Genomic DNA, 72,089 nt, shown 5'->3' with positions numbered 1-72,089 from the left:
TTATCTGCCAAATACTTGGGGCAATTCCGCTTCCAGTGACCAGTCCATTTGCAGTAGAAGCACTCAGTCTCAGGCTTAGGTCCAGACTTGGGTTTCTTCTCTTGAGCAGCAACTTGCTTGTCGTTCTTCTTGAATTTCCCGTTCTTCCCTTTACCCTTCTTGAAACTGGTGGTCTTGTTTACCATCAACACTTGATGCTCTTTCTTGATTTCTACCTCCGTAGCCTTTAGCATTGCAAAGAGCTCAGGAATTGTCTTGTTCATCACTTGCATATTATAGTTCATCACGAAGCTCTTGTAGCTTGGTGGCAGTGATTGAAGAATCCTGTCAATGACACTATCATCAGGAAGATTAACTCCCAGCTAAATCAAGTGGTTGTTATACCTAGACATTTTGAGTATATGTTCACTGACAGAACTATTCTCCTCCATTTTGCAGCCATAGAACTTATTGGAGACTTCATATCTCTCAGTTTGGGCATTTGCTTGAAATATTAACTTCAACTCCTGGAACATCTCATATGCTCCATGACGTTCAAAACGTCGTTGAAGTCCCGGTTCTAAGTCGTAAAGCATGGCATACTGAACTATCAAGTAGTCATTAGCTTTGCTCTGCCAAAAGTTCATAATGTCTGACGTTGCTCCTGCAGCGGGCTTCACACTCAGCGGTGCTTCCAGGACGTAATTTCTTCTGTGCAGCAATGAGGATAATCCTCAAGTTATGGACCCAGTCTGTGTAGTTGCTACCATCATCTTTCAACTTAGCTTTCTCAAGGATGCATTAAAATTCAAAGGAACAGTAGCACGGGCCATTGATCTACAACAACATAGACATGCAAAATACTATCGGGTACTAAGTTCATGATAAATTAAAGTTCAATTAATCATATTACTTAAGAACTCCCACTTAGATAGACATCCCTCTAATCATCTAAGTGATCACGTGATCCAAATCAACTAAACCATGTCCGATCATCACGTGAGATGGAGTAGTTTTCAATGGTGAACATCACTATGTTGATCATATCTACCATATGATTCACGCTCGATCTTTCAATCTCAGTGTTCCGAGGCCATATCTGCGTACGCGTAATGTCGGTCCGGGCCGCTTCATCCAACAATACCTCCGAAGCAAAGTATGACATGCTGGTATGTTGGGGAACGTAGCAATAATTCAAAATTTTCCTACGTGTCACCAAGATCAATCTATGGAGTCATCTAGCAACGAGGGAGGAGTCGATCTACATACCCTTGTAGATCGCGCGCGGAAGCGTTCAAGAGAACGGGGTTGATGGAGTCGTACTCGTCGTGATCCAAATCACCGATTATCCTAACGCCGAACGGACGGCACCTCCGCGTTCAACACACGTACGGAGCAGCGACGTCTCCTTCTTATTGATCCAGCAAGGGGGAAGGAGAGGTTGATGGAGATCCAGCAGCACAACAGCGTGGTGGTGGAAGTAGCGGGATTCCAACAGGGCTTCGCCAAGCGCTGTGGGAGGAGGGAGATGTGTCATGGGAGGGAGAGGGAGGCGCCAGGGCTTAGGTGTTGCTGCCCTCCTTTCCCTCCACTATATATAGGGCCAAGGGAGAGGGGGGCGCAGCCTTGGCCCTTCCTCCAAGGAAGGGTGCGGACAGGGAGGAGTCCATCCTCCCCAAGGCACCTAGGAGGTGCCTTCCCCCTTTAGGACTGTTCCTTTCCCTTATCTCTTGGCGCATGGGCCTCTTGGGGCTGGTGCCCTTGGCCCATATAGGCCAAGGCGCACACCCCTACAGCCCATGTGGCCCCCCGGGGCAGGTGGACCCCTTTGATGGACCCCCGGACCCCTTTCGGCACTCCCGGTACAATACCGATAATGCGCGAAACTTTTCCGGCGACCAAAACAAGACTTCCCATATATAAATCTTTACCTCCGGACCATTTCGGAACTCCTCGTGACGTCCGGGATCTCATCCGGGACTCCGAACAACTTTCGGGTTACCGCATACTAATATCTCTATAACCCTAGCGTCACCGAACCTTAAGTGTGTAGACCCTACGGGTTCGGGAGACATGCAGACATGACCGAGATGACTCTCCGGTCAATAACCAACAGCGGGATCTGGATACCCATGTTGGCTCCCACATGTTCCACGATGATCTCATCGGATGAACCACGATGTCAAGGACTTAATCAATCCCGTATACAATTCCCTTTGTCTATCGGTACGATACTTGCCCGAGATTCGATCGTCGGTATCCCGATACCTTGTTCAATCTCGTTACCGGCAAGTCTCTTTACTCGTTCCGTAACACATCATCCCATGATCAACTCCTTGATCACATTGTGCACATTATGATGATGTCCTACCGAGTGGGCCCAGAGATACCTCTCCGTTTACACGGAGTGACAAATCCCAGTCTCGATTCGTGCCAACCCAACAGACACTTTCGGAGATACATGTAGTGTACCTTTATAGCCACCCAGTTACGTTGTGACGTTTGGCACACCCAAAGCACTCCTACGGTATCCGGGAGTTGCACAATCTCATGGTCTAAGGAAACGATACTTGACATTAGAAAAGCTTTAGCATACGAACTACATGATCTTGTGCTAGGCTTAGGATTGGGTCTTGTCCATCACATCATTGTCCTAATGATGTGATCCCGTTATCAACGACATCCAATGTCCATGGCCAGGAAACCATAACCATCTATTGATCAACGAGCTAGTCAACTAGAGGCTTACTAGGGACATGGTGTTGTCTATGTATCCACACATGTATATGAGTTTCCTATCAATACAATTATAGCATGGATAATAAACGATTATCATGAACAAGGAAATATAATAATAATAACTAATTTATTATTGCCTCTAGGGCATATTTCCAACAGTCTCCCACTTGCACTAGAGTCAATAATCTAGTTCACATCGTCATGTGATTAACACTCACATGTCACATCGCCAAGTGACCAACATCCAAAGAGTTTACTAGTACTAAACTAGTTCACATCATCATGTGATTAAGACTCAATGAGTTCTGGGTTTGATCATGTTTTGCTTGTGAGAGAGGTTTTAGTCAACGGGTCTGCAACATTCAGATCCGTATGTACTTCGCAAATCTCTAGGTCATATTATAAATGCTGCTTCCACGCTCCACTTGGAGCTATTCCAAATGGTTGCTCCACTATACGTATCCGGTTTGCTACTCAGAGTCATTCGGATAGGTGTTAAAGCTTGCATCGATGTAACCCTTTACGCCGAACTCTTTATCACCTCCATAATCGAGAAACATGTCCTTATTACTCCAAGGACAATTTTGACCGCTATCTAGTGATCCACTCCTGGATCACCTTTGTACCCTCTTGCCAGACATGTGGCAAGGCACACATCAGGTGCGGTACTTAGCATGGCATACTGTATAGAGCCTATGACAAAAGCATAGGGGACGACCTTCGTCCTTCCTCTTTCTTCTGCCATGGTCGAGCTTTAAGTCTTAACTTCATACCTTACAACTCAGGCAAGAACTCCTTCTTTGGCTGATCCATCTTGAACACCTTCAAGATCATGTCAAGGTATGTGCTCATTTGAAAGTACCATTAAGCGTTTTGATCTATCCTTATAGATCTTGATGCTCAATGTTCAAGTAGCTTAATCCAGGCTTCCCATTGAAAAACACTTTCCAAATAACCCTATATGCTTTCCAAAATTCTATGTCATTTCTGATTAACAACATGTCAACAACATATATTCATCAGAAATTCTATAGTGCTCCCACTCACTTCTTTGGAAATACAAGTTTCTCATAAACTTTGTATACACCCAAAATCTTTGATCATCTCATCAAAGCATACATTCCAACTCCGAGATGCTTACTCCAATCCTTAGAAGGATTGCTGGAGCTTTGCATACTTATTAGCATCTTTCAGGATTGACAAAACCTTCCGGTTGTATCACATACAACCTTTCCTCAAGAAAATCGTCGAGGAAACAATGTTTTTTTTTGCATCCTATCTGCAAGATTTCACAAATAATGCAGTAATTGCTAATATAATTCCAACAGACTCTTAGCATCGCTACGAGTGAGAAAGTCTCATCGTAGTCAACTCCTTGAACTTGTCGGAAAACATCTTAACGACAAGTCGAGCTTTCTTAATGGTGAATACTTACCATCATTGTCCGTCTTCCTTTTAAAATCCATCTGTACTCAACAGCCTTACGACCATCGAGCCGTTCTGCCAAAGTCTACACTTTGTTTTCATACATGGATCCTCTCTCGGATTATATGGCCTCGAGCCATTTTGGAATCCAGGCCCACCATCGCTTCTCCATAGCTCGTAGGTTCATTGTTGTCTAGCAACATGACTTCCAAGACAGGATTACGTACCACTCTGAAGTAGTACGCATCCTTGTCATCCCACGAGGTTTGGTAGTGACTTGATCTGAAGTTTCATGATCACTATCATAAGCTTCCACTTCAATTGGTGTAGGTGCCACAGGAACAACTCCTGTGCCCTGACCACACACTAGTTGAAGAGACGGTTCAATAACCTCATCAAGTCTCCACCATCCTCCCACTCAATTCTTTCGAGAGAAACTTTTCCTCGAGAAAGGACCCGATTCTAGAAACAATCCCTTATTGCTTTCGGATCTGAGACAGGAGGTATACCCAACTGTTTTGGGTGTCCTATGAAGATGGCATTTATCCGCTTTGGGTTCGAGCTTATCAGCCTGAAACTTTTTCACATAAGCGTCGCAGCCCCAAACTTTTAAGAAATGACAGCTTAGGTTTCTCTAAACCATAGTTCATACAGTGTCATCTCATCGGAATTACGTGGTGCCTATTAAAGTGAATGTGGTTGTCTCTAATGCCTAACCCATAAACTATCGTGGTAATTCGATAAGAGACATCATGGTATGCATCATATCCAATAGGGTGCAGTTATGATGTTCAGACACACCATCACACTATGGTGTTCCAGGCTGTATTAGTTGTGAAACAATTTCCACAATGTCTTAATTCTGCCAAACTCGTAATTCAGATATTCATCTCTATGATCATATCATAGATATTTTATCCTCTTGTCACGATGATCTTTCAACTTCACCCTGAAATTACTTGAACCTTTCAATAATTCAGACTCGTGATTCATCAAGTAAATATACTCAACATCTACTCAAATCATCTGTGAAGTAAGAACATAACGATATCCACTACATGCCTCAGCACTCATTGGACTGCACACATCAAAATGTATTACTTCCAACAAGTTGCTTTCTAGTTCCATTTTACTGAAAATGAGGCTTTCAGTCATCTTGCCCATGTGGTATGATTTGCATGTCTCAAGTGATTCAAAATCAAGTGAGTCCAAACGATCCATCTGTATAGAGTTTCTTCATGCATATCTACCAACAAACATGGTTCGCATGTCTCAATCCTTTCAAAAATGAGTGAGTCCAAAGATCCATCAACATGGAGCTTCTTCATGCGTTTTATACCGATATGACTTAAGTGGCAGTGCCACAAGTAGGTGGTACTATCATTACTATCTTATATCTTTGGCATGAACATGTGTATCACTATGATCGAGAATCCATTCATTTTAGGTGCAAGACCATTGAAGGTATTATTCAAATAAACAGAGTAACCATTATTCTCCTTAAATGAATAACCGTATTGCGATAGACATAATCCAATCATGTCTATGCTCAACGCAAACACCAATCTCGATGGTAGAGGGAGCGTGCGATGCTTGATCATATCAACATTGGAAACACTTCCAACACATATCGTCATCTCACCTTTTAGCTAGTCTCCATTTATTCCATAGCTTTTATTTCGAGTTTACTACATTTAGCAACCGAACCGGTATCTAATACCATGGTGCTACTAGGAGTACTAGTAAAGTACACATTAACACAATGTATATCCAATATACTTCTATTCGACTTTCCAGCCTTCTCATCTACCAAGTATCTAGGGTAATTCTGCTCCAGTGGCTGTTCCCTCTTATTACAGAAGCACTTAGTCTCGGGTTTGGGTTCAACCTTGGGTTTCTTCACTAGAGCAGCAGCTAAATTGCCGTTTCATGAAGTATCCCTTCTTGCCCTTGCCCTTCTTGAAACTAGTGGTTTCACCAACCATCAACAATTGATGCTCCTTCTTGATTTCTACTTTTGTGGTGTCAAACATCGCGAATATCTCAAGGATCATCATATATGTCCCTGATATATTATAGTTCATCACGAAGCTCTAGCAGCTTGGTGGTAATGACTTCGGAGAAACATCACTATCTCATCTGGAAGATCAACTCCCACTTGATTCAAATGATTGTTGTACTCAGACAATCTGAGCACAAGCTCAACAATTGAGCTTTTCTCCCTTAGTTTGCAGGCTAAGAAAATCGTCGGAGGTCTCATACCTCTTGACGTGGGCACGAGCCTGAAATCCCAATTTCAGCCTCGAAACATCTCATATGTTTCGTGACGTTTTAACACGTCTTCGGTGCCTCAACTCTAAACCGTTTAACTGAACTATCACGTAGTTATCAAAATGTGTATGTCAGATGTTCGCAACATCCACAGACAACGTTCGAGGTTCAGCACACTGAGCGGTGCATTAAGGACATAAGCCTTCTATGAAGCAATGAGGACAATCCTCAGTTTACGGACCTAGTCCGCATAATTGCTACTATCACTTTCAACTAAATTTTCTCTAGGAACATATCTAAACAGTAGAACTGAAGCGCGAGCTACGACATAATTTGCGAAGACCTTTTGACTATGTTCAGGATAATTAAGTTCATCTTATGAACTCCCACTCAGATAGACATCCCTCTAGTCATCTAAGTGATTACATGATCCGAGTCAACTAGGCCGTGTCCGATCATCACGTGAGACGGACTAGTCAACATCGGTGAACATCTTCATGTTGATCGTATCTACCATACGACTCATGCTCGACCTTTCGGTCTCTTGTGTTCCGAGGCCATGTCTGTACATGCTAGGCTCGTCAAGTCAACCTAAGTGTTTTGCATGTGTTCCGAGGCCATGTATGTACATGCTAGGCTCGTCAACACCCGTTGTACTCGAACGTAAGAATCTATCACACCCGATCATCACGTGGTGCTTCGAAACGACGAACTTTCGCAACGGTGCACAGTTAGGGGGAACACTTTCTTGAAATTTTAATGAGGGATCATCTTATTTACTACCGTCGTTCTAAGCAAATAAGATGTATAAACATGATAAACATCACATGCAATCAAATAGTGACATGATATGGCCAATATCATATTGCTCCTTTTGATCTCCATCTTCGGGGCTCCATGATCATCATCGTCACCGGCATGACACCATGATCTCCATCATCATGATCTCCATCATCGTGTCTTCATGAAGTTGTCTCGCCAACTATTACTTCTACTTCTACAGCTAACGGTTAGCAATAAAGTAAAGTAATTACATGACGTTTATGTTGACACACAGGTCATAAATAAATAAAGACAACTCCTATGGCTCCTGCCGGTTGTCATACTCATCGACATGCAAGCCGTGATTCCTATTACAAGAACATGATCAATCTCATACATCACATATATCATTCATCACATTCTTCTTGGCCATATCACATCACATAGCATACCCTGCAAAAACAAGTTAGACGTCCTCTAATTGTTGTTTGCATGTTTTACGTGGCTGCTAAGGGTTTCTAGCAAGAACGTTTCTTACCTACGCAAAGACCACAACGTGATATGCCAATTGCTATTTACCCTTCATAAGGACCCTTTTCATCGAATCCGATCCGACTAAAGTGGGAGAGACAGACACCTGCTAGCCACCTTATGCAACTAGTGCATGTCAGTCGGTGGAACCAGTCTCACGTAAGAGTACGTGTAAGGTTGGTCCGGGCCGCTTCATCCCACAATACTGCCGAATCAAGATTGGACTAGTAACGGTAAGCATATTGAACAAAATCAACGCCCACAACTACTTTGTGTTCTACTCGTGCATAGAAACTACGCATAGACCTAGCTCTGATACCACTGTTGGGGAACGTAGCAATAATTCAAAATTTTCCTACGTGTCACCAAGATCAACCTATGGAGTCATCTAGCAACGAGGGAGGAGTCGATCTACATACCCTTGTAGATCGCGCGCGGAAGCGTTCAAGAGAACGGGGTTGATGGAGTCGTACTCGTCGTGATCCAAATCACCGATGATCCTAGCGCCGAACGGACGGCACCTCCGCGTTCAACACACGTACGGAGCAGCGACGTCTCCTTCTTTTTGATCCAGCAAGGGGGAAGGAGAGGTTGATGGAGATCCAGCAGCACGACGGCGTGGTGGTGGAAGTAGCGGGATTCCAACAGGGCTTCGCCAAGCGCTGTGGGAGGAGGGAGATGTGTCATGGGAGGGAGAGGGAGGCGCCAGGGCTTAGGTGTTGCTGCCCTCCCTTCCCCCCACTATATATAGGGACAAGGGAGAGGGGGGCGCAGCCTTGGCCCTTCCTCCAAGGAAGGGTGCGGCCAGGGAGGAGTCCATCCTCCCCAAGGCACCTAGGAGGTGCCTTCCCCCTTTAGGACTCTTCCTTTCCCTTATTTCTTGGCGCATGGGCCTCTTGGGGCTGGTGCCGTTAGCCCATATAGGCTAAGGCGCACACTCCTACATCCCATGTGGCCCCCGGGGCAGGTGGACCCCTTTGGTGGACCCCCGGACCCCTTTCGGCACTCCCGGTACAATATCGATAATGCGCGAAACTTTTCCGGCGACCAAAACAAGACTTCCCATATATAAATCTTCACCTCCGGACCATTCCGGAACTCCTCGTGACTTCCGGGATCTCATCCGGGACTCCGAACAACTTTCGGGTTACCGCATACTAATATCTCTATAACCCTAGCGTCACCGAACCTTAAGTGTGTAGACCCTACGGGTTCGGGAGACATGCAGACATGACCGAGATGACTCTCCGGTCAATAACCAACAGCGGGATCTGGATACCCATGTTGGCTCCCACATGTTCCACGATGATCTCATCGGATGAACCACGATGTCAAGGACTTAATCAATCCCGTATACAATTCCCTTTGTCTATCGGTACGATACTTGCCCAAGATTCGATCGTCGGTATCCCGATACCTTGTTCAATCTCGTTACCGGCAAGTCTCTTTACTCATTCCGTAACACATCATCCCGTGATCAACTCCTTGATCACATTGTGCACATTATGATGATGTCCTACCGAGTGGGCCTAGAGATACCTCTCCGTTTACACGGAGTGACAAATCCCAGTCTCGATTCGTGCCAACCCAATAGACACTTTCGGAGATACCTGTAGTGTACCTTTATAGCCACCCAGTTACGTTGTGACGTTTGACACACCCAAAGCACTCCTACGGTATCCGGGAGTTGCACAATCTCATGGTCTAAGGAAACGATACTTGACATTAGAAAAGCTTTAGCATACAAACTACATGATCTTGTGCTAGGCTTAGGATTGGGTCTTGTCCATCACATCATTTTCCTAATGATGTGATCCCGTTATCAACGACATCCAATGTCCATGGTCAGGAAACCGTAACCATCTATTGATCAACGAGCTAGTCAACTAGAGGCTTACTAGGGACATGGTGTTGTCTATGTATCCACACATGTATATGAGTTTCCTATCAATACAATTATAGCATGGATAATAAACGATTATCATGAACAAGGAAATATAATAATAATAACTAATTTATTATTGCCTCTAGGGCATATTTCCAACATGGTAAGCAGTATGACTATTATCGCCCACAACTCCTTTGTGTTCTACTCATGCATATAACATCTACGCATAAACCTGGCTCTGATGCCACTATTGGGTAACACAGTAATTTCAAAATTTTGCCTACGATCACGCAAGATCTATGTGATGCACAGCAACGAGCGGGAGAGTGTTGTCTACGTACCCTCATAGACTCTAAGCGGAAGCGTCAAGACACGTGGTTGATGTAGTCGAACGTCTTCGTGATCCAACCGATCCTAGCACCGAAAGTACGGCACCTCCACAATCTGCACACGTTCAGCTCGGTGACGTCCCACGAACTCTTGATCCAGCTGAGTGTCGAGGGAGAGCTTCGTCAACACGACAGCGTGATGATGGTGATGATGAGGTTACCGGCGCAGGGCTTCACCTAAACACTGCAACAATATGACCGAGGTGGATTATGGTGGAGGGGGGCACCGCACACGGCTAAGACAATGTATTTGTGTGTTCGAGGGTGCCCCCTTGCCCCCGTATATAAAAGAGCTAGGGGGGAGGCCGGCCGGCCCTTGGGCGCACCAAGGAGGGGAGGAGTCCTCCTCCTAGTAGGAGTAGGACTCCTCCTTTCCTAGTCCTACTAGGAGGGGGAAGGAAGGAGGAGAGGGAGAAGGAAAGGGGGCGCCGCCCCCTTCCCTAGTCCAATTCGGACCCAAGGGGGAGGGGGGCGCAGCCTGCCGTGGCTGGCCCTTCTCTCTCTCTACTAAGGCCCATAAGGCCCATTAGTTCCCCGGGGGGTTCCATAACCCTCCGGCACTCCGGTTTTCTCCGAAATCACCCGGAACACTTCAGGTGTCCGAATATAGCTGTCCAATATATCAATCTTTATGTCTCAACCATTTTGAGACTCCTCGTCATGTCTGTGATCACATCTGGGACTCCGAACTACCTTCGGTACATCAAAACACATAAACTCATAATATCGATCGTCACTGAATGTTAAGCGTGCGGACCCTACGGGTTCGAGAACTATGTATACATGACCGAGACACGTCTTCGGTCAATAACCAATAGCGGAACCTGGATGCTCATATTGGCTCCTACATATTCTACGAAGATCTTTATCGGTCAAACTGCATAACAACGTACGTTGTTCCCTTTGTCATCGGTATGTTACTTGCCTGAGATTCGATCGCCGGTATCTCAATACCTAGTTCAATATCGTCATCGGCAAGTCTCTTTACTCATTCCGCAATGCATCATCTCATAACTAACTCATTGGTCACATTGCTTGCAACGTTTATAGTGATGTGCATTATCGAGAGGGCCCAGAGATACCTCTCCGACAATCGGAGTGACAAATCCTAATCTCGATCTATGCCAACTCAACAAACACCATAGGAGACACCTATAGAGCATCTTTATGATCACCTAGTTACGTTGTGATGTTTGATAGCACACAAGGTGTTCCTCCGGTATTCGGGAGTTGCATAATCTCATAGTCATAGGAACATGTATAAGTCATGAATAAAAACAATAGCAACAAACTGAACGATCAAGTGCTAATGTTAATGGAATGGGTCATGTCAATCACATTATTCTCTAATGATGTGATCCCGTTTATCAAATGACAACTCATGTCTATGGCTAGGAAACTTAGCCATCTTTGATTAACGAGCTAGTCAAGTAGAGGCATACTAGTGACACTATGTTTGTCTATGTATTCACACATGTACTAAGTTTCCAGTTAATACAATTCTAGCATGAATAATAAACATTTATCATGATATAAGGAAATATAAATAACAACTTTATTATTGCCTCTAAGGCATATTTCCTTCACCACCATATGTGGCTCGGGCACGCCGATGACCAGATCCCCATCGCATATCGCCAGACTCTCGCATAAAGTCAAACTCCACTAAGGGCATCTCCAACGCTGACCCCCAAACCCCCTTATCTGTTCGGACCGCGTAGCCCGGACGTGTTTTGCAATCCAACACGGTCAGATACCCGTTCCGAAGTCCCGCAAATCGGAACCAAACTAAGGGGTTTATGCAAGAGTCCAGACATCCATGCAACAACCAAAAGTCATATCCTCTCCCCTCCGTCCGGATGGCAGAACGCCGCTCATGTTGCTATTTAGGTCTGGTGGATAGCATGTTTGAAGTTGGTAGAAGCCGCTAATCACTTTGTTTCACTTTTTTATTTAAAATCTACCCCCTCCATTTTTATATACAAGGTCACAAACTCAAATTACAGGTACCAAGGTAAAATTTAATACATGTTTTGTTACTCAGTTTTTCTTTTTGTTTACTGGGATCATTAATACACTGCATGCATGCAAGAAAATTGAATGGAGAAAGTAGCTGAGTGTCATTATGACTGCATGCATGCAAATATTAAACAAGTTGCTAGTATAAGAAAATATTATTAATTTTTGCCTCGATTACTGTTGATGGCCTTATATAAATACAAAATGTATATTCTATAATGGTCTTGTATAAGTAAATGGAGGGAGTATAAGATTTGATGGATGCAAGCAGTAAAAGGCTCTTATATTTCTTTACAAAGGGAGCAGAAACTAGCTAGATTGATTCTGCCAAATAGCATGCCTAAAGCTACTACTAATCACGTCGTGAATTGGCGGAAGCAAGCTGTGGTTCCGCCAAATAGCATGCTATGTAGCTAGCTATTGGGCTAAATTGCTACTTTCTCCATCCCATAATACTTGTTGTGGATTTAGTGACTAACTAAATCCACGACAAATATTATGGAACGGAGGGAGTACATAGATTTGGCGGAAGCTAACACCATGCCTTTCGTCAAATAAGAAACTACTGATCACGTTTGGACAAAGAGATAATTTATTGGACGTGTCTACCGACGTGCCGTTGTCTCGGTAGCATTCCAGGGCAACCCTCCTTTTAAAGTATATTTTTGTCCTAATCAAAAAGACTAGGAAATATTTTATCCTCTTAATAGAAAAAAGACAAAGACCATACAGCGTGTTTAACCAAAACTGAAAAAGCCCACATGTGAATAAGTGTGAACGTATTAAATTCAGATTTTGCAATTTTAGAGAAGTCATAACTTTTGAACCGAACATTGAAATTAAGATCCGCTTTCATCGTTGAAATCATCACGATGTGCTTTTCGAAACTAGATACCACATCAGTATGTTTCGACAAACTTTTTTTTGTGCAATTTTGTCTCCATTTTGCGCAACCGTACAGTTGTTATGTGCAACTACCTAATAGTCGATGTGCAACTTTCTTTCTATCCATGGATGTCCGGTTTTCATTGATGGCACCTCACCCCAAACTACCCACTATCAATTGAGATGTGCAATTTCGTCTGCTACCCCGGTCAACTTCTTAGTAGTCAATGTGCAACTTTTTCCCTATAGTTGGAATGCAGTTTTTTTACTGTTTGCTACCTCGATCAACTGCCAAGCAGTGAATGTACAACTACGAAAACTGTCCCAGCCAACTACCTAATGGTTGATGTGTAACTTTTCCCTATACCCATGGGTGTGTAGTTTTCATCACTAGCACCCCTTCCCACCCACCCCAACTAGTGAGATGTGCATCTTTAGGGTCTCACTTATAGACAATTTTTCTCTACCCTCATGGTCTTATGGATGTGCAGTTTTTCACCATCCAACAAATCCATGTCGGTGAGATGTGCAACTTTCTCTGCTGCCCCAGCCAACTGCCTAGCAGATTATGTGAAACTTCGCCTATTGCCACCGCCAACTAAAACTAAATATTGACAAGTATGGAGGGGAAGGAGTTGCCCATTGACTACTACGAAGTTAGAAACAACAGATTAAGTTGCACATATAGCTGATAAGGTAAGTGGGGCATGGTATGACAGCAGTGAAAACCTATATCATCCTGAATAGGGAATGGGAGGGTTGCACATCGACTAGTAAGTAATTGGCCGAGTAGTAGACTAGTTGCACATCACTAAAAAATGATTGTCATGGTGGCTAGGTTGCAAATCTCATAAAAATTTCGATCATGTAGCTTTACAAAATGGTTTTGAAAAAAGTTGCAGCATACTGAAATTGCACGATGTAGTAATAGAGTTGCACAATATAGTATCAAAGTTGGCATAAAAAAATTCATCAAAACATATCCATGTGGGATCTAGTTTCGAAGATCTCGTCGCAAGGATTTCAACGGTGAAAACGGATCTGAATTCCGACGCACGCTTTGAAAGATATGACTTTTTGAAAATTTGTAAACCCGAATAAATGCATATGCACATCCAATAGACATGAAATTAATACCCTGAATTTCCCATGTGCCCATCCTATTAGTACTTGCCATGTCATGAGTAAAGACAAAATTTGGACCATAAAACTACATGCTTATTTGTGTGAGAGTCGGCCGCTCATTTTCACCAAATAGTGCGTAAGCACTTTTTAGATTTGAGGTAATTTATTTAAAGTTAAAATAAACGGACACATGAGATATCAATTGGATGGTCGGCTCGTACATTTGAACTGTCCTTACTGATCCATGAACAGATATAGTGTCCGATTTAGGGTCAGGGTTGGAGATGTCGAAACACTATACTAATACTAAGGGCATCTCCAACGCAAGCGCTACAGCCCGGCGCCAGGATTGATTTTCAGGTAATTTCCCCCTATTTCCGTCCGATTCTCGTTCGATCCCGAGAAACTCTGTTGTGTCGACTCCAAAGTATTCACTGGGCGCTTCACCTGCTTTTTTTTCGCACGAGCGATTGGGCTGGAGTCAGGCACTAACAACGGGCGCTAAAATTCCCCTAGAAAATCTCCTAGGAGGCTTTTGCCTCAAATAACTAGAGATATTTCTGCGTTGGAGGAAACAGACGCTAGCTGTTCCATTTTTTGACCGCATAGCGCCTATAATCACAGTTAGTGTTGAAGGTATAGGCTTTTAGAGAAACGTTAAACGATAATTCATTATTTTTTTATACCTAAACATCTTTGTAAGCGCTTCCCATTGGATATGCCCTAAGCCTAATCTGCAGCGGAGCACCGATTGCTTGTCCGTTTGGTAGCTGTAACAAAGGCCATGTGGTTTCTTTAGGCCTTGTTTGGTGGAGGAGGTTTGGAGGGGAATATCCTCGCAGAGTTTAAAATCTTCAGAAATCCTTGTCAGCCCATTTAACACGTAGAGATTGAGCATATCAATCCTCTCCGATCCCCATGAATCCCCCTCAATCCATGTGGTACAGAAAACCCCCCAAGACACCCAGGGAACTGGACGCTTCCTATGATGCTGCTGTTGCAGGAGGTTTAACCAAATAAAGAGGTTTATGAGGGGAGGGGGGGGGGGATTAGTGGGGAATTGAGGGGATTGGATGGAAGAGAGGAATTAACCAAATCCTCTCAGATCCCCCTCCACTCCGGGGCCGCAAACCCTCCCCTGTCAAACGAGGCCTTAATGAAATCGAAGAGGAAGGCCCCTGGAAATCCTCTCTTTTGCTAAAAAATAAAGAAGAAGGCGAGGAAGCTCCTGCTAAGTGCAGCCTCTGCTTGTCTCCTCCCGTGTGCTATGTTCTTGCAGACACATTTGAATGCCCGCGTAGGTGCTGTTTAGGTTCAGTTGCATGCAACAGGTCATGTTCGAGCTGGATATATATATTTGCCAGTAGCTCGTTTACATTTACACTCTCCTTTCTCAAAGGGATCAAGTCCTTAACGGTGGTGTCCAGTCTCCACTCCAACTAGGCAGCGCTGAGCTACAGCGAAGCAAAAATTGCAGCCAAATGAAGCAGCAACTTACATACAGAAACACAAAAACTTACATACAGAAACACAAAACAAAACATGATAAAACTATATAGAACTACACCGATTAGCCTCTTTGATTTCCAAGTACCGGCCAGTCAAGGTACCTCGCCACTATCTCAAGAATTACAGCAGGCCTCTCAGGCCCTGGACCCAGCTTAATACAACGCTGTTACAGAAATTGTCACATATAGACTAGTTTAAGAATTTATTATAGAAAAAAAATGTACATCATGTTTCGACCCGAAAAAGGCATGGAATCTCTGAGGGGGGAGGCCAGCCAAACAGGCCAGCAGAGTATGCACACTCATGGCTGTGATTTTTTTTTCTTTTTACCTTTATACCAGTCCACCGCAATCTCGATGGCAAATCCGAATCCGAAACCGACCAGGATCAGAGGTCGTTCAGGACGAAGCTGCGATGCTATTGCCCGATGGGCATCGTGGCTTGCGACACCGCCTTGTTGTTCGCCCCCAGCTAACCATGCCCCTTTCATCAGCTTCTAAGCCAACAGAGTCGGGTTTTGAGGGTGGTGGGCTCGCCTCGGCTTCTATCTCTACGGTAGCTGGCTGGTCTTTGCGGGGCTTTCTACCTCTTGTTCGCCCACCGCGCGCTCGCCTGGTTAAACTCGACTCCCATGATCCACCAGATGCCTGTACTAACCCCTCAATTAGCTGAATGTCCTCTATGATCTTAGGCCGGGAAAGCGATGAAAGCCCGGGCAAGATGTCCTTCTGGAAGTCTCGCTTCTGCCGTCGCTTCCTTTGCGGTCCTCTTTTTGGCTTGGACAGCAGGTTCACCGCTGAAACAGCTTGGTCATCGTCTGTCAGTGGTGGTTCTGGTGTCCTGGTCCAGCGCTCATCGGTCTTGCACTCTTCCAGCTTCAGTGTCAAGGCTTCAAATGAGTCTGAACCATCATCACTGGAATTATCGATGCAACCCTGGACTTTTGCTTGCTCGGCATGGTCATCCATGCTTGATATCGCGAGCTCTGCAAACCACTGCAACATATCATCGGGTGTGCCTGTGGTGGTCGGCACATCCGTTGACAACGCAAGAATAATCTGCGCTGCATCTGTAGCGGATGGAAAACACATATCAGCTTCCTTGGATGCACCAAGCTTGCCAGAAGGTGTGCATTCCTGTTGAGAAGTCCAGGCAGCACCATCTTCACAAGCCGGCACTTCTTCTAAGTCAAACAAAAATGTGCGCTTAGCATGGTTGTTCTGTAAGGCCGCCACATCACATTCATGTGACACTACTGATGACTCTGAGTTATCTTCATGTGGTACATCATCATTCAGATCAAACAAATTTCTGACTACAGCGGCGCCACTTTTCTTGACAACACCTTCAGCAGCTTGTCCATCTCTATCCAAGGGTTTCTGGCTTGAAAGTGGTAAATGTCTCGTAGTACTCTCCTCAGTCTTATTACATACCAGCCAAGTTCTATCAGTGATGCCTTCAGAAGCATCATCTATCTTAATTCTGCAACCTAGGGACGTCGAGGCAGAATCTGACAAATTGCAAACAATCGGTGTTATTCCTGTCAAGTTATTGTTGATTTTCGTGTCTGCTGCAGTCCCGTTGGAATGGCCAAGCATCTTTCTTTGCTTTTCCAGCCCTGTTGGGTCAGCACAAGTAGCTTTATTTTTTAGCCAAGAGATCCCAAATACTGATCCCTCGCCTTTACTATGCTGCAAACTACCAACAGATCTCCGATCCCGTTCTACAAGCTCTTCCAGACCATCTGACAGTGCTTCATTCAAATTAAAGTTCTTTATGCCCTTGCCGTTTGTGGACTGAGGATACCCATGAGACTGCCGTGCTGCTGAATGTTCAAACATCAGGCAGTTCCTTTGCTCCAACTCGCTCGAAATTGCAACCTGTTGTCTGGATCGTGATGCGGAAAATGGATCAGGTGGAAAGCCAAAGTAACTACCATCCAAATTATCAAATCTTTTCAGCTTATGAATCGAAGGTCCAATGCTTTGGGTCACAGCACTAGGACTCTTGTATGAATTAACAGTTGAAGATCCATTGAAACTTGGAACTCGCTGGAAAGCATTGTTGATAACACTGCTCCTTGGGTCCACTGTGCAAGAACCTATAGGAGAGGCGACGGAAGGATGGTCTATGTGAGGAATGGAGATTGGAGCAACAAGTGTACCAATACTTGAATGATGTGGATGGTCAGGTCTAGCAAAATTATTGATGGGAGATGCTCCCATAGGACCTTTTGAAAACCATCCAACTGAACTGTTTTGACCATGGTAAATAATCTCATTGGTTGCAGATCTCCCATCAGCAACTTTGAAGGATTTTTGCAGATCAGCATTGCTGTATCTGGGTGTAAAAAAAGATTGGTTGCTGACTTGTTTTCCTGAAAGAATTGAAGCAATATAGCGGATCAAGGACACTGCAAGTACAGAGCAGTAACCAAATATGCTAGATTTGTACAGAACTACAGATTGGTTATAAACAGCATAGGATAAAGTACTCAAGATAATAATAATGTAGTCCACTGCCACATCATGCATAAATAGAAAAAGAAAAAGAATGGTCGGAAACAGATATGCAACATGCACAGCTAAGGGAAGCGAGTTCTACATGCACTGTGACAGAAAAAACCTTCACATGCAGTTGAAATGCTATTTCTAATACGTATTAATAGGTACCAGGAGGGCATGACGTCCAAGTCACATAACGGATGAAGGTAGGTTGTAACCACATTTCCCCCCAAATTCCATAGTGAACCCTTACCTCTTAATGCAAAATGACTTTTTCGTCGACAGATATAGTAAATACATGTACTAGTGATATTTATTGTGTAAACATAGAAAGATAAGCATGACAAGAAAAGAAGCAAATAAAGGTGTACTAAGTGAAGCTTATCCTTACCTTTATCAATCAATGGTTTCTCCTCCTGTCTTAGTTTGGCACTTGCATCAAGGAAATTTGAGCTTGTTCCTTCGTCAGTATGCTTCTCTTTGGAGTATTCTTTATTGAAACCAAAGTTAGCTGTGCTTGATCTCACTGCAGATTGGCGCCAAGAGTTCTCCAAGGTATACGGGAGACCTCTGGATACTGACCCGTTTGTTCCACCCATATGCATCCCAGTAATTGGCTCATTCAGGTCAGCGACATGGCAGCCTCCTGGTTTATTGGTAGTCAGCAAACCAGAGGTTGAGCTATTATCATTGAACCTCCCCAAGCCTTCTGCACCATTCGGAGGTTTTGTGCCCGAATCTAAACCAAGGAAATCTATAGGCTTATTATCTGATGTGTTGTCATCATCTATATAATGATCAGCTGGAAGCTCAAGGTCAATAATGCCTTGCTTGGTATTTAAAGCAACACCATTCAAGGGGAATCCATTTGGAGAGGGCAGGACACTGCCATCACTAAGGAACTTCAAGGAGTGGTTTGTATCAGTGTGCACTGCAACAGTAGCCTCTCCGTATGTTTTGGCCACCAGAGGCATCTGCCATATCATCTTTGAGCCATTTGGTTGAACTTGTGATGACGAATTTGTCTGTGATGCATCTGCCAGTTCTGGGTATGCATATGCATCTTTGTTTTCATAATGCTTCATCAAATCTCTCTGTATTTTGTAAACCCGGTGCAGTTCATAAACCTGGATAATGATTTCAGTTAATCAGTTAACAAGATAAGAGAAAGAAAAACACAAAATGAGAAGTGAAAATATCGGCTGTGTGCCTGCAGTTTATACTTTTTGTAACTTGTCATGCATTAAGATGTTTACGTAGTTAATGCCAAGGTACCAACCTGCTGTCTAAACATAGCTTCATGTGAAAGCATTGTGCGCTTTAGCGTTTCGTTGTCGTATTCTGAATAACCATCTGCCTGCTTTGTCATGAAGCCATTGTACAACTGTCCATTTGATGTTCTATCCTCATAGTATGGAGAGCACCAACCATTTGAGTCCATGTGCAGATCCCCTGTAGCATAGTATCCAGGATTGTAACTCTCACCTTCCACTTTAGCTCCCATTAGTATTACAGTCTGTTGAACAGACCAGTCAAATGATGCTGAATTATATACAAAAGTGGGGTGCGAAAGGTAAAGCTTTTGGAATAGCAGCCTCAAATATTTCAAATAACAAACATGCATTATTCATTGCTTGAAGCCTTGAACAAGAAACAAAAAGATCAAGTTGAGCTTGCAAGAGAAACATCAAAGTCAACTAGATGTTGCAACTTTATTTCCTGCATGTTGACAATCATAATGTGAAAACACATTTATTTACATTAAATTCAAGCTTGAACGCAAGTAGCGTACAGCATACTGCTTGTCTAATGGTTGTTTCAAGTGCAACACCCAAACAAATAACACAGTGCAGACAAATTGGTGCTTTTAAGATCCTCGGCAAGATATTTTACTTAAGAGCATGGGAGCAAGTTGAGAAGAGCTAAGAATCTAGCAGCTGAGTAAGTAATATCAAACAGAGATTTACAAAAACAAAAACAACTAAAGATTTAGGGGTCCCATTGATAAATTACCAAAACAATGAGCATGTAGCAATCATGCTAAAATTCCCCTTGACCCGGACGGCAACCAGCACTGATCATCACATCACAGGACACCAAAGGGAAATCACAGTGTGAATGCAATGCACGTGTGAAATTCCAATCTTTAATGCTTTGAGCTAACTGGACAGCTTGACTTGCTCAGGTGAATCAATACTACCTCCCAATCTGAATGGCACTTAAAGAGAAATAACCTGCCAATAAATACTGCAGTGAGTAATAAGAAAGGATCTGGGAAACAAGATGCTACATGTATCATGGATAAAATGCATGACAAAAACTCACTACCCCTACAATAATCAAACAAACCTAGACAGCAACAGAGTAAACAACACCAAAGGCCCAACTTTTAAATATATACTGTATTCCATAATGGCATAGAATATGCACCTCACCTGTTTGTTTCTAAATTCATCGGGCAGGAAATAACTAAAGGAGAGAAGACGAGTCAACCGGCGATAGTTCAACCTACTTAATAAAATCCTAAGGACTAGTTCTTTTAAGAGATATATCATCATCTTTACCAAACGTGGAAAATAGAAACCTATGGCCAGCAGATGCAATCATTGACTTCTCGCGTACAATCCAACTGAAACGTCACACAGACCTAATCACCAAAACAGAAAATAAGAACCCCGAAACCTAATAAAAGGCCCCAAAAAAAATTTACAACAAGCAAGTTATAACACAAAGAGTCCCAATTCCAATTTCAGTTGAACTGGAATTTGCGTCCACTTGGAAGTTTTATGTTTGGTTTCACCAAGGAAAATTCCAGTTTGTTGAGAAAGGGGAGAATTACGAAGTGTCTTGGAAATAGAAGATTAACCCATTTCCAACTCCAGTTTGGATGATAAGAAGTGTAAATAAAGGCCAGAGATGGGCAGGCATACTTGAGCAAGCACGCACGGGGAGACTGAGGCAATCGCAGGACGAACTGACAATGGTAGCTACAGGCACGGAGGTGGGAAGAGAAGGGGAAGTGGATCTGGACGCCAAAGTCGAGCCAGACGCCTGGAGTACAGAGAGGAAAGCGAAGAAGGGATGGTGACGGACGGCAGGTGTCCGGATCTAGACAAGAGGAGGGGGGCGGCAATGAGCAGGAGGCGGCGCCGGTGGCCGAGGCCGATGTGTCGCGTGGAGGGCGGCCGGATCTGGACGTGCGGCGGAGGCCAGGAGCGGACGAAGGGACAGTGACGGCGACAGCGACAGGGGCGTCGGACAGAGTGAAATTGGTCCGAAATCGGAGCTCCAATCCCCCCAGGTGCCCCCGGATTGGAGCTCCAACACATGGGGAAAGCAAATCAAGACCACTCCTTTGGATTGTGTTAGTTCGATTCCACGATCCAGGCAGCGCGCGAGCAGAATTAATTGAACCAAACCAGCTAGGATAAAGAAAGGAAATTCTGACCTCAGGGATTCTTGGCGCTGCGCTGGAGCGGGTTGAGCCTGACGACCCGCAGCATTCGGCGGGCGAGCGTCCTGTCCGGCACCGCCGCCACGGCCATGCCCCAAGAAACCCCGCGCCGCCCAAGAACCCGCCCAACCCAACCAAGGCAGGATATTTATTTATCTATGTATCTATCCTAGAACCAACGAAAAGAAAGAGGCAAATCTGTCTGGCGGCGGCAGGGGGGCGATCGGGGCGGAGGACACCCGGAGCTCCGACGTATCCGGGACGGGTCCGGTCGGGGGGGCCAGGGCAGGGAGAGAAGAGAGAAGGGAGGGAGGGCGAGGAAGAGGGAGAGAAAGTGGTGGGTTCTCGTCCTCGTCCCCGGACGAACGAACCACTGTCTGCGGATGTAGTATCTTGGTTTGTTCTCTCTCTGCTCACTCCCCACTCTCCCTCTTTTCCCTTGCTCCTTTTGGGGGTTTTGGATTGGCGTCGTTTGGCCCGGCCTCTCTCTCTCCTCTCTTTCTCTCTCCTCTCTCCTCTCCTCTGGGGCAACAAGGAAGGGGGATGGAATGGAACCACCTTCTCTTCTAGTAGTAGTACTCCCACCCTCTCTCTCTCTCTAAACGAGCCGCAAGGACAGCAGATTTGTTGACATCTGATATTCTCCCTCCCTCTCCCTCTCCCTCTCCGTCTCCGCCCTGATGCTGATCCTCCCCATCACCCCCCCTTGTCCCTCTCCCCCGGCTTTCTCTCTCATCAATCACCAACCCAGACATTTCCTTCCCAATATTATACCTGCCACCGCATCGCCACCGGCTGCTGTCCCTCTCACGATTCTGGTGTGGAACTAGACAACCGGCGGTACTACGTTTTTCTCTTTCTTTCCAAGTGCGTGATATGATATGATATAATTATTCCGGGGGATCGGATTTCCCATGGGACAGTTATCATGAGGACGGTTCATTTCTTTTTCCCTTCCTCGGGTTGGTTTGTTTAGAGTAATGGAGGATACGAGCTTAGGGATTGGGACTTGGGAGAGAATCTGTCCACCCTTGGCTTTGCTTCCACCTCCCGGTGGGGGGGAGGGAGTGAGAAAGTAACAGACAGCAAGTGTTAAAAATACTAGTAGTACCGCCCAACCTCCTTTCCAAATCTTGCAAAACCGGCCATCTTTTTATCCCTCCCCTCGTGATGCTGCCTTTTTTATCTCCTCCTGGACAGTGGACTCGCTACGTACACGCCGTCCGGACCTTCACATTGGCCAGCCAGCCAAATGTATCAACGCGGTGGTCTTGGACTCCTTTCGACGAGTACTGCTGCAAGGAGTACTCTAGTGGTATGTACACGTACTGGTAATGGTGGTTGGACATGTTGAATGTATTTGTGTGCACTTATGGCCTGGGAACAGTGCATGTGTTAATGTGTTGCTGTGTTTTTTTATCTTTTTTTTTGTTATGTCGGTATGTTATCTTCTTATTGATTGTTCATCTTCTGCTTGTGTCGTGTTCTCATTGTGCTAAACCTACTTTCATATGTAGGCATGGGATTTGTCGCACCAGTTTAGCGCAAGTACTTTTGGGTCCTATAACGTCCGCTTGCCAAATAATACTCCTACTTGTTTAGTCAAATCTCATAGTTAATGAATACCTAAACTGTACAACCAACCTTCTACGTTATGTCTCAAAATTAAATGACGGGTTGTTGGCGTGACAACATGCTAATATCACGGGATCAGGAGTACGGAGCGATGGTTAGCTCCAAGGACTTAGGGGCAGAGCGATGTGGGACGACTCCGCCTTCTTTGTCGCGTCACTCATCTTCATCATGTCATCTATGTGTGTGTGTGTGTGTTTGTGTGTTTTTTGCTCTTTGCGTCGTCACTGTTATCCGTTTCTTTTGCCTTCATCATCCTACGCCCACCTATGACTTTGTCATTATCTAGCGCTGCTATTCTACAATCTTCGTCCTCTTATAAATATCTTATGTCACTAGCATCAAGGCAAGGTGACACCGCTCCGATCAAGCGTACATACCAAGTCATCGGGGAGCCACATTACCCGTATGGCATCTCGTTAACCTCTCGGGCTGGTTCTTTTGTTATCCAATTTTCCATCTCATGTTCCTTCCTCCTCCCCGCTCTTCATTGCGATTTACATAGCCCAAATGTTTGCATGGTATTCCAGGCCTGTGGCCACTCAGTAATTGCTTATCTTTATATTACTAGAATATATAGGAACATTCGTGCTAAATAGTGAGGTACCCTACGATTTCGGCATGCCACCCCAGTATTTTTAACAAAAAAATAAATACGTTAAGAAAAAACTATTATTATTTTTCACAACAACCATGTTTTTTATTTGCATCTGAGTGCAAATTCTTGTGAGAAAATGGCATGCGTCGTGACCTAGGCCAAAAAAATGTGTTCTAAAAAGCTTGTGAAATCAACATTTTACCAGTATTATAAATTTATAATGCATGTTAAAAAAATTGACATTATTCAAACAAATTATCATTCATCCGAGGAGGACGCGCGGTGGCCTGGGAGCTACATTTTGGATTACACATATAGGCTGGGCACTGGGCACGGCCATCATTGTGCGGAGCATTCTGGGTGTACGCTTTACAACCACCGCCCGGTCGCCAGAGGACCAAACGCAATTAAACAAACCGGCTGGGGGCACAAGCATCACACCACACCGGAGAGAGAAAAAGAAGCTCGTCACGGTTAAAAGCGGTACTACTCGTACTACTACTAGCAGAGCAAAAAATAATCAGTTATTATTAGCGCTTTTAATCCCTGTGCGTTGCTCGATCCAATGGTCGCCCGAAAGCCTGCTTCCCAGGGCCCCACCGCCCGCTCCCTCCCGAGTCCAACCGCGGAAAGAAAAGGTACGATTCGCCAGTCCTCCTGCCTGCCACGCGGGGCCACACGCTCGGATTCCCCTGCGCGATCCACGCACGCGACGCCGCTACAGTCGACGGCCGCTGCCGCCGCCGGCGGGGAGAGAGAGATCCGGCGCGGCGGCGGGCGGCTTTGGATTTGGGTGATGGGCAGTCGGCCTCGGATTCCTCGGGCCGGTGGAGTGGGAGTGGACCAGATGGATCGCCTGTTTGTTTCCTGTCCCGTCCCGTGCGGGGCTGCCTCGGAACGGCGCGGCGCGCAGGACAGGGGCCAGCCAGTCAGAGGGTTGGTTCACCGTTGGCTGTACTACTGAACGGTGGCCGCGGGGCCCCCACAGGTGGGACCGGCTCAAGAGTATTGATTAGTTCGTCGTAGTATTACTAGTACTACATTATTTTCTCTTGTATTTTATTCAAAGGAGGATTTGATTGATTCCTAGTTCGGCCTCTTTATTAGTTCGTCGTAGTATAATATTTTTTGAAACTTCGACCTCTTTATTAGATCAAATAACCGTTATATCATCCACTAGCCATTGTACAATAGATGCCGGTGGTTCCTCAACCCACAGCGAGAGTGGGTTTGAAACCGCTAGTCTAGCTAGCTCATGAGAGACACAGTTTGCCTCCCTAGGGCAATGGACGAAAGACACTGAAGTATAACCTACTATCAACACATTACAATCTGCATAAATTGCCGCCGCTCCTGTCGTCGTGAATCCGCCCGAGTTCATCGTGTGGATTACTTCCAGACAATCCGCCTCCACCACCAGCTTGGTCACGCCCACCTGTTGCGCCAGTAGGAGCCCATGTCTCAAGGCATATGCTTCTGCTGTTGCCGCGTCCGCCGCATGCTCAAGTGTTTCATTCGACGCAGCTATGAATCCCCCTTTGTCATCCCTCAACACTGCCCCGACTGCGGGTTTCTACATGGAATGTTGCATCAACATTAAGCTTGACACAGCCCTTCATGGGCTTCTTCCATCCCTCCTTCTTCACCCCCGTGACCTTCTTCCTTGCATGCGTGTAATTTGCAGCTAGGGTTGCTATTGACAAAGCCGACCGAGCCGGTGTTTGAACTTCTTCTCCATGGACTCGTTGCCTTCTCTCCCACCATACATACCATATCCCGGCGAGGATTAATGTCTGTGCGCTCACATCTGGAAGCAGGCTCCCTCTCGTCGGCATACATAAAATATGGTCCAGAACTGAAGAATCAGCTCTGTCCACATTACACGCCTCCTCCACAAATCCCGCTAGCTGTAGACACCTCCATATTTCTGCCGCTCTTGTGCAAGTAAACAGCACATGCTTGATATCCTCACATCCGCCTGCACACATTGGACAGTTCCTGGGCATAGCAATATGTCGATTTGCCAGGACTCCGAAACATGGTATGAACCCATGCATCACTTTCCACGCGTGTATCTTGATCTTGCCCGGCAATGAGGACTCCCAAAGCTTCGCCCAAACTGGGTAACGCTGTGATTGTTGTCCTTCCGTTCTCACAAACCATCGTCCAAACTGGTGATCCCACTCCGCATGATACGCCGACCGGACTGTAAACATGTTGTTCTTAGTAAATCTCCATGCCATAAAATCCTCCATCATACCCTGCGGCACGAGCGGAATCGCTAGGATTCTCTCCGCATCAACCTGCCAAAAAGTATCCATAACAAGTTCTTGATCCCACACTCCTGTCACCGGATCAATCAGGTCGGACACCTTTGACAACAAGTTTGCTCCTCTCGGGGTAACTACACGTCCATCTGCACTCTCGGCAATCCACGGGTCAGACCAAATATTAACCTGAGAACCATCTCCGATCCTCCAAATGGCACCTCTTTTGAAGGTGTTAATCCCAGCACAGATACTCTGCCATGTGTAAGAACACCCACTCTTCATCTTTGCATCCAAAAGTTTTCCGTCCGGGTAATACTTCGCTCTTAAGACTTGTGCACACAGCGACTCCGGGTTTTCCAACAATCTCCATACCTTCTTGGCCAGCAAGGCAAGATTGAAACTATGTAGATCCCCAAACCCCAGCCCCCCTTTGCTCTTCGGTATGCAGATTTTCCACCAAGCCGCCCAGTGAATTCTCTTGTGGTTGTCATCATCGCCCCACCAGTACCTTGATATGGCGTCCGTCATCCCTTTGCAAACTTTTTTCGGGATATTAAACACCGACATCGCGAATACTGGCATGGCTTGGGCAACAGCCTTAATGAGAATATCCTTCCCTCCCGTGGAAAGTAGCTTCTCCTTCCATCCATTCACCAACTGGTTGATACGTTCAATTAGATATTCAAAAGATTCACACCTATCCACACCCACCATTGCTGGTAATCCCAAATACCTGTCGTTCATGGCTTCTGTAAAAATACACAGGTTCTGACATATCACCGCCTTCTCTTCCGCTGGCATGTTCGAGCTAAAGAACACACTGGACTTAGCATCACTAACCAGCTGCCCTGAGCTCTCACAGTATGCATCCAAAATCTCCCTCAGACATGCTGCATTAGCCGCGTCGGCTCTCATCAGAATTAGGGAGTCGTCCGCGAAGAGTAAGTGCGAGACTTGCGGTGCATCTCTACAGACTCGCACCCCCACAAGGTTACCGTTGTTCTCTTCCCTTTGCAGCAAATTCGACAAAGCCTCTGCACACAATAAAAATAGGTAAGGAGATAGAGGATCTCCTTGCCTTAATCCTCTTGAAGGGGTAAACACCTCCGTACTGGACCCGTTGAAACACACGTTATATGACACTGTTGAAACACATGCCATAATCAACGATACCCACTTATTATCAAAGCCCAACCTCTCCATCATCCTCTTCAGGAAACACCATTCCACTCGGTCGTATGCCTTATGCATATCTAACTTCACCGCACAGAGCCCTGACTTTCCTTGTTTCCTCTTAATGGAATGCATGCATTCATACGCAATAAGTATATTGTCCGTGATCAATTTCCCGGGAACAAATGCACTTTGCGTCGGGCTAATGATCTCCGGCAGGATTCCTTTCAACCGATTAGCCAACATCTTGGAGATGATCTTGTAGGCCACATTACATAGACTAATCAGTCTAAATTGTGTGATATTGGTCGGTGCAACCACCTTAGGGATCAGCACAATAGTTGTGCTATTCCACCCTTCAGGTATCTTGCCTGTGTTTATAGCTTCCAACACTTCCTTCACCAGATCGTCCTTGATCATACTCCAAAACCGCTTATAAAACGCCGCATGTAATCCATCCGGTCCAGGGGCCTTGAAATCCCCTATACTGAAAAGTGCTCGACGCACATCCTCTTCATTGAACGGCGCCAAAAGGGCCTCATTCATTTGTACCGACACTTTGGGAACCACTTTTTGTATTACTTCCTCGTTCGGTATATTCACCTGCGAAGTAAACAAGTTAGTAAAATACGCCTGTATAATGTTCGCCATCTCTGCTTGTCCTTCTTGCACCACTCCATTCTCATCCTGTAAACTCTTTATAGTATTTCTCTTTCTTCTAGCTGAGGCATACATATGAAAGAAGCTTGTGTTTCTATCCCCGTGCTTTAGCCAGTTAGCTCGGCCTCTTTGCACCCACTCCATTTCTTCCTGTTCCAATAGATTCTCAATGACTAGCAGTATCTCCTTCTGTCTGTCTATGGCTGCATCCGTAGCCGGCCCCCTCCTCAGGTCCTCCAGCTCTGCTTTGAGGGCCGCCATCCTCTTCTGCGGTCTCTTCAACACCTCTCTATCCCACTTGTGCAACTCTACGTGTACAACATCAATCTTTGGCTTAAAGGGCCCAATCCCTAGCATCTCCGCACGTTGCCACGCCGTTCTTACTACCTCCTCCACCGATTCCTCCTTTAACCATCTTGCTTCGAACCTTCGCTTCGCTCCCCCTGGCCTGCTCTGCTCCGCATAAAATTCAGTATTCACCACCAAGGGTCGATGGTCCGACTTTGTCATTTCACCATTCAGCACTCCCACATGCGGGAACAATATATTCCATCGGGAGTTACACACTGCTCTATCCAATCGCTCCTTTATCCGTCCTCTGCTCCACGTAAAACTGTCCCCCAATGCTCCCATATCATCCAGGTTACAGTCAGCCAAAGCATCTCTGAACCCTTGCATTAGACGCTGCTCCCGCACCGCTCCCCCCTCTTTCTCATGAGCAAATAGGATCTCATTAAAGTCTCCAAAGACCATCCATGGTATATCCATGACCTGATGTAGTGATCGTAGATACTCCCAAGATTTGTGTTTGTTTTCTCTAGCCGGTTCTCCATAAAAGCATGTACATCTCCACTTCCTTCCATCATCCACAATGACATCAATAAAATTGCTCGTTACATCGAGTTTTGTCATATCCATCCCCCGTCTCGAGAACATCACTAGACCTCCTGCCCTACCATCGCTCGGGTCGACCAACCTCTCCTGAAATCCTAACTTGGTCATCAACTTCTCCGCCCCCGCGTTAGACAAATGTGCTTCAGACAAAAAAAGCACATCTGGTTTATAGCACCTCTGGACCTCCAGGAGTGCTCGAACTGCCCGGGACTGACGCATCCCATGGCAGTTCCATCCTAGGAGAATCATTGGGCCTGGCGGTCCCTCGAGCCAGGGGCCGCCAATGTTGCCAAGTCCATAGATACTGTCTTGTCCACCTTGTGCCTCTTACTCCCCTGCGAGTTAGTGTCATCCTCCTCCTTCTCCTCTCTACCAATCCTGCCAGCTTCATTTGCCACCCAATCATCCCCCACTTTACCATCAGTCAACAACAGTTGTGATCCAGTCCCCTTTTGATTCTCCTCAAACTCCAAACATCTTTTAAAAGACCCTTCCGAGTGAGAGACGCTCGGGTGTTTCACCGGACTGCTAGTTGTACTACGCAAATCATCATCATTCCTTTCCTTTGCAGCCTGATTCCTCCAACCTTGCCCCCCCTCTTCCTCCTCTTCCTCCATAAGTGGCCTTTGTCCCTCTTCCTTCCTGCCCCGTTTGCGCCCAATGCTCATCTCTCCTAAACTCCGGCGCGATTAGAGAAATAGGGTATATTATGGCACTTTCCTCATGGATCCCATTACCATGCTCCTTAGCGACATGACTAACCAAGCCACAAACTCCACAAAACACCGGCATCTTCTCATATTCAAACTCAAAATACACCTTCTTCTGCCTTAGCGTAAGACTCACACATCTTGTTAGAGGTTTCTGCACATCCAAAATGAGTCTCACCCTAATTCCTCCACCTTGCCCCTTGACAGATCGCTCATCCACTCGCTCCACTTCCCCTGCCTTCTTCGCTAGTTGCCTAGCAATACTCGCAGACCTCATTTTCTCCTTTAACCCCATCACCCTCATCCATGCCTGGTAAGTATATAGGTCAACCTCGTTCACATCCGACCACCCATCGTATGGAGCCAGCAGAACAGGGCAGTTCCTGAAAATCCATGGTCCTTCGTTCATCACCCTCTCCCAATCTCCCAAGGAACTCACCTGAACCGAAAACAGATTGTCCTCGATGGCCCTAAACTCTACTTCCTGTGCCAAGTTCCACGCCGACCTCATATTGCCATAAAAGGCCCCATGGCTAAACTTTTTATTGTAATGAACCCTAGCCAGCGCCATGAATTCAGCATCCTTCTCCAACTCTTCCATATCTTCCTCCAGTACCACATCTTCCTCCTCGTCTTCCCTGAGATTCATGTACTTGAGCTTGTCGTTCAACGAGTCCTCCCGTGACACCTTATCGCCATCGCTCGGCCCTTCCGACCCCCAGTCTCCCTTCGCCTTCGCCTTCGCCTTCCCTTCCTCCTGCTCCTTAGTCTTCCACCCATCAACCCTAGACGTGGATGAGTCAGCACTCGCCATGATCTCCCTGCCTAGGTTAGTTGTTCCCGCGTGTTGTACGTACTGGATCGCGAGGACCTCGCCTAGCTGAGGATCGGGTGCAAGATCCGATCTAGCCTCGACGTGGTTGGAAGGTCTCCTCGGCCGCCGCCTAGGAGAAAGAAACCCTAAAGGGTACGAGACATCTAACAATTAACACGACAGAATTTTCTTCAGTTTGTGACTTGGTTAGTTAGCAGGACTTGCGTAGTTAGTTTGCATACGGATATTTATTTACTAACCACCAATCCCGTAAATCACGTCAAATTTATTCCCAACGCTAACCCCGGTGGTCCCTTCTCGTTCCCTCTGCTTCCTTCATGTGCTTCATTTGTTTTTTATGTGCTTCCCATGCATCTATTTGATGGTCAGGGATAGGAAGCACATATTTTCATAAGTGGAAACATGTTTTACTAAGTGGAATCATGCTAAGGAATAAACAATTTATTTTCTTTCCCTCTGCTAAAAAATATGCTTCCATGTTAAGCTGAGATTGTTTAAATTTGGTGAAATTTGTTAGAGTTGTGTCGAATATAGTGTACAAGGTAGGTTACAGTTGGAATTGTAGTTGTATTGTGTTTAGATAGGATATGGAGTCGTGTCCAAGTAGGACACTTGTATCCTAGGACTCTCATATATAGTGGGGGTAGACACACGATTTAACCTATGCCAACATAATAGCATCGCAACGCAAGGGAAGCCGGCGACATGTGCCGGTGTCCAGGGCGACCGGGTGCGGTATTGTAGCGGTGTCATGGGGAGGAGCGTCCATAGTCAGGCCTCGGGGATGTAGCCATATCGGTGAACCTCGTTAACAAATCTCGGTGTCGTGCCTCGTATGATTGCTTGGTCCTTGGATGATTGACGGTATGCCTAGGATTTATTCTAACAAGTGGTATCATGAGCTAGGTTGTCGGGAGGTTGTCTGGATTGTTGATCTAGAGGAAAACACGTGGAAGCTGTCAACAAGATCTTACGAGATGCAACGTGTGATTGGAGACATGGCAACGTAGTTGTTGCGTCGGTGGATCAAGGTTGCTCGAGTTGAAGATTCATGAAGGACGGCGTCGTGTTTGGAAGAAGCGATCAGAAGGCAGGCGGCGTCAAGCGAGCACGCTGGAGTTCTTGTCGATCGGATCTGTACGTGATCGATCTGGGTTCGGAAGACGGGCGTGTAGCAGCGGATTCGAAGCGCCGCGGACCAACTCGAGCGTTGGTGGGTTGCAACCATGCAGGGAGCCGTAACCAACGACGCAGGGTGGAGCATGGTTGTAGTCGGATATGTTCGGCTTGGTTGGACTAGACAGTCTGACGGATCGATGCGAGTCAGTTGGAACAGAAGACGGTGGTGGGATCGACGACGACGACATAGGTGTGTGCTGCCGTTGGTGACCGACTTCTGGGCGTGGAAACACGTGGCACATGCCCGAGTGCTTGTGTGGCTTCGACAAGGCTATGGCGTGGGGTTGATTCAAGACGGTGCATATGAGAGCTTGAAGTCGACGGGGCGCGGGGTGGACTGATCATCTACCATGGAGTCATGTTGAAGGTGGAGCTGAATTGAGGGGCTACAATGTAAGGATCCAGGGAATCGAAGCCTATTCAGCAAGAGAAAAAAAGGCGAGTGACTACGAATTTAACTCGGGATGATTACAAACAATGGTGAAATTCCTTCAAGTTCCAGACAGACTGTCAAGAAAGGTGCGATGATGTTGAGTTCAGGTAACTCTTATGTGTGACATCCAATATGTAAGTTGTTCACTTTCACGCAGGTCAGTGATAAGTGTGTGATGGCGTTGGACTGATACTGTGGAAGTTGGGAGCACAAACTAGAGCAACAAGGAACTTAATTTCGCTCGAGCATTGACTGTGGTCAAGAAAAGAAGGGACTACAAGTTGCAGGTGGAGTCATATGGAGTCTTTGGAGCATCAGCGGTACTCATGGGATAAACTCAAGTTCAATGTACATGGAAGTTTGACGCATGGACAAATCCAGGATGGTGGAGTATATTTGCCAAGGTGGAGTTTGTTAGTGTTGTGTCGAATATAGTGTGCAAGGTAGGTTACAGTTGGACTTGTAGTTGTATTGTGTTTAGATAGGATATGGAGTCGTGTCCAAGTAGGGCACTTGTATCCTAGGCCTCTCATATATAGTGGGGGTAGACACACGATGTATCCTATGCCAACATAATAGCATCGGAACGCAGGGGAAGCCGGCGGCATGTGCCGGTGTCCAGGGCGACCGGGTGCGGTATTGTAGCGGTGTCATGGGGAGGAGCGCCCATAGTCAGGCCCCGAGGATGTAGCCATATCGGTGAACCTCGTTAACAAATCTCGGTGTCGTGCCTCGTATGATTGCTTGGTCCTCGGATGATTGATGGTATGCGTCGGATTTATTCTAAAAAAATTTGTGCCATTGTAAATAAAGTATTTATTTTCTTTGTGGCACACAAAAAATGTTTTGAAGGACTAGAGAACTATTTATCATTATAAATTGCTTCTACCCAAACAAATTGTTGTTTCCAAAAAAAATCTTATACCGAAAGTTGTGTTGGTGTGAAACAAATTAGTAGATTTTTGTTCCAAAGAAATTAAAATATACATCCAAAAGAATCTGAATTTGCTTCCACAAAATGGCATATAAAGGTAAGCTTTTGCGCCAATGCAGGCCAAGGATCCAATGGTGGCATGTGTCCTCCTTATGGTGTTCGTGCTTCCTTTTGATGGTGTAGATGCTTCCTTTCGATGATGACAGTGCATTATTAACCAAGGGTCATGCTTCCGTCAGATGGCAGGCTGGGCGTGCTTCCTACATATGGTGGTTGTGTGTTCTTCATATGATGGTCGTTCTTGTGCTTTATTCTGCCGCCAGACAAACCAGGGCATCGAAATGGTGTCGAGGAGGAGTGAAATAGACATTGTGACACTACTACATGGATGCATTGTTAGACGATGGTCGTGCTTCCTTCGGATTGTGGACCTGCTCTCTTTCACCACCAGACAGATCAAAATTGCATCAGCAAGGAGCGACATGGATGCACCGTTAGTCGAGGATCATGCTTCCTTCCCATGGTGGCCGTGCATACTAAGGGATTGTGCTCATGCTTCCTTCCACTGTCGGTTTACGTGCTTCATTTGTTCATATAACATTTTTCAGACATACTACAATTTGCTTCTTTCAAGTCACGAGGATTACAATGCTTCCTAAGCTCATATCATATGTATCCTACAAAATATGGAGTTGCTTCCCTTCATCTGGCCGTGTTTCCTACTGATGGTGGCGTGCTTCCTTCCACCGCTAGGTGTTCCAAAGGATGGAAGTTATTCAACTAAGGTCTGAGGAGTAGCATGGACGGAATGACGCTGCACCATGGATGCACCATTAGCCGAGATTCCAATTGACGATGAAGTAATTGAGGAGACGAATTACCTAGATCCGTTGATGACGACCCAAAGGCGGCGATGGTTGCATGCGACCTCCACATCGTTGTCGTGGTTGATACGTCTCCAATGTATCTATAATTTTTGATTGCTCCATGCTATATTATCTACTGTTTTGGACATTATTGGGCTTTATTATCCACTTTTATATTATTTTTGGGACTAACCTATTAACCGGAGGCCCAGCCCAGAATTGCTATTTTTTGCCTGTTTTAGGATTTTGAAGAAAAGGAATATCAAACGGAGTTCAAACGGAATGAAACCTTCGGGAACGTGATTTTCTCAACGAACAAGACCCGGGAGACTTGGACCCTACGTCAAGAAAGGAAATAGGAGGCCACGAGGTAGGGGGGCGCGCCCACCCCCACCAGGTGCGCCCTCCACCCTCGTGGCCCCCTTGTTGCTCCACTGACGTACTCCTTCCACCCTAAACCCTATATATATATATATCCACGTACCTCGAAACGATCAGATACAGAGTCAAAACCCTAATTCCACTGCCACAACTTTCTGTATCCATGAGATCCCATCTTGGGGCCTGTTCCGGAGCTCCGCCGGAGGGGGCATCGATCACGGAAGCCACTAGTGAAACCTATGGCCGCCACAGTGTCCTTGTCTCGGGCATGATGCCTATATACATGATCATACCTAGATATTCTCATAACTATGCTCAATTCTGTCAATTGCTCAACAGTAATTTGTTCACCCCCCGTAGAATACTTATGCTCTCGAGGGAAGCCACTAGTGAAACCTATGGCCCCCGGGTCTATCTTTATCATATTGATCTACTACTACTTAGTTATTTCCTTTGCTATTTACTTTGCCTTTATTTTACTTTGCATCTTTTATCATAAAAATACCAAAAATATTATCTTATCATATCTATCAGATCTCACTCTTGTAAGTGGCCTTATAGGGATTGACAACCCCTATTTGTGTTGGTTGTGAGGATTTATTTGTTTTGTGCAGGTACGAGGGACTCGCGCGTAGCCTCCTACTGGATTGATACCTTGGTTCTCAAAAATTGAGGGAAATACTTACGCTACTTTGCTGCATCATCCCTTCCTCTTCGGGGAAAACCAACGCAGTGCTCAAGAGGTAGCAAGAAGGATTTCTGGCGCCGTTGCCAGGGAGGTCTACCCAAAAGTCAACATACCAAGTACCCATCACATACCCTTATCTCCCGCATTACATTATTTGCCATTTGCCTCTCGTTTTCCTCTCCCCCACTTCACCCTTGCCGTTTTATTCGCCCTCTCTCTCTTTATCCTCCCTCTCTTTCTCTATTTGCCTCTTTTTGCCCGCTTGCTTTCTGTTTGCTTGTGTGTTAGTTTGCTTGCTTGTCACAATGGCTCAAGATAATACTAAATTGTGTGACTTCACCAATACCAACAATAATGATTTTATTAGCACTCCGATTGCTCCTCTTACCGACGCTGAATCTTGTGAAATTAATACTGCTTTGCTGAATCTTGTCATGAAAGATCCGTTTTCCGGCCTTCCTAGTGAAGATGCCGCTACCCATCTAAATAGCTTCGTTGATTTGTGTGACATGCAAAAGAAGAAAGATGTGGATAATGATATTGTTAAATTGAAGCTATTTTCTTATTCGCTTAGAGATCGTGCTAAAGCTTGGTTTTCGTCTTTGCCTAAAAATAGTATTGATTCATGGAATAAGTGCAAAGATGCTTTTATCTCTAAGTATTTTCCTCCCGCTAAGATCATCTCTCTTAGAAACGATATTATGAATTTTAAGCAACTTGATCATGAACATGTTGCACAAGCTTGGGAGAGAATGAAATTAATGATACGTAATTGCCCTACTCATGGTTTAAATTTGTGGATGATTATACAAAAATTTTATGCCGGATTGAATTTTTCTTCTAGAAATCTTTTAGATTCGGCCGCGGGAGGCACTTTTATGGAAATCACTTTAGGAGAAGCTACTAAACTCCTAGATAATATTATGGTTAATTATTCTCAATGGCATACTGAAAGATCTACTGATAAAAAGGTGCATGCGATAGAAGAAATTAATGTTTGGAGTGGAAAGATGGATGAACTTATGAAATTATTTTCTAATAAGAGTGTTTCTTCTGATCCTAATGATATGCCCTTGTCTACTTTGATTGAGAATAATAATGAATCTATGGATGTGAATTTTGTTGGTAGGAACAATTTTGGTAACAACGTGTATAGAGGAAATTTTAATCCTAGGCCTTATCCTAGTAATCCATCTAATAATAATGGTAATTCCTACAACAATTCTTATGGAAATTATAATAAGATGCCCTCTGATTTTTAATCTAATATTAAAGAATTTATTACTTCGCAAAAGAATTTTAATGCTATGATTGAAGAAAAATTGCTTAAGATTGATGATTTGGCTAGGAACGTTGATAGAATTTCTCTTGAAGTTGATTCTTTGAAACTTAGATCTATTCCACCTAAGCATGATATCAATGAGCCTCTCAAAGCCATAAGAATTTCCATTGATGAGTGCAAAGAAAGAACCTCTAGGATGCGTGCTAAGAAAGATGCCTTTATAAGAGTGTGTTCTTCTAGTTCCTATGAAAATAAAGATGAAGATCTAAAAGTTATTAATGTGTCCCATATTAAATCTTTGTTTTGCAATATGAATCTTGATAATGATGGGACTGAATGTGATCCACCTTTACCTAGAAGGCGTTCCAAGAATTCGGAATTTGTTGATCTTGATGCTAAAATTGATAAAACTGGGATTGAAGAAATTAAAACCCTAGATGTTGCTAAACCCACTATTATGGATTTCAAGGAATTTAACTATGAAAATTGCTCTTTGATTGATTGTATTTCCTTGTTGCAATCCGTGCTAAATTCTCCTCACGCTTATAGTCAAAATAAAGCGTTTACTAAACATATCATTGATGCCTTGATGCAATCTTATGAAGAAAAACATGAATTAAGTTTCTATCCCTAGAAAACTTTATGATGAGTGGGAACCAACTATTAAAATTAAAATTAAAGATCATGAATGCTATGATTTATGTCATTTGGGTGCTAGTGTTTCCATGATTCCAAAGACTTTGTGTGATTTGTTAGGTTTCCGTGATTTTGATGATTGCTCTCTAAACTTGCACCTTGCGGATTCCACTATTAATAAACCTATGGGAAGAATTAATGATGTTCTTATTGTTTCAAATAGGAATTATGTGCCCGTAGATTTTATTGTTCTTGACATAGATTGCAATCCTTCATGTCCTATTGTTCTTGGTAGACCTTTCCTTAGAACGATTGGTGCAATTATTGATATGAAGGAAGGAAATATTAGATTCCAATTTACATTAAGGAAAGGCATGGAACACTTTCCTAGAAAGAAAATTAAATTACCTTATGAATCTATTATGAGAGCTACTTATGAATTGCCTACCAAAGATGGCAATACCTAGATCTATTCTTGCTTGTTATGCCTAGCTTGGGGCGTTAAACGATAGCGCTTGTTGGGAGGCAACCCAATTTTATTTTTATTCCTTGCCTTTTGCTCCTGTTTAGTAATAAATAATTTATCTAGCCTCTGTTTTGGTTGTGTTTTTTTGTGTTTAATTAGTGTTTGTGCCAAGTAGAACCGTTGGGAAGACTTGGGGAAAGTCTTGTTGAACTTGCTGTAAAAAACAGAAACTTCAGCGCTCACGAGAACTACTGCCATTTTTATTTGGAAAGTGCTATTTAGTTAATTCTTTTTGAAGATGATTAATAGATAAATTCCTCACGTCCAACAATTTATTTTAGAATTTTTGGGGCTCCAGATCTTGCGCTAGCTACAGATTAATACAGACTGTTCTGTTTTTGACAGATTCTGTTTTTCGTGTGTTGTTTGCTTATTTTGATGAATCTATGGCTAGTAAAATAGTTTATAAACCATAGATAAGTTGGAATACAGTAGGTATAATACCAATATAAATAAAGAATGAGTTCATTACAGTACCTTGAAGTGGTCTTTTATTTTCTTTCGCTAACGGAGCTCACGAGATTTTCTACTTTAAGTTTTGTGTTGTGAAGTTTTCAAGTTTTGGGTAAAGATTTGATGGATTATGGAACAAGGAGTGGCAAGAGCCTAAGCTTGGGGATGCCCATGGAACCCCCAAGATAATCTAAGGACACCTAAAAGCCAAAGCTTGGGGATTCCCCGGAAGGCATCCCCTCTTTCGTCTACTTCTATTGGTAACCTTACTTGGAGCTATATTTTTATTCGCCACATGATATGTGTTTTGCTTGGAGCGCCTTGTATTATTTGAGTCTTTGCTTTTTAGTTTACCACAATCATACTTTCTGTACACACCTTTTGAGAGATCCATACATGATTTAGAATTTGTCAGAATACTCTATGTGCTTCGCTTATATCTTTTGAGTTATATAGTTTTGCTCTAGTACTCCACTTATATCTTGTAGAGCACGGTGGTGGATTTGTTTTATAGAAACTATTGATATCTCTTGCTTCACTTAGATTATTTTGAGGGTCTTAATAGCATGGTAATTTGCTTAAAATCCTAATATTCTAGGTATTCAAAGTTAGTAAAATTTCCTTAAGAGTGTTTTGAATACTAAGAGAAGTTTGATGCTTGATGATTGTTTTGAGATATGGAGGTAATAATATCAAAGTCATGCTAGTTGAGTAGTTGTGAAATTGAGAAATACTTGTGTTGAAGTTTGCAAGTCCCGTAGCATGCACGTATGGTAAACGTTATACAACAAATTTGAAACATGAGGTGTTATTTGGTTGTCTTCCTTATGAGTGGCTGTCGGGGACGAGCGATGGTCTTTTCCTACCAATCTATCCCCCTAGGAGCATGTGCGTAGTACCGAGGTTTTTGATGACTTGTAGATTTTTGCAATAAGTATGTGAGTTCTTTATGACTAATGTTGAGTCCATGGCTTATACACACTCTCACCCTTCCATCATTGCTAGCATCTTCAGTACCGTGCATTGCCCTTTCTCACATTGAGAGTTGGCGCAAATTTCGCCGGTGCATCCAAACCCCGTGATATGATACGCTCTTTCACACATAAACCTCCTTATATCTTCCTCAAAACAGCCACCATACCTACCTATTATGGCATTTCCATAGCCATTCCGGGATATATTGCCATGCAACTTTCCATCATTCCGTTCATCATGACACATTCATTATTGTCATATTGCTTAGCATGATCATGTAGTTGACATAGTATTTGTGGCAAAGCCACCGTTAATAATTCTTTCATACATGTCACTCTTGGTCCATTGCATATCCCGGTACACCGCCGGAGGCATTCATATAGAGTCATCTTTGTTCTAGTATCAAGTTGTAATCATTGAGTTGTAAATAAATAGAAGTGTGATGATCATCATTTTCTAGAGCATTGTCCCAAGTGAGGAATAAAAAAAAGAGAAGCCCCCCCCCAAAAAAAAGAGAAAGGCCATAAAAAAGAGAGAAAGGCCATAAAAAAATAAAAAGAAAAATGAGAGAAGGGACAATGTTACTATCCTTTGCCACACTTATGCTTCAAAGTAGCACCATAATCTTCATGATAGAGAATCTCTTGTTTTGTCACTTTCATATACTAGTGGGAATTTTTCATCATAGAACTTGGCTTGTATATTCCAACAATGGGCCTTGAGGGAGTCCTGGATTAGGGGGTGTCCGGATGGCCGGACTATACCTTCAGCCGGACTCCTGGACTATGAAGATACAAGATTGAAGACTTCGTCACGTGTCCGGAAGGGACTTTCCTTGGCGTGGAAGGCAAGCTTGGCGATACGGATATATAGATCTCCTACCATTGCAACCGACTTTGTGTAACCCTAACCCTCTCCGGTGTCTATATAAACTAGAGGGTTTTAGTCCGTAGGACAACATACAAAACAACAATCATACCATAGGCTAGATTCTAGGGTTTAGCCTCTCCGATCTCGTGGTAGATCTACTCTTGTACTACCTATATCATCAATATTAATCAAGCAGGACGTAGGGTTTTACCTCCATCAAGAGGGCCCGAACCTGGGTAAAACTTCGTGTCCCTTGCCTCCTGTTACCATCCGGCCTAGATGCACAGTTCGGGACCCCCTACCCGAGATCCGCTGGTGTTGACACCGACATTGGTGCTTTCATTGAGAGTTCCTCTGTGTCGTCGCCGTTAGGCTTGATGGCCCTACGATCATCAATAGCGATGCAGTCCAGGGTGAGACCTTCCTCCCCGGACAGATCTTCGTCTTCGGTGGCTTCGCACTGTGGGCCAATTCACTTGGCCATCTGGAGAAGATCGAAAGCTATGCCCCTGGCCGTCAGGTCAGATTTGGAAGTTTAAACTACATGGCTGACATTCGCGGGGACTTGATCTTCGACGGATTCGAGCCACCGCCGAGCGCCGCACTGTCACGACAAGCATGATCTAGCTCTGCCGCCGAACAGTGCCCTGGAGGCCGCACCCGCATCGGCTTCGACCCTTAATTCGGAGCCAACTGCGCCGATCGAGGATGGGTGGTTGGACGCCGCCTCGGGGGCTGCGATCCCAACAGCGATCGAGCTGAACACTAGCCCCACACTCCGCGAGACTCGTGACTCCAAGGAGCCGGACTCCTCTTCGGACTCTGAACCCTCCGCGCCCCTGCCGATCGAATCTGATTGGGCGCCGATCATGGAGTTTACTGTCGCGGACATCTTTCAGCACTCGCCTTTCGGCGATATTCTGAAGACACTAAAGTCTCTCTCTTTATCAGGAGAGCTCCGGCCGGACTACGGTCAGCAAGGTTGGGATACGGACGATGAAGAAATTCAAAGCCCACCCACCACCCACTTTGTATCCACTGTCGACGATTTAACCGACATGCTCGACTTCGACTCCTAAGACATCGACGGTATAGACGCCGATGCAGGAGACAATGAAGAACCAGCGCCTATTGGGCCCTGGAAAGCCACCTCGTCATATGACATATACATGGTGGACACCCCAAAAGAAGGAGATGGCGATGGAACAGCGGAGGATGACCCCTCCAAGAAACAGCCTAAGCGCCGGCGTCAGCGGCGCCGCTGAAAATCCCGCCAAAGCAAATACGGTGATTCCAGCACGGGGGATAATAATACTCCGGAGAGTGCCGAAGAAAACCCCCTCCAACAAGATTCAGCACAGGAGGATGGAGAAGCCAACCCTCATGAGAGAGCGGCAGACAGAGAGGTCGAGGACGATAATTATATGCCTCCCTCCGAAGACGAGGCAAGCCTCGACGACGACGAATTCGTCGTGCCAGAGGATCCCATCGAGCAAGAGCGTTTTCAACGCATGCTTATGGCCACGGCAAGAAGCCTCAAGAAAAAACAGCAACAGCTTAGAGCTGATCAAGATTTGCTAGTCGACAGATGGACTGAAGTCCTTGCGGTCGAAGAGCATAAACTCGAATGCCCCTCCAAGAGCTACCCAAAGCGCAGGTTGCTACCCCGATTAGAGGAGGAAGCACTTAAACCTACATCACCAACACTTGATACGGCTGACCGGCCACCTCGTGGCCGCGACAGAGAGGCCTCTCGGCCCTCCACTCAAGCCGCACCCCGTACCAAGGCACGGGAAAATGCGCCTGACCTGCGAGATATGTTGGAGGACAAGGCAAGGCAAACAAGATCGATCTACGGATCGCGTGGGCGCCCCACAACTCGAGACAGTAACCGTCACGCCGGACACAAATCCGGTAGGGCCGAACACAATAGACAAAGCTCATTGGAGCTACGTCGTGATATAGCCCAGTACAGAGGCGCCGCACACCCACTATGCTTCACAGACGAAGTAATGGATCATCAAATCCCCGAGGGTTTCAAACCCGTAAACATCGAATCATATGATGGCACAACAGATCCTGCGGTATGGATCGAGGATTATCTCCTTCATATCCACATGGCCCGTGGCGATGATCTCCACGCCATCAAATACCTCCCACTCAAGCTTAAAGGACCAGCTCGACATTGGCTTAACAGCTTGCCAGCAGGATCAATCAGTTCTTGGGAGGACCTGGAAGCCGCATTCCTCAACAATTTCCAGGGCACTTATGTGCGACCACCAGACGCCGATGACCTAAGCCACGTAATTCAGCAGCCAGAGGAATCGGCCAGGCAATTCTGGACACGGTTCCTAACAAAGAAAAATCAAATAGTTGACTGTCCGAACGCAGAGGCCCTAGCAGCCTTCAAGCACTATATCCGTGACGAGTGGCTTGCCCGGCACCTTGGACAGGAAAAGCCGAAATCTATGGCAGCACTCACGACACTCATGACCCGCTTTTGCGCGGGAGAAGACAGCTAGCTTGCTTGTAGCAACAATATGACCAAGAACCCTGGTAATCCGGATACCAGGGACAATAGTGGCAGGCCGCGTCGCAACAAGCAGAAGCGCCGCATTAACGGCGACAATGCTGAGGATACGGCAGTTAATGCCGGATTCAGAGGCTATAAATCCGGTCAGCGGAAAAAGCCATTCAAAAGAAATCCTAGGGGCCCGTCCAGTTTGGACCGAATACTCGACCGCTTGTGCCAGATACATGGCACCCCCGAAAAGCCGTCCAATCACACCAACAGGGATTGTTGGGTGTTCAAGCAGGCAGGCAAGTTAAATGCCGAAAATACCGACAAGGGGCTGCATAGCGATGACGACGAAGAGCCCCAGCCACCGAACAACAGTGGATAGAAGGGTTTTCCCCCACAAGTGCGGATGGTGAACATGATATACGCAAACCCACATCCCCAAGAGGGAGCGGAAGCGCGCGTTAAGGGACGTATACGCGGTAGAGCCAGTCGCCCCAAAGTTCAACCCATGGTCCTCCTGCCCGATCACCTTTGATCGAAGGGACCATCCCACTAGCACCCGTCATGGCGGATTCGCCGCATTGGTTCTAGACCCAATTATTGATGGATTTCATCTCACTAGAGTCCGTATGGACGGCGGCAGCAGCCTGAACCTGCTTTACCAGGATACAGTGCGGAAAATGGGCATAGATCCCTCGAGGATTAAGCCCACCAAAACGACCTTTAAAGGCGTAATACCAGGTGTAGAGGCCAACTATACAGGCTCAGTCACACTTGAAGTGGTCTTCGGATCTTCGGATAATTTCCGAAGCGAGGAGTTAATCTTCGACATAGTCCCATTCCGTAGTGGCTATCACGCACTGCTCGGGCGAACCGCATTCGCCAAGTTCAACGCGGTACCTCACTACGCATACCTTAAGCTCAAAATGCCAGGCCCTCAAGGAGTAATTACGGTCAATGGAAACACCGAACGCTCCCTCCGAATGGAGGAGCACACGGCGGCCCTTGCAGCGGAAGTACAAAGCAGCCTCTCGAGGCAGTTCTCCAGTCCGGCCATTAAACGTCCGGACACCGTCAAGCGCACCCGGAGTAACCTACAACAAGACCGCCTGGCACGTTCTGAGCAGGCGTAGCAATACGGCCCCAACCCCAGCCCTCGCAAAAATGTGACGCCACTGCTTCGCGTACATAACTACGCTATAGAAATACCATGGGTATAGGGGGAGGGGCACCATCATGGCAGACCCGAAACACGGCTTAAACCGCACCAGGGGCTGCCGATTTTTTAATTTTCTCTTACTTTCAGGACCCCATTCTTCGGAAGGCCTGTTCGGCAGATCAATTGCCGCACAAATGATGCAAGAACCAGGGAAGCAGACAAGCCATGCCGCATTACGGAACTCCCAGGTGGTCTCTATCACGTGTAGTATACCTGTTTCGCATACCATTCCGCAGCCTGCCCCTGGAACGGACATGTTCAATAGTCCAACCTTTTGCTTATCGCATTATTTATATTGTTCTGCTTTGATCGCAGCCCTTTTTAATAAACAATGCATAGCTTTTGTCTGTTTTTGCATTACTCTTTTTTTACAAATATATGTTCCTTAACGACATGTTGCACCCATACACTTTGGTACGGCCAAAATACGCCAGGGGCTTTAGTACCCCTCAATATGGTGTGAGAAGTCCGAACACTTTAACAAGTGCGGCACCCTGAACTTATAGCATTATATGCATCGGCTCCGAATCATGTCTTGGGTCAATAGTTGGGTTTTCCCGGCTCCTATGTTTTGGTGCCTTACGTTCTGCTATGTCGGCTAAGGTAGCACTAGGAGAACTACTGCGATTGTGCCCCAGTTGAGCTGGGTCGAGCAACTCAGTAGAGAAAGCTAAAACTGACTGTCATGATGAAGCGAGAGCTGGTCGCTGTTCGAGAGGTTTTTCGAGTCCCTAAAGACTTATGCCGCTTAGAGCGAGGAGTCGGCTCTGTCCGGCCAAGGCGTGGATAGCGCCCCGAACTCGATCTTCCGAATACCAGGGGCTTCGCCGAAATTTAAAATTATAGAATTCTATGGCTAAGTGAGAGTGTTCACACATTATAGTCCGATTGCCTTGTTCGTTGTGCTGAGCGCCTCCCTCGAAGGACCCAAACATGGGAAAAAGAGCGCTCAGGTTTATCCCCGAACACCCCAGCACTAGCGGCACGGGGGCAGAAGCCGACGACTCGCCATCTCTCAGAATTGATAAACAGCCGCACAGAAGGTAATATTTTAAATTCCAACAGCATTGCTTAGCGCATATGAACAAGTTTTCAGCGCACAGGACAAAACGAGCGAGTTTTACTCAAAAATTACATCCGTGGAACATTCATCTGTCATAAGGCAGGCACCCTTCAGAACATCCTTATAATAATTCGCGGGCTTGCGATGCTCTTTCCCTGGCGGTGGCCCGTCCTTCACAAGCTTCTCAGCATCCAGCTTGCCCCAGTGCACCTTAGCACGGGCAAGGGCCCTATGGGCACCTTCAATGCAGACGGAGCGCTTGATGACTTCGAGCCTTGGACAGGCCCCCACCAGCCGCCGCACCAGCCCGAAATAGCTGCCAGGCAGAGCCTCTCCAGGCCATAGCCGAACTATGAGGCCCTTCATGGCCTGTTCGGCCGCCTTGTGGAGCTCGACCAGTTGCTTCAGCCGGTCGCTCAGGGGCACGGGGTGTCCGGCCTCAGCATACTGAGACCAGAACACCTTCTCTGTCGTGCTGCCCTCCTCGGCTCGATAGAATGCGGCGGCATCGGACACGCTACGGGGAAGATCTGTGAACGCTCCTGGAGAGCTCCGGATTCAGGTAAGTAACAAGTAACTCACGTTTATCTATTTGCTTTGCATAAAGAATGCCTTACCCGCCACTATCTTTTTCACCGCATCCAACTCCTGGAGGGTCTTCTGGGATTCGGCCTTGGCAGACTTGGCATTTTTAATAGCCACCGCGAGCTCGGACGCTCGCGTCTTTGAGTCAAGCTCCAAACTCTCATGTTTTTTCATGACAGCCTGGAGCTCTTGCCGCACCTTGCCAACCTGGGCCTCATACTTCTCCCGCTCGGTGCGCTCCGTGGCTGCCCTCTTCTCGGCCTCGAGCAACGCTTGCTTAAGGGTCGCCACCTCAGACGTGGCCCCTACAATAGCCATGATAATCCTGTCATTTTTTGCATTTGCACCTTTTTTATATATATTTAAACAAGGTATTTCTTACCTTCCTTGTCCTCGAGCTGCTTCTTGGCACGCCCGAGCTCTTGCTCGGACTGCTCGAGGTTCGGCTTTAGCGTGTCCACTTCCGCAGTCAGTGCGGCGGACGCCAGCAGAGAAGCCTGCATACGCATATTGACTCCTTTTTGTTAGACTCCTGCGAATTTTATTTGATCCTCTATTCGGCTTTTCTTCTCGAACGCCAAACAAAGCATCAGGGACTACTGTCTATGCGGTAATATTATTTACACATTCTTTACTTACCTCAAAGCCTGTTAAAAGGCTAGCACAAGCTTTAGTCAGTCCACTCTTGGCGGACTGAACCTTCTGGACCACCGCACTCATAATGGTGTGGTGCTCCTCATCGATGGAGGCGCCTTTGAGCACCTCCAACAGATTGTCCGGCGCCTCCGGTTGGACGGGGGTCACCGGCACGGTGGGCTTGCTCCTCTTGGAAGGAGGTCGCCCGCCGGACTCTGGAACCTTTGAAGGTTCCGGAGCGGTGTCCGGCCTAGAGCCGGACTTGGAGCCCTGGGGGGTTTTATCCCCTTTACTCCTGGAGTCCGGGAGGTCGCCTTGCGGCGCCTCCAGGACCACCTCCTCCTGGCTTGGAACCTGTTGGGACAACACTTCGGCGTCGTCCATAGGGCGGGGGGAGGTAGCCGTCGGAAGCGAATTCACATCCGACGAGTCCAGTGAACCGCTCGACGACGCGTCGAGCCGGTCTTTGGGTCGGCTGCATAATCATATTTGACATAAGGGAAAGCTGTGCAATAAAGGAATGCTATGAATTACTCTGGTATCCGGATACTTACGATTTCGCCAGGGGCTTGGCCCTGAGCGGCCACTCCTCTCCGCCGTCGTCGGCGTCGGTGGAGTAGTCCGGAGGAAGGGTTTTCCCCTTCTTGGACCCTTCGGCCTCCCCAGTGAGGGCGACCTTCCTTTTCTTCTCTCCTCCCGCTGGAGGGGGATAGGTCTCTTCTTCCTCCTCCTCGTCTTCACGGGAGGAATGCGCCTTGGAGCCGTCGGATGATGAACCCGACACCTCCTGGCGCCGGGCACTTTTTCGAGTCCCCGTGGCCTTCTTCGTGGCCTTCTTCTCCGGCACCACATAGGGTGCCGGAACCAGCAGCTTCGCCAAGCGGGCATCGGCTGGGTCTTCGGGCAAAGGAGCCGGACAGTCGATCTGTCCGGACTTCGCCTGCCAATCCTGTCAAAGGTAAGGGAGCTTAGATCCCGCATAGAGTTAAACTATGAAAAACTAATACCCTGTAAAAGGTACAAACAACTTACCGCGCTAGCGTGACGCTGCGTGCTGAATCCGCGATCCTCGGTAGCGGATGCGGGAGCCTCGGCGCCCTTGAAAAGCACCTTCCATGCATCTTCGTACGTCGTGTCGAAGAGCCTGCTCAGATTTCGGTGCTGCGCCGGGTTGAACTCCCACAGGTTGAAGGCCCGTTGTTGACACGGGAGGATCCAGCAGATGAGCATAACCTGGACTACGTTGACAAGCTTGAGCTGCTTGTTCACCAGGGTTTGGATGCATGTTTGCAGTCCAGTCACCTCTTCTTTGATGCCCCATGACAGGCCCGTCTCTTTCCAGGACGTGAGCCGCGTTGGGGGTCCGGACCGGAACTCGGGGGCTGCGACCCACTCAGGGTCGCGCGGCTCGGTGATGTAAAACCACCCCGATTGCCACCCCTTCAGGGTCTCCACAAAGGAGCCCTCGAGCCATAAGACGTTGGGCATCTTGCCCACCATGGCGCCTCCGCACTCCGCCTGGTTGCCGCGCACCATCTTCGGCTTGACATTGAAAGTCTTGAGCCGTAGGCCGAAATGGGGGCGGATGCGGAGGAAAGCCTCGCACACGATGATAAACGCCGAGATGTTGAGGATGAAGTTCAGGGCCAGATCATGGAAATCCAGGCCGTAGTAGAACATGAGTCCCCGGACGAATGGGTGGATAGGAAAGCCCAGTCCGCGGAGGAAGTGGGGAAGGAACACTACCCTCTCATGGGGCCTTGGGGTGGGGAGGAGCTGCCCCTCTTCAGGAAGCCGGTGCGCGATGTCGTTAGACAAGTATCCGGCCTTCCTCATTTTTTTGATGTGTCCCTCCGTGACGGAGGAGACCATCCACTTGCCTCCCGCTCCGGACATGGCTGGAAAAGGTTGAGGTGGGGAGTGCGGACTTGGGCGCTGGAGCTCGAGTGCACGAAAATGGATAGGCAAAGGAGGAAGAAGGCGTAGGTGAAAAGGTGGATCCTTATCCCTTTATATGGGTGGACGCAACTGCGTGTCCCCACCATCCTGGTAAAACTCGCTTATCTCCAAGCGCCGTAATCAATGGCACGGTTGGGTTACCCACGCCCGTATTGATGAGAATCCCGGAATAAGGGGACACGATCTCTGCTTCGACGAGACGTGCCAAGGAAACCGCCTCGCATGACACGCTGAGGTGGGACAATAAAACGATTCGAATAAAGCATTGGCCATGGTGCGATGTCACACTACGGAATACGTCAGCAGATTAGATTTGTGTAAATATTATTCTCCCTATGGAAATATGTGGAAACTTATTTTGCAGAGCCGGACACTATCTTTGTGTTCAAAATCTTCTATGAAGTACTTGGAGGAGGAACCCGCCTTGCAATGCCGAAGACAATCTGCGCGCCGGACTTGTCGTCATTGAAGCCTGGTTCAGGGGCTACTGAGGGAGTCCTGGATTAGGGGGTGTCCGGATGGCCAGACTATACCTTCAGCCGGACTCCTAGACTATGAAGATACAAGATTGAAGACTTCGTTCCGTGTCCAGAATGGACTTTCCTTGGCGTGGAAGGCAAGCTTGGCGATACGGATATATAGATCTCCTACCATTGTAACCGACTTTGTGTAACCCTAACCCTCTCCGCTGTCTATATAAACCGGAGGGTTTTAGTCCGTAGGACAACATACAGAACAACAATCATACCATAGGCTAGCTTCTAGGGTTTAGCCTCTCAGATCTCGTGGTAGATCTACTCTTGTACTACCTATATCATCAATATTAATCAAGCAGGACGTAGGGTTTTACCTCCATCAAGAGGGCCCGAACCTGGGTAAAACTTCGTGTCCCTTGCCTCCTGTTACCATCCGGCCTAGACGCACAGTTCGGGACCCCCTACCCGAGATCCACCGGTTTTGACACCGACAGGCCTCCTCAACCGCCCTAGGTCTTCATGAGCAAGCAACTTGGATGCACACCCACTAGTTTCTTTTGTTGAGCTTTCATACAGTTATAGCTCTAGTGCATCCGTTGCATGGCAATCCCTACTCCTTGCATTAACATCAATCGATGGGCATCTTCATAGCCCATTGATTAGCCTCATTGATGTGAGACTTTCTCCTTTTTTGTCTTCTTCACATAACCCCCTCATTATATTCTATTCCACCCATAGTGCTATGCCCATGGCTCGCGCTCATATATTGCGTGAAAGTTTATAGGTTTGAAATTACTAAAGTATGAAACAATTGCTTGGCTTGTCATCGGGGTTGTGCATGATGAGAGCATTCTTGTGTGACGAAAATGAAACATGACTAAACTATATGATTTTGTAGGGATGAACTTTCTTTGGCCATGTTATTTTGAGAAGACATAATTGCTTAGTTAGTATGCCTGAAGTATTATTATTTTTATGTCAATATGAACTTTTGTCTTGAATCTTATGGATCTGAATATTCATGCCACAATTAAGAAGAATTACATTAAGATTATGCCAAGTAGCACTCCGCATCAAAAATTCTGTTTTTATCATTTACCTACTCGAGGACGAGCAGGAATTAAGCTTGGGATGCTTGATACGTCTCCAACGTATCTATAATTTTTGATTGCTCCATGCTATATTATCTACTGTTTTGGACATTATTGGGCTTTATTACCCACTTTTATATTATTTTTGGGACTAACCTATTAACCGGAGGCCCAACCTAGAATTGCTGTTTTTTGCCCGTTTTAGGGTTTCGAAGAAAAGGAATATCAAACGGAGTCCAAACGGAATGAAACCTTCGGGAACGTGATTTTCTCAACGAACAATACCCGAGAGACTTGGACCCTACGTCAAGAAAGGAAACAGGAGGCCACGAGGTAGGGGGGCGCGCCCACCCCCACCAGGTGCGCCCTCCACCCTCATGCCCCCCCGGTTGCTCCACCGACGTACTCCTTCCTCCTATATATACCTATGTACCCCCAAACGATCAGATACGGAGCCAAAACCCTAATTCCACCGCCGTAACTTTCTGTATCCACGAGATCCCATCTTGGGGCCTGTTCCGGAGCTCCGTCGGAGGGGGCATCGATCACGGAAGGCTTCTACATCAACACCATAGCCTCTCCGATGAAGTGTGAGTAGTTTACCTCAGACCTACGGGTCCATAGTTAGTAGCTAGATGGCTTCTTCTCTCTTTTTGGATCTCAATACAATGTTATCCCCCTCTCTTATGGAGATCTATTCGATGTAATCTTCTTTTTGCGGTGTGTTTGTTGAGACCGATGAATTGTGGGTTTATGATCAAGTCTATCTATGAAGAATATTAGAATCTTCTCTGAATTCTTTTATGTATGATTGGTTATCTTCGCAAGTCTCTTCGAATTATCAGTTTGGTTTGGCCTACTAGATTGATCTTTCTTGCAATGGGAGAAGTGATGTCTACTACACAACCTTCTTCTTGTAGACGTTGTTGGGCCTCCAAGTGCAGAGGTTTGTAGGACAGTAGCAAATTTCCCTCAAGTGGATGACCTAAGGTTTATCAATCCGTAGGAGGCGTAGGATGAAGATGGTCTCTCTCAAGCAACCCTGCAACCAAATAACAAAGAGTCTCTTGTGTCCCCAACACACCCAATACAATGGTAAATTGTATAGGTGCACTAGTTCGGCGAAGAGATGGTGATACAAGTGGTATATGGATAGTAGATAAAGGTACTTGTAATCTGAAATAATAAAAACAGCAAGGTAGCAAGTGATAAAAGTGAGCGTAAACGGTATTGCAATGTGTTGAAACAAGGCCTAGGGTTCATACTTTCGCTAGTGTAAGTTCCCTCAACAATACTAACATAATTGGATCACATAACTATCCCTCAACATGCAACAAAGAGTCACTCCAAAGTCACTAATAGCGGAGAACGAACGAAGAGATTATGGTAGGGTACGAGACCACCTCAAAGTTATTCTTTCCAATCAATCCGTTGGGCTATTCCTATATGTGTCACAAACAGCCCTAGAGTTCGTACTAGAATAACACCTGAAGACACAAATCAATCAAAACCCTAATGTCACCTAGATACTCCAATGTCACCTCAAGTATCCGTGGGCATGATTATACGATATGCATCACACAATCTCAGATTCATCTATTCAACCAACACAAAGGACCTCAAAGAGTGCCCCAAAGTTCTACCGGAGAATCACGACGAAAACGTGTGCCAACCCCTATGCATAGGTTCCCAATGTCACGAAACCCGCAAGTTGGTCACCAAAACATACATCAAGTGGCACGTGATGTCCCATTGTCACCACAAATATTCACAGCAAGACATACATCAAGTGTTCTCAAGTCTTTAAAGACTCAATCCGATAAGATTACTTCAAAGGGGAAACTCAATTCATTACAAGAGAGAAGAGGGGGAGGAGAAACATAAGATCCAACTATAATAGCAAAGCTCGCGATACATCAAGATCGTGCCAAATCAAGAACACGAGAGAGAGAGAGATCAAACACATAGCTACTGGTACATACCCTCAGCCCCAAGGGAGAACTACTCCCTCCTCATCATGGAGAGCACCAGGATGATGAAGATGGCCACCGGTGAGGGTTCCCCCCTCCGGCAGGGTGCCGGAACAGGGTCCCGATTGACTTTTGGTGGCTACGGAGGCTTCTGGCGGCGGAACTCCCGATCTATTTTTTTGTTCTGGAAGTTTTAGGGTACGTGGAGTTATATAGGCGGAAGAAGTACGTCAGGGGAGCCACGAGGGCCCCACGAGACAGGGGGCGCGCCCTAGGGGGGGCGCCCCCCATCCTCGTGAGCACCTCGTTCCTTCCTTGACGTGGGGTCCAAGTCCATCAGGTGTGTTTCCTTCCAAAAATAACTTCTCCAGTTGATTTCGTTCCGTTTTGACTCCGTCTGATATTCCTTTTCTTCAAAACACTGAAATAGGCATAAAACAACAAATCTGGGCTAGGCCTCCGGTTAACAGGTTAGTCCCAAAAGTAATATAAAAGTGGAAAAATAAAGCCAAATATTGCCCAAAATAGTAGATAATATAGCATGGAGCAATCAAAAATTATAGATACGTTGGAGACGTATCAAGAAGTGCTTAGCTTTGGGTTCAATCTTGCGGTGTCCTTTCCCGGTGACAGTAAGGGCAACAAGGCACGTATTTTATTGTTGCCATCGAGGATAACAAGATGGGGTTTTCTTCATATTGCATGAGCCTATCCCTCTACATCATGTCATCTTGCTTAAGGCGTTACTCTGTTTTTAACTTAATACTCTAGATGCTTGCTGGATAGCGGTCGATGAGTGGAGTAATAGTAGTAGATGCAGGCAGGAGTCGGTCTACTTGTCTCGGACGTGATGCCTATATACATGATCATACCTAGATATTCTCATAATTATGCTCAATTCTGTCAATTGCTCAACAGTAATTTGTTCACCCACCGTAGAATACTTATGCTCTCGAGAGAAGCCACTAGTGAAACCTATGGCCCCCGGGTCTATCTTTATCATATTAATCTCCTACTACTGAGTTATTTCCTTTGCTATTTACTTTGCCTTTATTTTACATTGCATCTTTATCATAAATATACTAAAAATATTATCTTATCATATCTATCAGATCTCACTCTCGTAAGTGGCCCTATAGGGATTGACAACCCCTATTTGCGTTGGTTGCGAGGGACTCGCGCGTAGCCTCCTACTGGATTGATACCTTGGTTCTTAAAAACTGAGGGAAATACTTACGCTACTTTGCTGCATCATCCCTTCCTCTTCGGGGAAAACCAACGCAGTGCTCAAGAGGTACACTTAGCAAAGATCAATATGAAACGAGCTTGTAGGCAATGGATCAATGATGGATAATTATGTCGGATGGCACTCATCATGCAACTATTTGATGGTCAGGGATAGGAAGCACATATTTTCATAAGTGGAAACATGTTTTACTAAGTGGAATCATGCTAAGGAATAAACAATTTATTTTCTTTCCCTCTGCTAAGAAATATGCTTCCATGTTAAGCTGACATTGTTTAAATTTGGTGAAATTTGCTAGAGTTGTGTCGAATATAGTGTACAAGGTAGGTTACAGTTGGACTTGTAGTTGTATTGTGTTTAGATATGATATGGAGTCGTGTCCAAGTAGGACACTTGTATCCTAGGCCTCTCATATATAGTGGGGGTAGACACACGATGTAACCTATGCCAACATAATAGCATCGGAACGCAGGGGATGCCGGCGGCATGTGCCGGTGTCTAGGGCGACCGGGTGCGGTATTGTAGCGGTGTCATGGGGAGGAGCACCCATAGTCAGGCCCCGGGGATGTAGCCATATCGGTGAACCTCGTTAACAAATCTCGGTGTCATGCCTCGTACGATTGCTTGGTCCTCAGATGATTGACGGTATGCCTCGGATTTATTCTAACAAGTGGTATCATGATCTAGGTTGTCGGGAGGTTGTCTGGATTGTTGATCTAGAGGAAAACACATGGAAGCTGTCAACAAGATCTTACGAGATGCAACGTGTGATTGGAGACATGGCAGCGTAGTTGTTGCGTCGGTGGATCAAGGTTGCTTGAGTTGAAGATTCATGAAGGACGGCGTCGTGTTTGGAAGAAGCGATCGGAAGGCAGGCGGCGTCAAGCGAGCACGCTGGAGTTCTTGTCGATCGGATCTGTACGTGATCGATCTGGTTTCGGAAGACGGGCGTGTAGCAGCGGATTCGAAGCGCCGCAGACCAACTCGAGCGTTGGTGGGTTGCAGCCATGCAGGGAGCCGTAGCCAACGTGGTTTGTGGGCATGCTAGGACGTGGCGGGCTGGCCCAGGTGGCTGGTTGTGTGCGTTCTTGATGGACTAGGCCCTTGTGCAGCCATGAGGTGGACTGGGGTTACCAAGGCGGAGCAGCGGCCGCCGGCCAGGCGTGTAGAGGTGCTGCTGAATGATACGTGTGCTATGCTATGAGCGAAGGAATCAGGCACGTGAAGATTTGTTTGGACAAGAAAAGGCACAATGTCTAGGCTTCATGTAAAGAGCGTGCGTGTCTGTTCATGGGCAGATTGGAGATGTGTCTTTGCTGCTAAGGGTACACGGAAATGCAATAGCAAAACAGTGATGCGAAAAAATAATTGTGCAAAGAATTCTTCTGGTCAGGTTTGCATGGAAGTTTTTTCTATCAAGATTGCTGAGAGGGCTCGGAGATTATGTGAAGCGGAGGACAGTGCGTCATACAGGATCATGCATACACATGGCGTCTAAGATATGCACAGATGTGCGGGCGGACACGACGCAGCGTGGAGCATGGTTGTAGTCGGATATGTTCAGCTTGGTCGGACTGGACAGTCTGACGGATCGATGCGAGTCGGTTGGAACAGAAGACGGTGGTGGGATCGGCGACGACGACATAGGTGCGTGCTGCTGATGGTGACCGACTTCTGGGCGTGGAAACACGTGGCACATGCCCGAGTGCTTGTGTGGCTTCGACAAGGCTATGGCGCGGGGTTGATTCAAGACGGTGCACATGAGAGCTTGAAGTGGACGGGGCGCGGGGTGGACTGATCATCTACCATGGAGTCATGTTGAAGGTGGAGCTGAATTGAGGGGCTACGATGTAAGGATCCAGGGAATCGAAGCCTATTCAGCAAGAGAAAAAAAGGCGAGTGACACGCAATTCGGACTGGAGCCCAGTGGTCTGATGGAAGCGTGAAACTCGTCATCGGTCGGTGATGGTCGGTGGTACTCTGCAATGGGGGTTGAGTGGTGTGGGTTCGCGACCCTTGAGACTCGACCGGGACAGCGGAGGCTCGACGCGATAATAGCGGCGAGGCGTGCGGTTAGCACGAGTCATGGGGACGGGCCAGTGCTCTGGTGGTCATACATATGGTGAGACAACTGCGAATTTGACTCGGGATGATTACAAGCAATGGTGAAATTCCTTCGAGTTTCAGACAGACTGTCAAGAAAGGAGCGGTGATGTTGAGTTCAGGTAATTCTTATGTGTGACATCCAATATGTGAGTTGTTCACTTTCACGCAGGTCAGTGATAAGTGTGTGATGGCGTTGGACTGATACTGTGGAAGTTGGGAGCACAAACTAGAGCAACAAGGAACTTAATTTCGCTCGAGCATTGACAGTGATCAAGAAAAGAAGGGACTACAAGTTGCAGGTGGAGTCATATGGAGTCTTTGGAGTAGCAGCGGTGCTCATGGGATAAACTCAAGTTCATTGTACATGGAAGTTTGACGCATGGACAAATCCAGGGTGGTGGAGTATATTCGCCAAGGTGGAGTTTGTTAGAGTTGTGTCGAATATAGTGTACAAGGTAGGTTACAGTTGGACTTGTAGTTGTATTGTGTTTAGATAGGATACGGAGTCGTGTCCAAGTAGGACACTTGTATCCTAGGCCTCTCATATATAGTGGGGGTAGACACACGATGTATCCTATGCCAACATAATAGCATCGGAACGCAGGGGAAGCCGGCGGCATGTGCCGGTGTCCAGGGCGACCGAGTGTGGTATTGTAGCGGTGTCATGGGGAGGAGCGCCCATAGTCAGGCCCTGGGGATGTAGCCATATTGGTGAACCTCGTTAACAAATCTCGGTGTCGTGCCACGTATGATTGCTTGGTCCTCGGATGATTGACGATATGCGTCGGATTTATTCTAACAAAATTTGTGCCATTGTGAATAAAGTATTTATTTTCTTTGTGGCACACAAAAAAATGTTTTGAAGGACTGAGAACTATTTATCATTATAAATTGCTTCCACCCAAACAAATTGTTGTTTCCAAAAAAAAATCTTATACCGAAAGTTGTGTTGGTGTGAAACAAATTAGTAGATTTTTGTTTCCAAAGAAATTAAAATATACATTCAAAAGAATCTGAATTTGCTTCCACAAAATGGCATATAAAGGTAAGCTTTTGCGCCAATGCAGGCCAAGGATCCAATGGTCGCATGTGTCCTCCTTATGGTGTTCGTGCTTCCTTTTGATGGTGTAGATGCTTCCTTTCGATGATGACAATGCATTATTAACAAAGGGTCATGCTTCCGTCAGATGGCGGGCTGGGCGTGCTTCCTACATATGGTGGTTGTGCGTTCTTCATATGATGGTCGTTCTTGTGCTTTCTTCTGCCACCAGACAAACCAGGGCATCGAAATGGTGTCGACGAGGAGTGACATAGACATTGTGACACTACTACATGGATGCATTGTTAGACGACGGTCGTGCTTCTTTCAGATTGTGGACCTGCTCTCTTCCACCACCAGACAGATCAAAATTGCATCAGCAAGGAGCGACATGGATGCACCGTTAGTCGAGGATCATGCTTCCTTCCCATGGTGGCCGTGCATACTAAGGGATGGTGCTCATGCTTCCTTACAATTTGCTTCTTTCAAGTCACGAGGATTACAATGCTTCCTAAGCTCATATTATATGTATCCTACAAACTATGGAGTTGCTTCCCTTCATCTGGCCGTGTTTCCTACTGATGGTGGCGTGCTTCCTTGCACCGCTAGGTGTTCCAAAGGATGGAAGTTATTCAACTGAGGTCTGAGGAGTAGCATAGACGGAATGATGCTGCACCATGGATGCACCATTAGCTGAGATTCCAATTGACGATGAAGTAATTGAGGAGACGAATTACCTAGATCCGTTGATGACGACCCAAAGGCGGCGATGGTTGCATGCGACCTCCACATCGTTGTCGTGGTGTGCGAGCCCCATCCTATACGCACCGGATTACGTCGCCACGCTTGCTAATCTTCCACGCGGTCTGCCGAACAATCTCCCTGAGTGCACAAGGCTTGCGGCACGATGGAGACGGTGATGATACTCGGGGTTGGTGCCCGGGACTGCATGTGGTGAAATTTGGTGATGAGGCAGCACGTCGGACGCAAATGGTAGGGAGGCGCTTCTCGTTATGGATCAGAATGGATCCACGATGGATAAAACTGCAACTACGTTTACGGAGAGGACGGGACGGCTGGGGTGGACGGCGAGCTACAGGGGAGCTATTTGGGCGAATGATTAGGTCCATGTTATGCGCAAAGGTGGAGTATACGCAGCGACGGAAGACCGTGTGATTGGACTAGAATCAACGGTAGTCTATTGGTCTGACGAATGCTTCTAAACAGCCTACTGATTAGAAGTGTTTCCCTTCAGCCAAACCTGCCTGGGGCTAGTGCGATCAGCACCAAAGGCTGCACGTTTATGGGCTATTTACTGCAGTCCCTTCCTATGACAGTACAAAAAAACTGAATTTTAGCCTATTGAAAGTTTTGATCTCATGATAGATTACTCCTTTTGGATCAGAACAAGTCGGGCCATGGACACAAGGCCACACACGAGGTTTTGACTGTCCTATACTATTATACTTAAATAAAAACAAAAAAAGGCTTTCTAAGGAGGAATAAATTAGAAGCAATGGTAATACTCTTTAAGAAGAAAATAAAATGAAAACTAAAATAAAAATAATGACAGAAATTGCAGATAATTTGCAAATAAACTGCATGTTTAATAATATGCAATAATAAGCATATAGTAGTGTCGTTTTGCAAGAAATTTTTTTTATAAGAAGGAATGAATTAAGAACATTGGTATTATCCTTCAAGAAGAAGAAAATAAAATAAAAACTCAAACAAACTCAAAATATGAAATTTTGTCAGGAATAATGAATTAGTGGCATTAGTATTACCCTTTAAAAGGAAACAAAATGAAGATAAAATAAATACGCACAAAATTTGCACACAGTTTACAAATGAATCCTCAAATATTCCCCTTATATTCCTCTTATACAAGAGGGCATACCAAAAATACTTTTTCGCCGCCGCAAGTTTCTGTTCCCGTGAGATCCCATCTTGGGGCCTTTTCCGGCACTCCGCCAGAGGGGGATTCAATCACGGAGGGCCTCTACATCAACCTTGCCGCCCTTCGATGAAGCATGAGTAATTTACCACAGACCTAAGGGCCCATAGCTAGCAGCTAGATGGCTTTCTCTCTCTCTCCTTCAATACAATGTTCTCCTCGATGTTCTTACAAATCTATTCGATGTAATCTTCTTTTGCGGTGTGTTTGTTGAGATCCGATGAATTATGGATTTATGATCAGATTATCTATAAATATTATTTGAGCCTTGTCTGAACTCTTTTATGCATGATTGAGATAACTTAGTAATTCTCTTCGATATATCGATTTGGTTTAGCCAACTAGATTGGTTTTTCTTGCAATGGGGGAAGTGTTTTGTGATGTGTTCAATCTTGCGGTGTCCTCTCCCAGTGACAGAAGGGGCAGCGAAACACGTATTGTATTGTTGCCATTAAGGATAAAAAGATGGGTTTATATCATATTGTTGAGTTTATCCCTCTACATCATGTCATCTTGCTTAATGCGTTACTCTGTTCTTATGAACTTAATACTTTAGATGGAGGCATGTGTCGGTTGATGTGTGGAGTAATAGTAGTAGATGCAGAATCGTTTCGGTCTACTTGTCACGGACGTGATGCCTATATTCATGATCATTGCCTTAGATATCGTGATAACTTTGCACTTTTATATGAATTGCTCAACAGTAATTTGTTTACCCACAGTATGTTTTCTTCAAGAGAGAAGTCTCTAGTGAAACCTATGGCCCTCGGGTCTATTTTCCATCATATATTTTCAGATCTATAAACCAAAAACCCAAAAATACCTTGTTGTAATTTATTTATATTTACTTTAGTTTGCCCTTTTTTTATCTTTCATACCTATCTCTATTAGATCTCATTCTTGCAAGTGACCGTGAAGAGATTGACATCCCCTTTTTCACATTGTGTGCAAGTGTTTGTTAGTTTTCTTGCAATTCCTTGTAATTCTGTTTTTTGCCCTCTTGAAAATGGAAAGTGTCTCTCCCTCGATTGCATGTATCTCTCCTCATAGAGAAGAAAGAAAGAAAGTGTCACTCTCATGATTGGGCATATATCTTTCTTTCCTAGCCTAAATGATTAACTTGCCGCTAATAAATGAATTAGCCAAGGGTAATTTATACTAATTTTTCTATAATTATGTGCCTTGGTAACCGTGTCGAAAATAACATCTCTTACATAAATGAATGGGAGGAGTATGTTTTAGTTGCCCCCTTTAAGCGCTCACAAATGCTCAATCAGATCTTCCTTAACTTGCTTATGAGTTTCTCAATGCCAAATTTGTTGATGCATTTTCACAAACTCCTCAAACGTGGCTAGATTCTAATGTGGAAGTTGGATAGGATCACCCATGTTCTCAAATTCCAAACCTCCGACAACATATTTACCCTCATTCTCCGCGATCATGTTGTGCATGATCACCCAATATGTCATCACCTCCCACAAGGTCTGTGGACCCCATATTTTTGTAGTTCGTCAAACGACTGCAGCATCATTGGAGCACTCCAAATGCTCTCTCCACACCCTTTATAGCTCGGTTTTTGTCTTTGGGAAAAGTGAGCTCTTTTGTGATCAACTGGTTCAGAGACGGGCTTGAGGAAGGTCGCCCATGGTGGATAGATACCGTCTACTAGATGGTAGCTCGTGTTGAAGTCATGTCAATTAACAATATAGTTGCACTAAGGAGCTTGTCCATCAGTCAACATAGCAAACAATGGAGGTCGATGAACCACATTGATGTCACTGTGAGACCAGGGCAGAAGGAAATATGCCCTAGAGGCAATAATAAAGTTATTATTTATTTCCTCATATCATGATAAATGTTTATTATTCATGCTAGAATTGTATTAATCGGAAACATGATACATGTGTGAAAACATAGACAAACAGAGTGTCACTAGTATGCCTCTACTTGACTAGCTCGTTGATCAAAGATGGTTATGTTTCCTAGCCATAAACATGCGTTGTCATTTGATTAACGGGATCACATCATTAGGAGAATGATGTGATTGACTTGACCCATTCCGTTAGCTTAGCACTTGATCGTTTAGTATGTTGCTATTGCTTTCTTCATGACTTATACATGTTCCTATGACTATGAGATTATGCAACTCTCGTTTACCGGAGGAACACTTTGTGTGCTACCAAACGTCACAATGTAACTGGGTGATTATAAAGGTGCTCTACAGGTGTCTCCGAAGGTACTTGTTGAGTTGGCGTATATCGAGATTAGGATTTGTCACTCCGATTGTCGGAGAGGTATCTCTGGGCCCACTCGGTAATGCACATCACTATAAGCCTTGCAAGCATTGTAACTAATGAGTTAGTTGTGGGATGATGCATTATAGAATGAGTAAAGAGACTTGCCAGTAACGAGATTGAACTAGGTATTGAGATACCGACGATCGAATCTCGGGCAAGTAACATACCGATGACAAAGGGAACAACATATGTTGTTATGCGGTTTGACCGATAAAGATCTTCGTAGAATATGTAAGAGCCAATATGAGCATCCAGGCTCCGCTACTGGTTATTAACCGGAGACGTGTCTCGGTCATGTCTACATAGTACTCGAACCCGTAGGGTCCGCACGCTTAAAGTTTGGTGACGATCGATATTATGAGTTTTTGTGTTTTGATGTACCGAAGGTAGTTTGGAGTCCCAAATATGATCACGGACATGACGAGGAGTCTCGAAATGGTCGAGACGTAAAGATCGATATATTAGACGACTATATTCGGACACCAGAAGTGTTCCGAGTGGTTTCGGATAAAAACCAGAGTACCGGGGGGTTACCGGAACCCCCCCGGGGAGTTAATTGGGCCTCATGGGCCTTAGTGGGAGAAGACGAGGGGCAGCCAGGGCAGCCGCGCACCCCTCCCCCTCTAGTCTGAATTGGACAAGGAGGGGGGCGGCACCCCCCTTTTCCCTTCTCCTCCTCTCTCCCTTCCTTCCCTCTCCAACTCCAACAAGGAAAAGGAGGAGTCCTACTCCTAGTGGGAGTAGGACTCCCTCCCTGGCGCACCCTCCTCTTGGCCGGCCGCCTCCCCCCTTGCTCCTTTATATACGGCGGCAGGGGGCACCCTAGAACACACAAGTTGATCTGTTGATCTATTCCAGCCGTGTGTGGTGCCCCCTCCACCATATTCCACCTTGGTTATATTGTAGCGGTGCTTAGGCGAAGGCCTGCATCGATAGCAACATCATCACCATCATCACGCCGTTGTGCTGACAAAACTCTCCCATGAAGCTCTACTAGATCGGAGTTCGTGGGATGTCATCGAGCTGAACGTGTGCTGAACTCGGAGGTGCCGTACGTTCGGTACTTGGATCGGCCGGATCGTGAAGACGTACGACTACCTCAACCGCGTTGTGCTAACGCTTCCGTTTTCAGTCTACGAGGGTACGTGGACACACTCTCCCCTCTCGTTGCTATGCATCACCATGATCCTGAGTGTGCGTAGGATTTTTTTTGAAATTACTACGTTCCCCAACAGTGGCATGATACCTCTTGAGCACTTGCGTTGGTTTTCCCTTGAAGAGGATGTTGGAAATATGCCCTAGAGGCAATAATAAATTAGTTATTATTATATTTCCTTGTTCATGATAATCGTTTATTATCCATGCTATAATTGTATTGATAGGAAACTCAGATACATGTGTGGATACATAGACAACACCATGTCCCTAGTAAGCCTCTAGTTGACTAGCTCGTTGATCAATAGATGGTTACGGTTTCCTAACCATGGACATTGGATGTCGTTGATAACGGGATCACATCATTAGGAGAATGATGTGATGGACAAGACCTAATCCTAAGCATAGCACTAGATCGTGTAGTTCATATGCTATAGCTTTTCTAATGTCAAGTATCATTTCCTTAGACCATGAGATTGTGCAACTCCCGGATACCGTAGGAATGCTTTGGGTGTATCAAACGTCACAACGTAACTGGGTGACTATAAAGGTGCATTACAGGTATCTCCGAAAGTGTCTGTTGGGTTGGCACGAATCGAGACTGGGATTTGTCACTCCGTGTAAGCGGAGAGGTATCTCTGGGCCCACTCGGTAGGACATCATCATATGCGCAATGTGACCAAGGAGTTGATCACGGGATGATGTGTTACGGAACGAGTAAAGAGACTTGCCGGTAACGAGATTGAACTAGGTATTGGATACCGACGATCGAATCTCGGGCAAGTAACATACCGCTAGACAAAGGGAATTGTATACGGGATTGATTAAGTCCTTGACATCGTGGTTCATCCGATGAGAACATCGTGGAACATGTGGGAGCCATCATGGGTATCCATATCCCGCTGTTGGTTATTGACCGGAGAGTCATCTCGGTCATGTCTGCTTGTCTCCCGAACCCGTAGGGTCTACACACTTAAGGTTCGGTGACGCTAGGGTTGTAGAGATATTAGTATGCGGTAACCCGAATGTTGTTCGGAGTCCCGGATGAGATCTCGGACGTCACGAGGAGTTCCGGAATGGTCCGGAGGTAAAGAATTATATATAGGAAGTGCTATTTCGGCCATCGGGACAAGTTTCGGGGTCATCGGTATTGTACCGGGACCACCGGAAGGGTCCCGGGGGTCCACCGGGTGGGGCCACCTGCCCCGGGGGGCCACATGGGCTGTAGGGGGTGTGCCTTGGCCTATATGGGCCAAGGGCACCAGCCCCAAGAGGCCCATGCGCCAAGAGATGGGAAAAGAGGAGAGTCCTAAAAGGGGAAGGCACCTCCGAGGTGCCTTGGGGAGGATGGACTCCTCCCCACCCTTGGCCGCACCCTTCCTTGGAGGAAGGGGCAAGGGCTGCGCCTCCCCCTCTCCCTTGGCCCTATATATAGTGGGGAAAAAGGAGGAGCAAACGAATCTAAGGCCTGGCGCCTCCCTCTCCCTCCCGTGACACATCTACCTCCTCCCGCAGCGCTTAGCGAAGCCCTGTTGGAATCCCGCTACTTCCACCACACCGTCGTGCTGCTGGATCTCCATCAACCTCTCCCTCTCTCCTTGCTGGATCAAGGCATGGGAGACGTCTCCCTTCCGTACGTGTGTTGAACGCGAAGGTGCCGTCCGTTCGGCGCTAGGATCATCGGTGATTTGAATCACGACGAGTACGACTCCATCAACCCCGTTCACTTGAACGCTTCCGCTTAGCGATCTACAAGGGTATGTAGATGCACTCTCCTTCCCCTCGTTGCTGGTTTCTCCATAGATAGATCTTGGTGACACGTAGGAAAATTTTGAATTTCTGCTACGTTCTCCAACAGTGGCATCATGAGCTAGGTCTATTGCGTAGATTCTATACACGAGTAGAACACAAAGTAGTTGTGGGCGTTGATTTTGTTCAATATGCTTGCCGTTACTAGTCTTATCTTGATTCGGCGGCATCGTGGGATGAATCAGCCTGGACCAACCTTACACGTACTCTTACGTGAGACAGGTTCCACCGACTGACATGCACTAGTTGCATAAGGTGGCTAGCGAGTGTCTGTCTCTCCTACTTTAGTCGGATCGGATTCGATGAACAGGGTCCTTATGAAGGGTAAATAGCAATTGGCATATCACGTTGTGGTCTTTGCGTAGGTAAGAAACGTTCTTGCTAGAAACCCATAGCAGCCACGTAAAACATGCAAACAACAATTAGAGGATGTCTAACTTGTTTTTGCAGGGTATGCTATGTGATGTGATATGGCCAAAAGGATGTGATGAATGATATATGTGATGTATGATATTGATCATGTTCTTGTCAAAGGAATCACAACTTACATGTCGATGAGTATGCCGGTGACAAGATGATCATGGAGCCCCAAGATGAAGATCAAAGGAGCCGCATGATATTGGCCATATCATGTCACTATTTGATTGCATATGATGTTTATCATGTTATGCATCTTGTTTACTTAGTACGGCGGTAGTAAATAAGATGATCCCTCATTAAAATTACAAGAAGTGTTCTCCCCTAACTGTGCACCGTTGCTACAGTTCGTCGCTTCGAAGCATCACGTGTTAATCGGGTGTGATAGATCCTTTCGTTCACATACAACGGGTGTAAGAAGTTTTACACATGCAAAAACACTTAGCGTTAACTTGACGAGCCTAGCATGTGAAGACATGGCCTCGGAACACAGAGACCGAAAGGTCGAGCATGAGTCGTATAGAAGATACGATCAACATGAGGATGTTCACCGACGTTGACTAGTCCGTCTCACGTGTTAATCGGACACGGCCTAGTTCACTCGGATCATGTAATCACTTAGATGACTAGAGGGATGTCTATCTAAGTGGGAGTTCATAAGATGAACTTAATTATCCTGAACATAGTCAAAAGGTTTTTGCAAATTATGTCGTAGCTCACGCTATAGTTCTACTGTTTAGTTATGTTCCTAGAGAAAAATTAGTTGAAAGTTGATAGTAGCAATTATGCGGACTAGGTCCATAAACTGAGGATTGTCCTCATTGCTTCATAGAAGGCTTATGTCCTTAATGCACCGCTCAGTGTGCTGAACCTCGAACGTTGTCTGTGGATGTTGCGAACATCTGACATACACGTTTTGATAACTACATGATAGTTCGGTTAAACGGTTTAGAGTTGAGGCACCAAAGACGTTTTTGAAACGTCACGAAACATATGAGATGTTTTGAGGGCTGAAATTGGAATTACAGGCTCGTGCCCACGTCAAGAGGTATAAGACCTCCGACGATTTTCTTAACCTACAAACTAAGGAGAAAAGCTCAATTGTTGAGCTTGTGCTCAGATTGTCTGAGTACAACAATCATTTGAATCGAGTGGGAGTTGATCTTACAGATAAGATAGTGATGTTTCTCCGAAGTCATTACCACCAAGCTGCTAGAGCTTCATGATGAACTATAATATATCGGGGACATGTATGATGATCCTTGAGATGTTCGTGATGTTTGACACCACAAAAGTAGAAATCAACAAGGAGCATCAATTGTTGATGGTTGGTGAAACCACTAGTTTCAAGAAGGGCAAGGGCACGAAGGGATACTTCATAAAACGGCAATTCAGCTGCTGCTCTAGTGAAGAAACCCAAGGTTGAACCCAAACCCGAGACTAAGTGCTTCTGTAATAAAGGGAACAGCCACTGGAGCAGAATTACCCTAGATACTTGGTAGATTAGAAGGCTGGCAAGGTCGATAGAAGTATATTGGATATACATTGTGTTGATGTGTACTTTACTAGTACTCCTAGTAGCACCAGGGTATTAGATACCGGTTCGGTTGCTAAGTGTTAGTAACTCGAAATAAAAGCTACGGAATAAACGGAGACTAGCTAAAGGTGAGCTGATGATATGTGTTGGAAGTGTTTCCAATGTTGATATAATCAAATATCGTACGCTCCTTCTACCATCGAGATTGGTGTTTGGATTATGTCTATCGCAATACGGTTATTCATTAAGGAGAATAACGGTTACTCTGTTTATTTGAATAATACCTTCAATGGTCTTGCACCTAAAATGAATGGTTCATATGAATCTCGATCATACAGTGATACACATATTCTCATGCCAAAAAGATATAAGATAGTAATGATAGTACCACCTACTTGTGGCACTGCCACTTAAGTCATATCAGTATAAACACGCATGAAGAAGCTCCATGGTATGATGGATCTTGGGACTCACTCATATATTATGAAAGGCATTGAGTAACATGCGGCATGAAGAAACTCCATGCAAATGGACCGTTTTGTACTCGCTTGATTTTGAATCACTTGAGACATGCAAATCATACCACATGGGCAAGATGACTGAAAGCCTCGTTTTCAGTAAAATGGAACAAGAAAGCAACTTGTTGGAAGTAATACATTTTTGATGTGTGCAATCCAATGAGTGCTGAGGCATGTAGTGGATATCGTTATGTTCTTACTTCACAGATGACTTGAGTAGATGTTGAGTACATTTACTTGATGAATCACGAGTCTGAATTATTGAAAGGTTCAAGTAATTTCAGGGTGAAGTTGAAAGATCGTCGTGACAAGAGGATAAAATATCTATGATATGATCATAGAGATGAATATCTGAATTACGAGTTTGGCACAGAATTAAGACATTGTGGAAATTGTTTCACAACTGATACAGCCTGGAACACCATAGTGTGATGGTGTGTCCGAACATCATAACAGCACCCTATTGGATATGATGCATACCATGATGTCTCTTATCGAATTACCACAATAATTTATGGGTTAGGCATTAGAGACAACCACATTCACTTTAAATAGGGCACCACGTAATTCCGATGATATGACACCGTATGAACTATGGTTTAGAGAAACCTAAGCTGTCATTTCTTAAAAGTTTGGGGCTGCGACGCTTATGTGAAAAATTTTCAGGCTGATAAGCTCGAACCCAAAGCGGATAAATGCATCTTCATAGGACACCCAAAACAGTTGGGTATACCTCCTGTCTCAGATCCAAAAGCAATAAGGGATTGTTTCTAGAATCGGGTCCTTTCTCGAGGAAAAGTTTCTCTCGAAAGAATTGAGTGGGAGGATGGTGGAGACTTGATGAGGTTATTGAACCGACACTTCAACTAGTGTATAGCAGGGCAAAAGAGTTGTTCCTGTGGCACCTACACCAATTGAAGTGGAAGCTTATGATAGTGATCATGAAACTTCAGATCAAGTCACTCCCAAACATCGTAGGATGACAAGGATGCGTACTACTTCAGAGTGGTACATAATCCTGTCTTAGAAGTCATGTTGCTAGACAACAATGAACCTACGAGCTATGGAGAAGCGATGGTGGGCCTGGATTCCGATAAATGGCTCGAGGCCATATAATCCGAGACAGGATCCATATATGAAAACAAAGTGTAGACTTTGGAAGAACTACTTGATGGTCGTAAGGCTGTTGAGTATAGATGGATTTTAAAAGGAAGACGGACAATGATGGTAAGTATCAGCATTAAGAAAGCTCGACTTGTCGTTAAGATGTTTTCCACAAGTTCAAGGAGTTGACTATGATGAGACTTTCTCACTCGTAGCTATGCTAAGAGTCTGTTGGAATTATATTAGCGATTACTGCGTTATTTATGAAATCTTCCAGATAGGATGTCAAAACATTGTTTCCTCGACGATTTTCTTGAGGAAAGGTTGTATGTGATACAACCGAAAGGTTTTGTCAATCCTGAAAGATGTTAATAAGTATGCAAAGCTCCAGCAATCCTTCTGAGGACTGGAGTAAGCATCTCGGAGTTGGAATGTATGCTTTGATGAGATGATCAAAGATTTTGGGTGTATACGAAGTTTATGAGAAACTTGTATTTCCAAAGAAGTGAGTGGGAGCACTATAGAATTTCTGATGAGTATATGTTTTAACATATTGTTGATCGGAAATGACGTAGAATTTCTGGAAAGCATATAGGGTTATTTGGAAAGTGTTTTCAATGGAAAACCTGGATTAAGCTACTTGAACATTGAGCATCAAGATCTATAAGGATAGATCAAAACGCATAATGGTACTTTCAAATGAGCACATACCTTGACATGATCTTGAAGGTGTTCAAGATGGATCAGTCACAGAAGGAGTTCTTGCCTGAGTTATAAGGTATGAAGTTAAGACTTAAAGCTCGACCACGGCAGATTAGAGAGAAAAGACGAAGGTCGTCCCCTATGCTTAAGACATAGGCTCTACAGTATGCTATGCTGTGTACCGCAGCTGAAGTGTGCCTTGCCATGAGTCAGTCAAGGGGTACAAGTGTGATCCAAGAATGGATCACAGGACATCGGTCAAAGTTATCCTTAGTAACTAGTGGACTAAGGAATTTTTCTCGATTATGGAGGTGGTAAAAGAGTTCGTCGTAAAGGGTTACGTCGATGCAAGCTTAACACCTATCCGAATAGCTCTGAGTAGAGATACCGGATGCATATAATGGAGCAACAATTTAGAATAGCTCCAAGTAGAACAGTTATTTGGAATAGCTCCAAATGGAACGTGGTAGCTACATCTAGGAGATGACATAGAGATTTGTAAAGCACACACGGATCTGAAAGGTTCAGACCCGTTGACTAAAACCTCTCTCACAAGCAACATGATCAAACCTAAAACTCATTGAGTGTTAATCACATAGTGATGTGAACTAGACTACTGACTCTAGTAAACTCTTGGGTGTTAGTCACATGGCGATGTGACCTGTGAGTGTTAATCACATGGTGATGTGAACTAGATTATTGACTCTAGTGCAAGTGGGAGACTGTTGGAAATATGCCCTAGAGGCAATAATATGACTCTAGGGTCCGCACGCTTAAAGTTTGGTGACGATCGATATTATGAGTTTTTGTGTTTTGATGTACCGAAGGTAGTTTGGAGTCCCGGATATGATCACTTGAACGCTTCCGCTTAGCGATCTACAAGGGTATGTAGATGCACTCTCCTTCCCCTCGTTGCTGGTTTCTCCATAGATAGATCTTGGTGACACGTAGGAAAATTTTGAATTTCGGCTACGTTCTCCAACAGAGGAAAGGGTGGTGCAGCAGAGTAGCGTAAGTATTTCCCTCAGTTTTTTAGAACCAAGGTATCAATCCAGTAGGAGGCTACGCGCGAGTCCCTCGCACCTACACAAAACAAATAAATCCTTGCAACCAATGCAATAAGGGGTTGTCAATCCCTACACGGTCACTTACGAGAGTAAGATCTGATAGATGTGATAAGATAATATTTTTGGTGTTTTTATGATAAAGATGCAAAGTAAAATAAAAGCAAAGTAAAATAAAAGCAAACGGAATAGAAGTGTTGGAAGATTAATATGATGAAGATAGACCAAGGGGCCATAGGTTTCACTAGTGGCTTCTCTCAAGAGCATAGGTATTTTACGATGGGTGAACAAATTATCGTTGAGCAATTGACAGAATTGAGCATATTTATGAGAATATCTAGGTATGATCATGTATATAGGCATCACGTCCAAGACAAGTAGACCGACTCCTGCCTGCATCTACTACTATTACTCCACACATCGACCGCTATCCAGCATGCATATAGAGTATTAAGTTCAAGAGAACAGAGTAACGCTTTAAGCAAGATGACATGATGTAGAGGGATAAACTCATGCAATATGATGAAAACCCCATCTTGTTATCCTCGATGGCAACAATACAATACGTGCCTTGCTGCCCCTACTGTCACTGGGAAAGGACAGCGGAAGATTGAACCCAAAGCTAAGCACTTCTCCCATTGCAAGAAACATCAATCTAGTAGGCCAAACCAAACTGATAATTCAAAGAGACTTGCAAAGATAACCAATCATACGTAAAAGAGTTCAGAGAAGATTCAAATATTGTTCATAGATAAACTTGATCATAAACCCACAATTCATCGGTCTCAACAAACACACCGTAAAAAGAAGATTACATCGAATAGATCTCCACAAGAGAGGGGGAGAACTTTGTATTGAGATCCAAAAAGAGAGAAGAAGCCATCTAGCTAATAACTATGGACCCATAGGTCTGAGGTAAACTACTCACACTTCATCGGAGAGGCTATGGTGTTGATGTAGAAGCCCTTCGTGATCGATGCCCCCTCCGGTGGAGCTCCGGAACAGGCCCCAAGATGGGATCTCGTGGATACAGAAAGTTACGGCGGTGGAATTAGGGTTTTTGCTCCATATCTGATCGTTTGGGGGTACGTATGTATATATAGGAGGAAGAAGTACGTCGGTGGAGCAACAAGGGGCCCACGAGGGTGGAGGGCACGTGTGGGGGGGGGGGGGGGGGGGGGCCCCCCCCCCCTACCTCGTGGCCTCCCTGTTGGTTGCTTGATGTAGGGTCCAAGTCTCCTGGGTCTTGTTTGTTCCAAAAATCACGTTCCCGAAGGTTTCATTCCGTTTGGACTCTGTTTAATATTCATTTTCTTCGAAACCCTAAAATAGGCAAAAAACAGCAATTCTGGGCTGGGCCTCCGGTTAGTAGGTTAGTCCCAAAAAATAATATAAAAGTGTATAATAAAGCCCAATAATGTCCAAAACAGTAGATAATATAGCATGGAGCAATCAAAAATTATAGATACGTTGGAGACGTATCATGGCATCCGAGCCAGGTTTATGCGTAGATGTTATATGCACGAGTAGAACAGAAATGAGTTGTGGGCAATACAAGTCATACTGCTTACCAGCATGTCATACTTTGGTTCGGCGGTATTGTTGGATGAAGCGGCCCGGACCAACATTACGCGTACGCTTACGCGAGACTGGTTCTACTGACGTGCTTTGCACATGGGTGGCTGGCGGGTGTCAGTTTCTCCAACTTTAGTTGAACTGAGTGTGGCTATGCTCGGTCCTTGCGAACGTTAAAACAGCACTAACTTGACGAACTATCGTTGTGGTTTTGATGCGTAGGTAAGAACGGTTCTTGCTCAACCCGTAGCAGCCATGTAAGACTTGCAACAACAAAGTAGAGGACGTCTAACTTGTTTTTGGAGGGCATGTTGTGATGTGATATGGTAAAGACGTGATGAGATATAAATTGTTGTATGAGATGATCATGTTTTGTTAAAGTTATCGGCAACTGGCAGAAGCTTAATGGTTGTCTCTTTATTGCATAAGATGCAAGTGCCATGTATATTGCTTTACTTTATCTCTATGCGATAGCAATAGTTGCAAAAGCAATAGTTGGCAAGACGATCATGTGACGACACATTGATAGAGATCAAGATCATGGAGATCATTGTGTCATGCCGGTGACGATAGAGATCATGACGGTACTTTGGAGATGGAGATCAAAGGCGCAAGATGATCATGGCCATATCATGTCACATATTTTGATTGCATGTGATGTTTATCCTTTATGCATCTTATTTTTCTTTGTTTGACGATAGCATTATAAGATGATCTCTCACTAAATTTCAAGGTAAAAGTGTTCTCCCTGAGTATGCACTTTCGGTGTGAAAACCAGCGGATTTCGGGTAGAGGGTCCCGAACTGTGCGTCTAAGGCGGACGGTAACAGGAGGCAGGGGACATGATGTTTACCCAGGTTCGGGCCCTCTTGAAGGAGGTAATACCCTACGTCCTGCTTGATTGTTCTTAATGATATGAGTATTACAAGAGTTGATCTACCATGAGATCATAGAGGCTAGACCCTAGAAGCTAGCCTATGGTATGATTGTATGTTGTCCTACGGACTAAACCCTCCGGTTTATATAGACATCGGAGGGGGCTTGGGTTACACAGAGTCGGTTACAAGGGAGGAGATCTACATATCCGTATTGCCAAGCTTGCCTTCCACGCCAAGGAGAGTCCCATCCGGACATGGGACGAAGTCTTCAATCTTGTATCTTCATAATCCAACAGTCCGGCCAAAGGATATAGTCCGGCTGTCCGGAGACCCCCTAATCCAGGACTCCCTCAGTAGCCCCTGAACCAGGCTTCAATGACGATGAGTTCGGCGCGCAGTTTTATCTTCGGCATTGCAAGGCGGGTTCCTCCTCCGAATACTCCATCGAAGATTTTGAACACAAGGATAGTGTCCAACTCTACAAAACAAGTTCCACATACCACCGTAGAGAGAATAATATTTCCACAAATCTAATCTGCTGACATGTTTTGAGAGCATGACATCATGCCATGGCCCGGTCTTTATTCGAACAGTTTTTCTCAGCCAGCGCTGCACATATTGCGAGGCGGTTTTCTAGACACGTCTTGTCAAAGCAGAGATCGTGTCCCCCTTATTATGGGATTCTCATCAATAAGGACGTGGGTAACCCAATCGTGCCTGTTAGTATGACTCCTCGATTTTAGGCAAGTCCCAAACGGCCACGAGGAGGACGCTTGATATTCATCCTCTTTATAAAGAATCTGAGGCCTGTCCTTTTTTCCCTCTCGTGCTCAATCGAATCCTTCCCCCGCCTCGAGTTCCAATACCCAAGACTCAGGTCAGGCGCTTCGGACCTTCAACCATGTCCGGATCCAACCTCCAAGGTCGGTGGATGCCTTCCTCTGTCACAGAGGAAGACATCAAGAAGCTGAGAGAGGCCAGGTATCTGACCGCTAAAATCTCGCACAGGCTGCCTGCCCGAGGGCAACGAGAGTGTTGAGTTCATCTCTCACTTCCTACGAGGGCTAGGCCTCGCTCTGGATCCCTTTGTTAGGGGGCTCGTGTTCTATTATGGACTGGATTTCCATGATCTGGCCCCGGATTCCCTCCTTCACATCTCGTCGTTTATCGTCGTGTGTGAGGCCTTCCTCCACATTACCCCACACTTCGGCCTGTGGCTCAAGACCTTCAATGTGAAGCCGAAGATGATCGAGGGGCGGCACTCAGAGTGCGTAGGTGCCATAATAAGCAAAAGCGCTGATGCTCCATGGCCAGAAGGTTCCTTCCCAGAGGTGTCCAGTTTGTGGCAGTGGGAGTGGTTCTATATCACAGCTCCCCGGAGTTCCAAGTGGGTGGCCGCTCCTGCCTTTCGCTCAAGCCCCCCACCACAACTGACGTCATGGATCAACAAGGGGCTGAACTGGGGGCCAGTAAATGATGTGCCGGTATTGCAGAGTCGCATCCGAGATCTCCTTGAGATATGTCAGCCTGGTCAAGGTAATGCAAGTCATGCTAGTTCGTCAAGTCCAGCCTTGCAAACGTCGACCCCTCCGTATGTGGGAATTCAACCCGGAAGGACTGCGAACTATTCAGCACTTCCTCGGCATGACGCTCGAAGAGATGTACAAATTGTTCTTCGGACCCCAAATAG

At 45.6% G+C, this 72,089-nt stretch overlaps 1 protein-coding gene across 2 annotated transcripts; it reads right to left on the bottom strand.

Annotated features, from left to right (window-relative positions):
- Nucleotides 1-15,565: 15,565 nt before the first annotated feature.
- On the bottom strand, nucleotides 15,566-22,175 carry LOC125510663. Of its 2 annotated transcripts, XM_048675906.1 has the most exons (5): nucleotides 21,475-22,175; nucleotides 20,040-20,260; nucleotides 19,306-19,542; nucleotides 18,418-19,153; nucleotides 15,566-17,899 (listed from the first exon to the last, which is right to left on the bottom strand). In XM_048675906.1, exons 2-5 carry the CDS (start codon nucleotides 20,052-20,054, stop codon nucleotides 15,921-15,923), a joined length of 2,967 nt encoding a protein of 988 aa, XP_048531863.1. In that variant the 5' UTR covers nucleotides 20,055-20,260; nucleotides 21,475-22,175; the 3' UTR covers nucleotides 15,566-15,920. The 2 variants fall into 2 exon arrangements, with proteins under 2 accessions (XP_048531863.1, XP_048531864.1); XM_048675907.1 differs by lacking the exon at nucleotides 21,475-22,175 and having other exon boundaries at nucleotides 19,306-19,478.
- Between the last annotated feature and the right edge of the window lie 49,914 nt (nucleotides 22,176-72,089).

The sequence above is a fragment of the Triticum urartu genome, chromosome 5, assembly GCF_003073215.2.
Source record: "Triticum urartu cultivar G1812 chromosome 5, Tu2.1, whole genome shotgun sequence".
NCBI classification, from domain to species: domain Eukaryota; kingdom Viridiplantae; phylum Streptophyta; class Magnoliopsida; order Poales; family Poaceae; genus Triticum; species Triticum urartu.
Note: the sequence above shows the minus strand (reverse complement) of the source record. Positions and strands in the feature narration are given on the sequence as shown.

Excerpts from the sequence above, each read along its gene's own strand:
- LOC125510663 (XM_048675906.1), bottom strand. Across the intron at positions 19,154-19,305 it reads AAGCTATGTTTAGACAGCAG|GTTTATGAACTGCACCGGGT; the intron begins GTTGGTACCTTG and ends ATCATTATCCAG. Across the intron at positions 17,900-18,417 it reads GAAACCATTGATTGATAAAG|GAAAACAAGTCAGCAACCAA; the intron begins GTAAGGATAAGC and ends CAATTCTTTCAG.